The sequence below is a fragment of the Enhydra lutris genome, unplaced genomic scaffold (genome assembly GCF_002288905.1).
Source record: "Enhydra lutris kenyoni isolate GAN:26980312 unplaced genomic scaffold, ASM228890v2 scaffoldscaffold2, whole genome shotgun sequence".
Taxonomy (NCBI): domain Eukaryota; kingdom Metazoa; phylum Chordata; class Mammalia; order Carnivora; family Mustelidae; genus Enhydra; species Enhydra lutris.
The window spans coordinates 89,256,067-89,328,155 of NW_019154086.1; positions in this window are offsets into that span (position 1 = coordinate 89,256,067).

The window sequence follows — 72,089 nt, forward strand, 5'->3', positions numbered from 1 at the left end:
TTACTGTAAGGAAAAAGGACATTGGGCCAGGGAGTGCCCCCAAAGGAAGACGGCAATGCTGACCACCAGAGACTGAAGGGGCTGTGGTTCAGAGCCCCTCCCCGAACCTCCAGTAAAAATTGAAGTAGAGGGGAAACCAGTTGATTTTTTGGTGGACACATGAGCCCAATTTTCATCATTACTTAAACCTATGGGAAAACTATCTGGAGAGGAAGTCTGGGTACAAGGGGCAAATTGCACAGAAAGACATAAATGGACAACAGAAACAACTTTAAATTTGGCCTCGGGAGTAGCCAAGCATCTATTCTTGGTCCTCCCTAATGCTCTGTATAACCTGATGGGAAGAGATCTCCTCCACAAACTACAAGCTGGCATTCAGTTCTCGGAAGGAGATATAACTGTAACCTTGAGACAACCCACTGTGCAGATGTTTGTGGCAGCAGTAGATGAATACCTTCTTTATAAGCCAGTCTCAGAACCAGAGGAGATAAGAGAAGGGAGCCTTCTCCAAACCCCACAGGTTGAGTTTCCTGAAGTCTGGGAAGAAGGGAAACCCCCCTGGCTTGGCCAAGGGACAGCCTCCAGTTGTGGTACAATTAAAAGCAATGGCCACATCTGTTCATGTCCAGCAGTACTCCCTCCCCTGGGAAGCAAAGGAAGGGATCAGGAAACACATTAACTGCCTCTGAGATGGGATCCTAGTTCTTTGCAAGTCTCCATGGAACACACCTTTGCTGCGCATCAAAAAGGCTGAGACTGGGAAGTACCAACCCATCCAGGACTTGTGGGAATTTAATAAATGGGTTGAAGATATCCACCCAATGGGGCCTAACCCCTATACCGTCCTCTCCCTCCTGGGCCCCTAAAGAACTGTCTATACTGTCTTAGATCTCAAAGGTGCATTTTTCTGCATATCTTTAGCAAGGGAGTCTCAGTCCCTCTTTGCTTTTCAGTGGTAAGACCCACAGGAAGGGTTCCAAGGCCAGCTCACCAGGACAAGACTTCCCCAAGGGTTCAAGAATTCACCCACTATCCTCGACGAGGTCTTACACGAGGATTTGCATGAGTACAGAACCTCCAACCCGGGAGGGACTCTGTTACAGTATGTTGATGACTTGCTAATAACCGCTGAGGACTATGAGTCATGTTTGCGTGGGACAAGAGCTCTCTTACAGACTCTGCAGGAAAAAGGGTATCAGGTGTCAACAAAGGAAGCACAGCTCTGTCAGAGCCACGCCACTTATCTAGGCTTTGATCTCCATGAGGGGGTGCATTCGCTGTCTGAGTCCAGGAAGCAGGTGATCATCTGATACCCCCACCCCACCATGTCCCAACAAGTGAGGGAGTTTCTTGGGACAGTGGGCAGTGGATACTGTGGTTTGCGGAGATTGCCCGACCTCTCTATGAACTGGCAAAAGGGAGGCTCACTGTGGTGGAGTGGGCAGCTGAGGCAGAAGGAGCATTTTGAGAATTACAAACAGCCTTACTGAGTGTCCCAGCATTGACCATCCCAGATGTTACCAAGCCCTTCCACTTGTATGTGGATGAAAAAGCAGGGGTGGCCAAAGGAGTTTTAACTCAGACTCTGGGGCCTTGGCAAAGGCCAGTAGTCTATCTTAGCAAGAAACTAGATCCAGTAGTGGCTGGGTCCCCCCTTTGCCTCCGCATAATTACTGCCATGGCCCTCCTGGTCAAGGATGCAAGTAAATTGACTTTGGGTCAAAATCTCATCTTGACCGCCACTCATGCTATCAAGGGCCTTCTCCAGACTCCACCAGATCGGTGGATGACAAACGCCCGAGTGACGGGGTATCAGGCCCTCCTCCTCAACGAACCAAGAATGACCTTCTGGCCCCTGGTGGTGCTAAATCCAGCCACGTTGCTGCCAGAGGAGCTGGCTGACCACCCACATGACTGCGGGGAGGTCCTAACCCAAGTCACAGGAATAAGACCAGACCTCAGAGACATTCCCCTCCCAGATGCAGAGATGACTCTGTTCACAGATGGGAGTAGCTACATGGTCGATGGAAAGAGGTATGCGAGGGTGCTGCGGTGGTTTCCTCTGAGCAGGAACTCTGGATGGCAGCCCTGCCACACGGAACCTTAGTGCGAAAAGCAGAGCTGGTTGCACTCACCATGGCACTGCAGATGGCCAAAGGTAAACTGCCAACATCTATACAGACAGGAGGTACACCTTTGCTACTTTCCATATGCATGGGGCTATTTATAAAGAAAGGGGCTATTTGGGACCCAAAAGAGGTGGCCATTATGCATTGCCAGGGACACCAAAGGGGACTGATCTGATTTCAAAAGGAAACCAATGAGCAGATCAAGCCGCAAAGCAAGCAGCCCAAGAAACAATGCAAGAGCTGGTTACGCTCCTGGCTCAAGCCCTACCAGAAAAACTTGACTATTCAGAGGAAGATTTAAAGTATTTACAAAAATGGGCTAAATTGGACTATGAAGAGGACTGGGCCAAGACTAAAACAGGAAAGTTAATTCTTCCTCAAAGACTAGGTAAGAAGTTAGTAGACCAGATACATCAGGGTACTCATCTGGGGACACGCAAACTCAAGGAGCTTGTAGGCAAGCAGTTCCAAGTTTCTAAATTAGGGCATATGGTTCTGGATGTAGTTGATAGATGTGCTCAATGCCAGGCAGTTAATGCAGGAAGAACTAGAATGGGAAGAGGGAAAAGAGAAAGAGGTAAGGAACTAGGAATTTATTGGGAAATAGATTTTACAGAGATGAAATCCAGAAAATATGGGCACAAGTATATGTTAGTTTTTGTAGATACATTTTCAGACTGGGTAGAGGCTTTTTCTGCCAAACATGAGACGGCAGGAGTGGTAGCCAAAAAGCTATTAGAAGAGATAATTCCTAGGTTTGGGCTGCCTCTTGTGATTGGGTCAGACAATGGCCCTGAATTTGTGAGTTCAGTCTCACAGGCATTGGCCAAGGCTGTGGGCACTAATTGGAAACTATCTTGTGCCTACTGGCCCCAGAGTTCCAGGCAAGTAGAGAGAATGAACAGGAATCTTAACGAGACCTTGACAAAGCTAATTCTGGAGACTGGCAGTGGATGGATGGATCTCTTTCCTTTCACCCTCCTCAGGGCGCAGTGTACACCCTACTTAAACAAGGTGACCCCATTTGAAATAATGTTCGGGAGACCCCTCCCCACCCCTGCTCTGCCCTCGGCTACAAGAGGTTGCTCCAGCAGAAATGACTGATCAATCTGTACTCTAGTCACTGTAAGCATTAAAGTCTGTCTTAAAAAGAGCCCACACAGAGATCCAAACTGCCCACACTGAGACAGAGATGGAGGTGGAACCACATCCTTACCAACCTGGGGACTTGGTTTGGATATGTCGCCATCAAGTGGGAAACTTGGAGCCTCGCTGGAAGGGACCATTTACTGTCATCCTGACCACCCCCACTGCAATCACAGTAGAAGGCATCAGGGCCTGGATTCATGCGGGTCACCTCAAACAAGCCAAGGACGAGGACACCCCCCAGAGATGGAAGCCACAGCCAATGAACCCCACTGACTGTGGACTAAAGCTAAGACTCAAAAGACTATGAGTTCATTGTTGCTCCTATTGTTAACTGTTTGTGTAAGAGCTTCTGAGTCACCTCAAAAGACAAAAAGTATAGGTGGGAAATTAGACAAACAGAATTAGGAAAAATGGAAAAGGTTATACAAAGCAGTGAATGGCTAACTCATCAGCCAACTGTGCACTAATGTTACTTTTTGACCCCTGCATTATAAACGTCCTAATGTCATTTGTACAAAAGAAAATTAGAGCAATAAAAATGTTAGTCTTACATTCTCAATATAACACCTTACAAAGGGAGAACATAGAACTGGCTGAAAAGTCAAGGATTTGACTAATCTCCAAAGAAAAGTGGAGAATGTAAGGGCCTACTTAGCCAGAGGGAGCCATTTTGTTGTTTATGCAGTAAACTTAGATTGACCCTGCCCCTCCCAGAGGAACTTACTTAAAAGCTAGTCTGGGAAACCAGTCCCAGGTAGCAAAGCCCAGATACAAGGGCGGGTCAGGCCAGGTAGAGACATCCAATCAGTGGGGCACGCATACTGTCTCCCTAGCTACCAAGGAAAGTGGGCCCTGCCTTTTGGGTGCCAATTCTGACCAAGGTGATATCTGCTAGGATAAATTGAAATTTAATTGGCCACCCATGTGTGACCTAGCATGACTGTGCAGCTTTCTCTGTGTATTGCAATCCCATTGGCCACCTGTGTGTGGCCAGGCTCAAGCACATGGCCTTTGCTCTATAAAAGTTAGTCTGTGAGGCTGCAAGGGGTTGCCTCTTTGTAAGAGACTGCCCTGACTGGTCAGTTTGATTCTCGATGCTTGGCTCGAAATAAAGATTTGCTTGACCTTCACTTTGTATCAGTCTCGCTCCTTTGATCACAGACCCATTATTGGGGGACCTATCAGGAGGACTGTTCACCACTGTGTGTGGCCTGAGGGCGTTATTGGCTTGTGTGGTTGATCCAATATTCTCACTGCCTCCTCCACAGACTTCATGGCGGTCAGTACACCTTTTCCTCAGTGCCTTAGCCCTTCTTAGAGTGAGTCATCTCCTTACTAGGAAAACAGGCATGACAGTACATACCAGCAACACCCAAGACAACACAGGGAGACTTGGGCTGTGTCTCCAGCTTCCAGAAATCTTCAGGAATGCACCCTACAGCTGCTCCAGGACCAGCTGTTAAGCGGATGTGGTGGCCAACAGTGGGCCCTCCATGGTTATGTAGGGCCTCACACCTCTGCCTCCAAATGCCAGCGTCCTATGGCCACAACTGACCACTCGAACTGTGAGGAGAGTCTATCTCTGGGATAGAACCCTGGCAACCAGGGTAGGTCAGCTGGGCTGGGGAGGGGATTCCAGACAGATCGTAGAACACAGTTGTCAGAAACTTTGCTGTGAAGTAGAAAGTGACCTCAATCGTGCATAAACTGTTGGTGGTAGAAGGGCTGATCCCAGCCTGGAGCTCTTCCTCTCCCAGCCCACCTGGCCCTTCAGCAAATAGGGGGCCAAATCAGGGCTAGGTCATGTCCATCTATGTGCACAAAAGAAGTCAGGGCCGAGTGTTATGGCCTCCTTCCCATGCAAGGCCCATTCTCCTATCTGAAGTTTCCCTCTACTGCAGGGACTCTGGTCCTCTCTGTAAAGGACACAAGGATCTCCTTTCTCTGAGGCACTCTTCCTCCTTTGTGTGGCCACGGTGGGCAGGAAGGTGACTTTCAGTCTGACATGGAGGGTGTCTCCAGAGGTATTAACTAAGAGATCAGGATTCCAGTCCTCACAACTCAGAAGAAATCAGCTGGGTCTGGCAGGGTATTATAGTTTCATGGAGTCTGTGGAGACAGTGTGCCCTTGTTCAATCCAGGGGTTCCTGCAAGGGGGTGACTCTGCCACAGGGTGACATAGGGACCCAGCCTGTTACTTTCATGTGGTGCTCCTTCTACAGTCTTTGTCTCCCATGGAGGGCCTGTGGGTGGCCAGTAGCCTTTCCTCCTCACCTGATAGTTTGGGGTCCATGATGGAGCCTGGGAGCAGCCTCATCACTCTGGGAGGGGGTGGGAATGTCCTGCCGTTCCAGGAGATTGGGCTGCCACTGAGCCCTGGCTGAGTGACATGATTTGTCATCCTAGAAATGGATGGAGGAGCCTTCTAAGCCTAACTCAGGGCATGGTCACTCACACAGCTTCCTAGGGGGTTAGCCTTCAGTGGCTAGGCAAGAGATCTGGTGTGGATTTATGTTAGGGTATGGCAAAGCCTGGGGAGTTAGTGTCCTCACTCTGTTGTGAACCTGCAGACTGGCTGGGGTTTGGCTTTGAAAACCATGCCTGGGAGCATCTCCCTGGATGTTCTCCTGCAGGATGTGTGGTTGAACAGTCTGGTCTGTGCATGGGAGTCAGGGCCCTCTTGCAGGTCTCTGATTCCTGAAGTTCTCTTTCTGCAGGCTTCATTTCTCTCAGAAAGTTAGCTGATAGTGCTTGGCATGAACGTTGCTGAGGAGGAAGAACAGTGCTTTCTATCTCCAGACTATGTTGTACAAATCTAAAAGATGGAGGAAGAGATGCCTTATTGTCTGATCCCATTCAGAAGGTCCAGTGGTCCCTCAACAGGCAGGGACTTTATTTCAGGTGACAGACTCTGTGTTGGGCTTGAAATGAGATATATAGGAGGGGCGGGGAACAAAAGCACCCATTTCCTTCAGTTTGTTTGTTTGTTTGTTTGTTTAGCATAGCTCTTTATTGATGTTTCTTCCTTTTTAACATTTAATTCAATTCTCCAACATACAGTATATCATTCATTTCAGATGTAGAGTTCAGGTATTTATCAGTTGCATATAACACCCAGTCCTCACATCAGGTGCCCTTCTTAATGTCCATCCCCTGTATACCCCATCCCCTATCCAGCTTCAGCCCTGCAACCCTTAGTTTGTTTCCTAGGATTAAGAGTCTCTCATGGTTTGTCTCCTCTCTGATTTGTTTCCTTTCGGTTTTCCCTCCCTTATGAACCTCTGTGCTGTTTCTTATAATCCATATTTGAGTAAAACCATAAGATACTTTTGTTTCTCTGGTTCACTTATTTCGCTCAGCATAAGAGCTTCTAGTTCCATCCACAGTGAGATAAATTGTAAGGTGTTATCCTTTTTGATGGCTGAGTAATATCCCGTTGTGTGTATATACCACATCGTCTTTATCCATTCATCTCTTGATGGAAATCTGGGCTCTTTCCAGTTGGCTATTGTGGACATTGCTGCTATATACATTGGGGTTAAGACCATTTTGTGTCCCTATATTTGTATCTTTCAGGTAAATTGCACCCTAATATTGCAATTTCTGGGCCATAGGGTAGATGTATTTTTAACTTCTTGAGGAACCTCCATACTGTTTTCCAGAGTGGTTATATCAGCTTGCATTCCCACTGAATATGTAAGGTGGGTTCCCCTTTCTCTGTATCCTCACCAACATTTTTTTTTTTTTTTGTGACTTGTTAATTTTAGCTCTTCTGACCCATGCTTAATTGACTGAGCCACCAGGGTGTCCCATGCTTCCATGAATTTTTCAATGTCTTTAATTTCCTGGTTGACCAAATCATTCTTTATCAGATACTCTTCAACTTCCATTTATTCCCATTCCTTCCAAATTTCTTCTCATAATGGAACTCCAGTTTCAAAGCATTGTGGTCTAGAAATAAACAGGGAAGGATCCCATTCTTTTGGTACTGGCTGACTCCTGATTTGTGATATGTTCTGGAGAGTTTTCCATGAGCATGGGAGAAAAATGTGTATTCTGTTGCTTTAGGATGTAATGGTCTGAATATATCTGTGAAGTCCAACTGGTGCAGTGTGTCATTCAATGCCCTTGTTTCCTTCAGTTTCTGTTTGTCCTGGAAGCTCTGTATCTCTCCTTCTATTCTGAATGACAGCCTTACTGGATAAAGTATTCTTGGTTGCATATTCTCATTGAACACTCTGAGTGTATCATGCCCATCCTTTCTGGCCTGCCAGAGCTCTATGGATAGCTCTGATGCCAGCTTTACTCTCACTAAACTCTTGAATCCTCCCTTCATGATCTAGTAGTTCTTTATATGTCTTTTGCTCAGCTTCTTTTTCTCTGTCATTTTGTCCCTCTATATCACTAATTCTCTTTTGCCTCACTTATCCTAGCATTTAGAGCCTCCATTGTTGATTGTATCTCAATAATAACCTTTTTGGTCTCAACTTAAATATATTTTAGTTGTTTTATTTCTCCAGAAAGGGATTCTCTCTTGCCTTCCATACTTTTTTCATGCCCAGCTTGGATATTTATAATCATCATTCTAAATTCTAATTCCAATATTTTACTCATGTTCATACTGATCATGTGCTGAGCAGTCAGTACTGCCTCTTGTTCTCCTTGTTGAGGTGATTTTTTCCATCTATCAGTTTTTCCATAGTAATATAGATGAATGACTCCAGAGTGCAATGACCCCAGAGAAATACACAAGAAGCAAGTCTGAAGAGACTTGAAATTAAAAAAAAAAAAGAAAAAAAAAAGAATATAATCAGACAGCTGAAGAGAACAGGGCCATACTTTTGGTTCTGGGTGTATTTTGGTCTGTTAGCGGAAACTGCATCCCATAATTATAAAGAAAGAATAACTTACACATATAATTAAATACTATGAAAGCAAATAAGATAAGTGTAAAAATGAAAATTAACAAGGATTTTAAAAAGGGGTTGATAAAATAAGAACTTGGTTAAAAAATGAAAGAAAAAAATTAGAAGATTAAGGAATAGTGGAGGAAATCCCCAATAATTTTGTATACTGTGTTCCCCTAGTACTGAAATTTGGAGATCTCTATGATTGGTAAACTTGGACTTAGGTGGATGTTCTTGCTGATCTTCTAGGAGAGGGGCCTGTCATGCTGATTCTCAAGTATATTTGCCCTGGACGAAATGGCACCACCCTTGCCAGGTCCACAGGCTAAGTAATCTGCTCCAAATTGCTTTATATGGCCTTTTTTTTTTTTTTTTTTTTTTTCCTCTGAAGGATTTCCTCATACCTTTAGAGGATGAGAATGAAAATGGCAGGCCTTGCAGTCTGTAGTGCTGGAGCTGAAAGCTCAAGTTTCCACTCCTCAGTGAGCCCTCAGGGAAAAGCAGTCAATCACTCCTGTCTCCCTCTTCTCTATCTGTAATTCTCTGTGCCCACCCAGTCTGTGACTGTTTCTATCTCAGGCATGTGACCCTGTTTTTGGTCTTCAAACCCTGCAAACTCCTGCTGCACACACCTGCACCGCTCCTCTTGGGAGGAGAGCGGGGATCTTACCCATTCTGCTGCTTGCTGGGCCCCTCCTTGGAGAGCTCTTGCCCCACCATGCTGTGGTTCGTGGTTTATGACAACCCCAAGCTGAAAGCCTGCTCCTGGGCTCACTGATTATAGCCAGCTTCCCTGCTTTGATGCCTGGGAGATCTGCTGCACTCAGGACCCCCCCCCCCCGTCTTTCTGTGACCCTGAGGATCCCGAGACCTCATTGTCCCACCTAGGATTCCACCTCACTTTGCTACCTGAGCACCTTTCACGCAGGGACATCCCTCATTGGAGCAGATTTCTAAAAGTTCTGATTTTGTGTTTTGCTGCTTTGCCATTTTCTGGTAACTGATTTGTGGAGCCTCCCTCTCTCTGGTTTATCTTCCCATATATCATCTCAGATTCACTTCTCCGTACCTCCTATTTTGCAGAAAGTGCTCACCTTTCTATTTGTAGAGTTGCAGCTGTTCTTTCCTTAGATCTCTGGTTTAGCTTGCCCGTGTTCAGAACGGTTTGATAGCTACCCATCTAGATGCCTGGGATCAGACGAAACTAAGGTCTCCTATTCTTCTGCCATCTTGGACTATCTCCCCTCCAAAATAGGGGAAATTCACTTGGGTCTTTCAGTGTTAAACCTGAAGGCCCCTTCCTGGCCCTGAGCAATTCAGTGTGTTTCTGCTGTTTTGTTACAAGACTGAAACATTTAGCTTGATTTCCTTGTCTTTTCTAGATGACACTGCTCTGTTCCATGAATGTTGTTCCTCTTGTTGAGTGTCTTCACCTTGTCTTTTCTTTCTTGCCCATGAAGCAGAAACAGTCATTTCTACATTAAGGATGTAATTACCTTCACTAAATGGAAATAAAGAGATAGGAAGATTTGGAAAAAAAAAAGGGGGGAGAAGGTACACAGTTCATTAAAATTAACTCTTAACATAAGAACTATTGCCATAAAATATTTCTGTCCTCAATTTTTAGTCCTGGGTATCAGGCATCCTCCTGTGTATTACTGAGTATACGCTTAGAAGTAACAAAGGCCAGATTATGCAATTAAAATAGAACAACAGTTCATCCTTGGCTCAAGGGGAAAAGTGTGTGTGTGTTTAGGATGTCCCAGTCAAGTTCATTCAGTTTGCTGAGTTTTTGGTTTTATCATTTCCTCATCATCTCTTAGTGCCTATACGGATGTTTGGTAATGTGAGGACACAGTTTAAAGAGATCTCTTTTCTACATTAGTGAGCATTTGGAATTCAGAAAAGATTTTCAAAGAATTCTGTACTTTATTTTGGATTAAAATAATGGATTTTGATAATGAGTGTTAACTTGAGGAAATTCTCATTTTTTAAATAAATATGAGGTAAAATGAATAAGGAAAATGTATAAAAAGTGATGGATTACAACACTTATAAGTAAGAAAAAAATCTATTATTGTAAAGAATACAAGTTTAACCCACTCATGAGAATTAGTTCATTTTCCCCTTTTACTTTCCAAAAGTTAACAGACTGTGCTCTGAGTCAATGAGCATTTATATTTATAATTTAGACAGGGTAGGTCTTATCGGGAAAGAGAGAAAATTATTTGGGACAGCTTGGATGTTATTTTAAGATGGTAGTTTAAATTAAAAGATCGTAATTCAGTATTATAACAAATATTTTTGGTAAAGTCATACTTAGAATTCAGGAAATTAAAGTGGAATTACTGCCCTTTAAAAAATAGTAGTGGTTAAAAAAAATAGTAGTGGTTATAGTACTGGCTATAAGTATTATCAGAAACTGCTGTGGTATCAATACTTATGTCACAATGGGTGGACAGTGAGATGATGATGGGGAGCTTGGGATTCTGGGGTGAACTGTTGACAGAGAAGCCCAGTCTGTGTTGGACGACACATTGGGGCATATTGTGCACTATGGCTCTTCAAACTGCTACTTTCAGAACCCTGCAGGTAATTCTTCATCTTAATTTGCTCTTTTGAGGCTCAGGCACACAAATTGTTCTGTGCTATTGCTGGTTTGTTCAGCCACAGAAGCCTTAGAGTCTTAGAATTGGAAGATTAGACTCCTGGACATGGAGGAGACATTAGCAAGCAGGTAATCCAGAGTCCTTTCATGTATAAGGACTATGGAGATTAAAAAAAAAAAAAAAGAAAGAAAGAAAATTGTTTTTCTGGAGTCCTATCACTAAGTATATCACAGGGAAAGTCATGATATTCTGGTTTGTTGAGTCAAGGGCTTGCTCTACTCAACCAACAGATTGTAGAGTTTCACTCATTTACTTAGTGAAAAAATGGGGGCACAAAGGACAAATAAAGAGTTTAATGATATTGATAAAGAAAGTAATTCCATTAATACCCTATTTCCATCACTAGCCTCACCTCTAAAAGCCTTTTTTTTTTTTTAAGATTTTATTTATCTATCAGACAGAGAGACAGAGATCACAAGAAGGCAGAGAGGCAGGCAGAGAGCCCGATGTGGGGCTCAATCCCAGGACCCTGAGATCATGACCTGAGCTGAAGGCAGAGGCTTAACCCGCTGAGCCACCCAGGTGCCCCTCTAAAAGCCTTTTTAAAGTAACATTATGCCATCCTGATCATTCCTTTGAGCTTGGTTCTACCAACGTTTATATAATATTTACTTCTTCTTTTCTCATTGCCATACTATTTCTTAGATGTTAGTTAGCAGTTATTACCAGTTATTTTAAATATACATAATTTATTCCCACTTTTTAAAAAATATTTTATTTATTTATTTGACAGAGAGAGACACAGCAAGAGAGGGAACACAGGCAGGGGGAATGGGAGGGAGAAGCAGACTTCCCACTGAGCAGGGAGCCCAACATGGGGCTTGATCCCAGGATCCTGGGATCATGACCCGAGCTGAGGGCAGATGGTTAACCACTGGGCCATCCAGGTGCCCCAATTACCAGTTATTTTTACACACAATTTATTCCCTGAATGGAGTTTCAGGTCACAATGGTGTGGCCTTCTGCTTATTTTTGTTCTCCCAAAGTGGAAACAATGTCAGATTCTGAAACAATGTAAAAGATACTCAGTATGTATATATTTACAAACAAATAAATTGAAAAAATATGCTACCATTTACCATTCTGAGATTAAAAATCTAATGACTTCAAGTTTAAGTTACCTGTGTGATCAGTCTTGCTTATTAGTTGTTTTAGGGCTCATAACCACTCTGTACATATTGATATGACCATGTCGATAAAATATCAGTGTACTTCTACACTGTTGGTTAAAAGCTTCTACATCCCCTCCAACCCTGGGCCCCAACCCTTCCCCTCAGGGACAGCCTAGATCTCTCCATGATACAGCAAACAAAGGTTAATACCTGCCAACAGCGTTTTCTCAAGACCGTGCACAGCAGCACCATTGGTAGAGCTAAGCTTTCTGGATTCAGAATATTTGGGGCAGATTGACAAAACTCTGTTTCTTCTAGCTGGTCTGAATCTTTCTGTGTAAAAGCTGAGACTAATCACTGAATAGATATTCCAGTTCTTCAGCCCATGTGATTTGTTAAGTTCTTCAGTTAAAGTTTGGTTGGACAATAGATTAAATGGCTCCTGAGACATCAAGATGGCCAGCATGCAACACTGCTTTCAAGGCTCGGGTGACTGCCTTGGCCAAATTCAATTTTCAAATCTCAGGAATATTTTCCAGTCCCCATCTTCACTTTTCTGAGATATTTTATATACTTGACTATTCCCTGTTTTGAAACCTTTTTTTTTTTTTTTTTTGGCATCTCAAAAGCCACTGTGTTTTTGTCCCCTTCCTCCCCAACTGTTACTTCTGTCTCCTTCACTAGATTCTCTTATTCTGTTATCTCCTAAAACTTGGTGTTGTTCTGCCCTTCATCTTTCCCTTTCCTTATGGGATAATGGGCTATTATCACTTTCCATGCCTTTAATTCAAAGGGCACACTGATGGCTCCTTAATTTGTCTCTCCTCTGGGCTTCTCTTCTTCAGTATTCCTCCTACATGCCCTACTCAGTCTCCCAAACCCTAATGCTTTTCTCTCCGCACCTCCTACATTCAATTAGTTTTAAAGGAATAATAATTATTTATACCTTTTAAGTTTGTACTCTCTTTTCTGTCAGGTTTACTTCTCACTGGGATTAGTTCAGACCTTCATCTTTCTTTTATGTTCACTTTTCCTGTATTATTTCGGTAACCTGTAAGCTAAACTGTAACATATTTGCTATTATGGCCCTCTCCTCTATAAGACCATGAGCTTCTGGGGTACAAAAATTATGCCTTTGTCATCCTGTATTCTTGGTGCCCACTAATGGGTACTCCATAAGTGCTCCATAAATGCTGAGGGAACAGTGTACTGCATCTGAATGCTCACCTTCTTTGGGGGAAATTCTTTTAGCTCTTTTCCTTTGCCTTAAGAATTCTGTGTTCTTGCAACCTGTTCTTCTACCACTTCTTTATGTCTGAGAATTGAATTCATTGTCTCTGAAGTGCCAGTTGCCTGTATCATATCAGTTCAGCTAGAGCTACCCAAAAGCAAGTTTGGCCCATGGTGAGCATCTTATTGTAAATTACCAGCTTTGAAAGTTTCCCCTGGGAATCTAATCAATCACTGTGAGTAAGGGCATCTTGTACTGTTGCTTTCCAGGAAGCTGCCAGATGGCTCCTAGAAAAGCATCCTTATTTAAAATCCTTTCAGAGGTGTTCAGGGAAAATGTTGTAGGCAAGTGTTCAAATGAGATCAGTAAATGAAGTAGCGACTAGAGAAAGGATATCATTTAACTTACCTGTCCCCAGGTGATCCTTATGCTTTCTTCTGAGCAGAGAGAAGCCTGGTGTACTGACTCATTACAGTTCCTAAACTGTGATTTTTTTTTTTTTTTTTAAATCCTTAGGAGCCATTTCCAGTGAGCAGGCTACAAACAACATCTCTTAACAAAACCTTTCTAACATGTCTTAGAGGTGGGATTATATTGCTAACATAGTTTTTTGATAAAGAAAGATTAATCTTTCTTTATCATGATAATGCAGCAAATATGAACAAGCTTTGGATGGTAAGTACTCAGTATGTGAGATCTTATAAATAGAATGGACAACAGTGAATGGACATGTTTGGAGAGGAAGAAAGGGACCAGTGTTTGCTTCCCCTAAGGTTTGCATTGTTTCTTCTTCAGTCTTTAATGTGACCACATCAAAAAAGCTTGAGATGTTAGAAAGAATTGGAAGCAAGACAAATTCAATTCCATGAACAGACATTTCTAGGAATTTTTTTGGTCCCAGGTAGGGAAAAAAAAACAAAAAACAAAACAGTAAATTTTCAAGTTCTTTCAGATGTGGGACCAGATTTCCCCCGAGGTCAATGGATAAGTGTCCAGAGACCTATTTTCAGGGGCATGGGAAAACATAAATATCTTTCATTTTTCTCTATTTGATTCTAAAAAAAAATGTGGAATCAAGAATATTTATCTTCTCTTAGAGGTTTAACCCAAACTTGCTTTGTACTTTGGAGCACATAAATAGCTAAATAGCTTATTTTTTCCTCACAAATTTTATGTGTATTCTCCAAGGTGAAGAATTGAGAATATAATCCATTCTATTTCATTGTGTTGGATGTGAGGTCAGGTTTTAATTTATTCACATATTTGGTCTGAAAGCAGTTTTCTCATGAGCTGAAGGTGGATTTGGGTGGTGACTCTGAACCATGGATTCTCTAGAGTTTCTTCTGGAGGTCTGATGCAGATGGGCAAGCTGACCCCGACGATGTGTTGGTGCTGTGTGGGGCCGGGTGGCTCTCCAGCCATCTGTGAGTAATTATGCACAATGTCAATACCTGGGCATGGGAGCTGTTTTACTGCCAGATGTGACTGTCAGAAGGAAGTTTTCAGAGAAACTGTAGAGAAGCCCAGATGATAAAATAGTAGTTTTTTCCCCCAAATATGAAAAGCTGTGAGAAAAATACATTACATTATCACAAATATAGTGAGTAGCTAATAAATCTAGTGAGAATTGTTAAGGTAACATTTCCTTCATGGAAAGGTAGTCAACTAATTCTTCTCCCCAGAAGTGTTGACAAAAAGAATTCCTTAATTCATTCTTTTAATCAAATTGGATGTGCCTGGTATTCCATTTTAGGCTTCCATTGTTTGTTGCTATAGAGATTGTATACCAAAATTGAGTTAGTAAAAAGTCCTTCTAATTTGCTAAACTATTTGTCAAACAGGGTTTACAGGTATTTATGTGGAAAATGTCAGATTGGGAAAATTCTAGAAGATGGCACCATGATAGTCATCATCTTTCTAACCAGAGAAAGATCTCTTTCTCCTCTTTTTTTTTTTTTTTTTATCCTCTCTGTCTTTGGCTTCAGTGTCTTTTAAAAACTTCTCCCTATTAGAGAGCTTAAGGCATGGCACCATGCTGCTTTGTTTCTCCTTAGTCCCTACTATCATGTCACCCATGGATGACCTTTTCTATTAATGCTCAGAGAAAAGCACGAGAAAAATAAAGAGGATTTGGTCAAATGAAATCACTTTATATTTAATCTGTTAATGGCTTTTATTCTCCCATCAATAGAAACAACTCGCCAAAAAATCACTAACATACATAGTATGGGAAAATGTATTCAGAATACATAATCACACCCTGTTATTCGTCATTTACTGTGAAAGTATTTAATCAAGAGACTTGTAAAATCAGAGATTATGAAAATTAACATAACATTAATGTTTTGAAATTCCTTTGAGAGAAAAGCTACCTTTGAAGCTGAAATAAATAAAAAATTATCTTCTGTGTAAATCAAATCCATCTCATTTAGAGAATGATAGACACATGTGCTTCATATTTTACATGTCAATGACCTTCAAAAAGCTATAAAATTTACCTAGGCCAAATAAAAGGAAATTAAAAGTGCAGAAAGACTGTCTGTAGAATGAAAGAATGAATACATATAATACTCAGATACAAGCATGTACATACTTAAAATATATTCATGGAAATACCTGAACCAAAAAGAATTTATTGCAGTTTGAAAAATAAAGTATACAACAATTTAGTGTAGCAGAGTTCAGTGGAAGTGACCTGGTAACTATACTATAAAGGGGAAGGATTTTTTTTTTCCCCCCCAGAGTGAGTGGGTAGTGCTGTCTTTTATGTAAGACTTGGTTCCAGTCTGTTTTCATTGTTTGTTTTAAAAACGTTTGTTTTGAGTTCTTTGTTTCCAACAGGTTGAGGATTATTTTCCAGACAAAGAATTCTTGTTTTAACTATAAGTCAATGTCTATAATCACTGCCAAAATTTCATTTCACTTTGTGGTCTAACATAGTCAATATTGACTGTCACTCTGGATAGCTTATGTAGGTTTTGGTTTGCTTGATCTGTTTTGATCAATTTGTCCAGATACTTGCTAATTGTCATTTTTTAAAATATGTGTCATGTTGTCACAGGTGTATTAGGTCAGAAGCTTCTGGTTTCTCCTTGTCCTGTTTAGCACGCCCCTTCGTTCCTGTGGACAAATGAAATAGAAGCCAAGAACATCTGGAAACAATCAGTAAACAACAGTTTGAAAATTTCTGCTTCATTTAGGCTCATATTTCAGAAAAGTATATTGATAGAATAATTAAACTTACATTTTAACTTCCTCTGGAAAGTTTATCCACTTGACAACTGAAAAACCATTAACTTCCCCACTTTACATTGTCATTGTCCTAATTGAGCAGTAATAATTCCTAGCACCCCTTCCTCCTCAAAACATATACAAGCCGTCTCCAGTCATAAGAATTTTCTTACTAAAACATAGACTGCGGGATCCGGTCACTCTCCACTTCATAAACCTTCAGTTTTTCATTGGTGTCCTGAAACATTTCAGGCTCACTGGTTTCAGATTTAACATTGATCATGTGCTGGAATCCATCCAGTTTCCCCTCCATCTCACCTCTTGACCAATTATGTAGTCCAGCCACTTCTTTCTCTTTTAGCTGAATGTGCTTTTTGTTTGCTTCCTTTCTTCCTCTTCCTCCTCCTTGTCCTCCTCTTTCCTCTTCTTCCTCTACCAGTCCACCCCTCCTTCTTCTACTTCTTTTTCTTGTTATTATTATTACATATAATTTTTAATTTCTATTGGTAGATTACTCCATTTTCAGATGCCACTTCTGTCATTGACTGTCTCCTCCATTATAAATTGCTATTTCCTTTGGACTTCTCTCACATTTTCATACACTTTTACCACAATTTTAAAAATTTTAATGTATAGATGATTGCACTTCATTTTCTTCTGTTAGATTTTGAGTTTCTTGAGCACATGACCCACATCTTATTCACCATTGTGCCTCACAATGCCTAGCATGGTGGGATTGTGAAAGGAATAAAACATCAAAAAGGAACAAGACAAAAATTAGTAAAGGAAAAGAAAATGGAAGAATGCATGAAAGACCTAGGGTCACCTTGTTACTAAAGAAAAAAAAAAACTGAGTTTTGTGACCAAGACATCTCAAATTTAAAATTACTTAATTTTTCTGCTAAATGATAGAACTATAAATGGTTATCAAGGGAAGCTATTAAAAAAAAAAACACTTAGGAGACTTGTTTTGGCAACAGAAAACTGGGCTGGATGGATTGTGGTTTTGATACAACATGTACATTTTAAAGTTACTGTGTATGCCATTATTAAAATATAATTTATTAAATATTTTAATAATCTGTGTGTTTTATGGAATCCATATCTAGATTACAGATATGGATCCATATCCATAATTATCTATCAGACTCTAGTTTGAGAAAATAAATGGAGAGATGGGACTCAGGGTTTGAGGCAATATACTTTTTTTTAAAGATTTATTTATTTTGAGACACAGAGAGAGAGTGTGTAAGCATGGATGGAAGAGTCAGAGGGAGATGGAGAGAGAGAATCCCAAGCAGACTGCTTGCTGAGTGTGGAGCCCAATTGGGGAACCATCTCATGACCATGAGATCCTGACCTGAGCTGAACCCAAGAGTCTGATCCTTAACCTACTGTGACACCCAGGTGACCCCAGACAATATACTGAAGTCTTGGACTCATGCCTCTAGTCTTGAATTAAATTTAGAGGGGCACTAAAGAAAGTGTTGTTTAGTCCTGGAAATGACTGCAGAAATACAGTTTCAAATTAGGGCCACCAGTAGATATTACCAAGAAGTGGTGGAAGTTGAGTACACAAGAACTGAGCTATCAGAAGCAGGAAAAATGGTTTACCTCTAATTTTTCTTAGAGTTTACAAAACCTTTTTGATTGACTTATTCAGATGGAAAGTGGTTGAGTCATCACTTGTCCAGCTCTTATTTCTTGGGTCACCTCAAGCAAAGGTAGAATACTTAAAGTATGGATTATGATCAAGAGGTACAGGACTGGATGTCAGCCTCTGAATTGGGTACTGGGCTTATTGGTTGTTTTCTCTGTTGTACACGACTAAAGTTTGTCTCTTAGGCTTCCCCAATCATCTTATATAGAGTCAGGGTAATTTCCTTGGTTGAGAGGAGAAAAGGGCCCCAAGTGGTGTGATTTCTTGGTAGTTGGCTCCTTAGTAACTTCCCTGGCATGACCCCTGCCCGGGCTTCTATTGCTGCTGATTTCTTTTTGCTCCACTTCCATTTTTGATGATACAAAAAATCCCAAAGAACACTTAACCCTCTATAGTGATGATTCATTTTTCTCTGAGCTTCTTTATGTGGTCAGCAAATAACTGTAGTTTATCTTGGTTGTGAAAATTTTATTTCTCCAACTATTGAGGTATTTATGCCAAAGATTGAACTAGGACACTATTCGTGTAGTGTATCTTTTTTTGAATCTTTTTTTCAATTGGTTGATTGGTTGAATGGTTGGTTCAAAGGAGAATCATGTCTTTTTTCTCTTCCATACTTAAAAAAAAAAATCTTTGTCTTCCTGGCACACCTTATAATGTCTACTCCTTTGTGAGGATTTTTAATTCTAGCTTATTATTAATTTTTTTTTTTTTTTTTGGTCCCAAGTTTCTCATCACAGCTTCTTCCAAGGAGTCTGGATTTTCTTATGCAATTAGAGACCCTAGGACTTACCTCAAACCCTAAGATTTGCTGAAGAGAATGATACTTGTAGGTTCCACTGTGTTCTTCAAAATGCCTGCTACCCATTAACAATGTTACTGCGACTCATGAATGTACCTCTCCTTTCAACAGGAGATATATGGTTGGGATTTGGAGGAGGGAGGAGGACAAAGAAGTGCCAAGGTAGTGTTCATTTTTTTTCTGAAACTAGGATCTTGCTCCAAGCAATCCAATCTCTGACATCATTCTAGTGGTCCAGGGCCAATCAATCAATCAATCAATTAATCTTCAAATATTCAAAAAATATTTATGTACCTACCATAGATCCAACAATTGCTCTTTCTTTGAAGGGCAGAATCTTCATGGGACCAGTGTCTATGTTGTTACTTGACACATGTTGGATGGTTACTTCATCAAATAGTTCAATGTGGGTCCCTTCAGAACCCATGAATGGACTAACAGTCTATGTTAAACGTTTGTCATGCATAGTTGCAAGAATTTTTCTGAAAGTCTCTATGTACTCCAGTGGCAGTTTCAAGCAGCTTAATTAATTCCTTCATCATGAGGCCATTCTGCCTTTCTTTCAGTTCTTTTGGGAATATGTGTTTTCTCTTAAGCATTGGCAATTGTGTGTGTTGGGCTAGCTAGAGCAGTGGACCCCCAACCATACTCTTGCCAGCTATTAGGGACCTGTTCTTAGTTTTGTGCTGTCAGCCTCCTTTGTTACTTGTTAAAAACCAGGGGCTTTATATCCTCATCTTAGGAACCAGGAACTTCATTTGGTGTTAATAGTGTCTTTTCCCATGATCTATGGTTTCCTTTCTGTAGATGTAGATGTAACACATAGTATTTTCTTGTTACATAATTTCTTCATCCTTTGCATGAAAGGTGGCTGGAATTGATGTGCTTTTCTTTGCAGTTGGTTTTGGCTCCAAGCTATGACAGGCAGAATTGTTTTTTGGGTTTATTTCTTCCATTTTTATTAGATTCCCCCTATTTTTTTTTTTGCCTTTAGTCTCAGAATCTTTTTGTTCCAGAACCCCTCTGCCATTAGGCACAGTATATTTCAGCCTGCTGAGAACTCCCTTTAGCAGATCCAGTCCTGGCTTTAAGTGCCATGTCTAGGACTCTGACAGGGCAGGAATTCAAGTTCTGGGACCTGTCTTCTGCTGCTTGTCTTTGAAGGAAGACCAGGAACTTCTGAACCCCACACATGGGAGGATCTTGGTAGCTGTAGATTACCCAAAGCTCTCCATTCTGCCAGCTTGTTTCCTTGCATGATTTAGAGTCACCCCTCCTGTATTCCTTGTTATTGTCTAGATTTCCACAGACATTTGCTAGGATGCCCTTCTGCTTCTTAGACCATTCATGTTGGCTCTTTGTCTCAGTGATTATATTTGGAGCTTACCTATGTCTTACCTGTTGAAATTTCTGTTGTCAGCTAGCTTATGCCAAATCCTAAACAACTTCCAAATATCTCTTATTCTAGAGGATTGCTCACTTTGGGAGTCAGTTCTTCCTCCTCATAGTCTAGTTTGCTTTCAAGTATCTTTTAAGTCTTGTTTAAAAATTAAAGATAAAATAAAGAACACTATTGGTACCAATTGTTGAGTCCCATTTATATGATATTTCTCATATTTATCCCCAACAACATTGAAGTAAACTTAATGAAGGAAGATCTATGATTTGTTAGTCTTTGAATTCTCCTTCTCCTCTCCCTAGCTTCTAGCACAGTGACAAACATGATGGATACCTGATAAGCAACCAATGGGATCAAAGTAGATTTCATTTAGAATTTCTCACCATGCAGGGCATTTGTCTTAGATGGAAGAGGAAACCTTTATGTTATTCTCACTGTTGATTCCCATGCAGTTGCTTATGTCATTTCAGAACTCAGTGATTGTTATTGAGTGACTTTCAACTCTAGAAATCAAAGGACTTTTAGGAACAAAGTTTCTTTATACTCCAGAGTTAGTGACTTGGCAGGAACCATCAATGGTGTTTCCATAACTGTCCAGAAAATAATATTTCAGTAATGTGAACACCTAGGGTTTCTACTTAAGTTGCTCCTTTTAATCCTGTCAATTTATTCTTTTTTTTTTCTGTCAATTTATTCTTTTCCTCAACATGATTAAAGCTGTTGCTTTCCCCAAGTCTTCTGGTTCATAGGTTGAAAGCATAAATAAGTTGTTTTAAATGTCAAAGTCTTAGGTAATATTTTTCTCATTTTTAAATTCTAAACATTCATTTGTGATTTAAGTTAAATGATAAAAATTGTTCACTCTATTGTACAAATTGTAATTATAGAGCACTTATGTTAATGTATTAAATGGTAAATAGTCATTTGATATCTTGAATTTAGGAATTCATTTTTTTTCATCATAAGGAGGGACTAGAATGGATATATGGAAGGACAGAAAATAAAAGAAAATTTTGAGGTAAAGAGGAGAAGGGATGTGCTAAGATTGCATTATGAATACCATTCAAAATGCCAACTACCTGCATAAAAATTTTACATGAAACAAATCTGTAAGCAGCTAACAGAACTAGTGACTCTTCAATTTAAATGTTGAGTTAAGTTTTTATTAGGAAATATTGGTTAATATTACATTTTACTTTTAGAGGAAATTCTTTTTTTCTGTTAGTAATGTAAAAAAGTTTTATGATGAGAAGATTAAAGTTACCTGTTACATCATTATTTTCTGTGCAGTTTAGAATAAATGCACAAGTGGCTTTTCTTCCTTTCTTTCTAAATTCAGGAGATACAGTATGGTATTTTAAATTATTTTAATTAATTTAAAATATGGTATTTTAAATAGGAGAGTTCTTTGAGGCATTAATACATTATATTTTTTTAAAGATTTTTATTTATTTATTTGACAGAGATCACAAGTAGGCAGAGAGGCAGGCAGAGAGAGAAGAGGAAGCAGGCTCCCCACTGAGCAGATAGCCTGATGTGGGGCTCGATCCCAGGACCCTGGGATCATGCCCTGAGCCAAAGGCAGAGGCCTTAACCCACTGAGCCACCTAGGTGCCCCCATTAATACGATATTGAATCTAGATTATGCATTTTGATGTCCTCAAGACAGATACAACCTTAGTCATTTAATATCTGGAAAATTGTTAGGCTATACTGTTTGGGCCTCAGATGGGAGCAAATTCTTTTCCATTTACCTCATATCTTCATGTGGAAGACTTCTTCTTGAGTAACAATCCTGGCCTCTTGCCCCACGCAGTATTCATTGCGAATGAAGAGACAAGGTGAATTTCCTAATTGATAAGTGACATCTGGCTCTGTTTTCTCTATTGGACCCTGAAGAGTAACCCTTTTTCCCTGCTCACATTGCCTTGGGTTATTGTGAGTGACCACCAGTCTTGGATAAGTACATCTATCTAGCAGATGCAAAATTTTCTTTGGTGGACTTCCTGAAATATAAAGTGTATGTTTGTGTATGGGTGGTGGTGGTGTGGGGGCAGGAGAAGTGGTTAAGTCCTTTAACCACAGAACTAAAATCACATTTTTACCACAGAACTAAAATCACATTTTTCAATCAACTTACAATAATAAAGCCAATATTTTTATTTCTATTTGTCTTCCCTGTCTTATTTCTCAGTTTCAAAATCAGGAGAAGAAAGTAACTCTGTCGAACCTCAGTGTTTATTGTAATAAATTAGCTCTGTGGAATGCTATTGAATACCATCTATTTAATAAATGATGCAGTAAATAATGTCTCTTTTAAATAGAAGTTTTTTTCTAGAATGTTGGTCTACCCAGATTAAGACATGCTTACCCAATGGTATTATTTATACTTATCTAGAAGCTTAAGATCTCACTACTTGGTATCTTTTAAGGATTCTGGTCCAAGAAATGCATAGACTTCTTACTAAATTGTTTTGTTAAGGTTAATATCTATCAAAAAATATGTCCTGGACAAAGCAACACTTAGGAATTAGCAACACTCTTCTCTTTATTTCTACCCTCTTCTTTCTCTTTTCTTCTTGTCAACCTCTGGCCATGGGAAGATCAAGTTAAGGGATGGACTGGGGAAATATATCCAGGGTAGATTCAGACAAAATCCAGATTTAATGAATAGAATGAGAAATTGCAGTGGCCTAACTTCCTTTGCCCCATGAGATTCTCCCAGGAATGCTTTTTGTTTCTTTTCATTTCTCATTCTGATGGCCTTATTCTTTACTAACCATCTCATACCATATTGAATCCTCCTAAAGTTTTTGAAAAATTAGTAAGGGGGGGCACCTGGGTGGCTCAGTAGGTTAAGCCTCTGCCTTCGGCCAGGGTTATGATCTCAGGGTCCTGGGATCGAGCCCCACATCAGGCTCTCTGCTCAGCAAGAAGCCCGCTTCCCCCTCTCTCTCTGCCTGCCTCTCTGCCTGCCTCTCTGCCTACTTGTGATCTCTCTCTCTGTCAAATAAATATTAAAAAAAAAAAAAAAGAAAAATTAGTAAGGGTTTGTGAAACAAACAATAGCAACAAACAAATGTGAAAAACTGAAATTACGTTAATAATAAATAATCTGATTAGTAGGGAATCAGGTGGGTTGCATGCTTCTCTGGTCCATAGAATTTTTAATATACATATAATTTATTGAAGTAAATATATTAAAAAAAAACACTCTTTTTTTAAAGTTGGCTCTATGCCCAACATGGGGCTTCAACACAACAACCCCAAAATCAAGAGTTGCATGTTTTACCTACTGAGTCAGTTAGGAGCCCCTTGAAGTAAAAATATCAGTATCTTCTACTTGGGCCATCCACTAGAAAATGAAGTAAATAAATGTTTAAAAGTACTTTTTGATAAAGTTACCTTTATGAAATTGGTTTTAAAATCTTCATATTGGGATTATTTTCTACCATACAGTAGACATTAAAGATTATTTTGAAAAAAGATACATCAAAGAAGACAATTCCTTGCAAAGCAAAACATGTTTAATCACTAACAAAGGGCTCATTAATCAGTCAATAAATGAAGAAGAAGAATTATATCAGGAGAATATGGATTGCCAAATATCAAACAATTTTATAGAGGAGATCCATTATTGCTGAGGCAGTCAAAATATACTTTGAAGATATATAGAGGATCTATTCTATTAATTGTTTAAAATAGTTATTTGAAGTTACATTTAGAAAGACCAGTGACATTTTCTTCACATTAGTTCATATGCAATATATATTAATAGATTATAGATATGTTATTATTCTTAAAATTTTATACCCAAATCTGTTTTTTTAAAAAAGAGGAGCAATAATGTTACCAAAATAGAAGTATAAACTAAAAGAAAATTTAGAAGAAATACATATACTTCAAATCTATGTTCCCCACTGCACTTAGGGAAAAAAAAATCTGCCTTAAAATGACTTGCAAAATCTTGCAATGGCTAATTCCTTGCCCGATTTCCTACATCATATCATGTTATAAAATCCATATGACGTTATAAAACCTTTTTCCTTCACATACCACATTTTTGGCACATTGCCTCTTTTCAGTTCCCCAAACCCTCTCCATTTTCATGACCTCAAGGTCTTAAATCCTTATATTCCTTAAGCGATATTCTTCCAAGAATGCTCCTCTTTCATTTTTTTATTGGGAAACTCCATATCCTTCAAAGGCTAGTGTCATCTTAAGTGTTTTTTTCTCAACAAGGCCTTCTTTGTCTGTGCTCACCTGGTCCCCTTGCTCCAACATCCAAGAATCCATGATTCTTATGATAAACTGTGGTCAGTCATTAATAAATACAAGAGATGCAGAGCCCTCAAAATCAATAGTCTTATAGTCCAAATAATGAACTCAACAAATATTTTGACTATTAAGTTTCAGTACAGATTTTAAAATAATGTTGATTCATGAGTGATTCTCAAACTTTATGTAATAAGTTGTATTTTCATAGAGATCATGTTACATTTTATCATATAAAGTTTCTGTGAGTGATGGACTTTTATTAACTAGACAAAACTATACAACTGATAAAAGATAAAATTTTGCTGATTGTTTTTCAAGTTTCTATGTTTTTGGTTAGATGTCTAGAAAAGGGGCAGGTAGATGATTGCTTCTTCTTATTTCAATCATAATGATGTATTCTTCCAGGAATTTCAGAGCTAATTTTAAGGCCAACCATAATATCAGTACTCACTATTCATTCAACAAGCATTTATTGAGCCCTTTTATGTGCCAATGAGAAGCTGGCCAAATCTCTGAAAATCAATTCTCCCATTAATCAGTTCATCTACCCAATTTACTAAGTTCAATCAATTCACCAAGTTCAATAATTATTGATAATTGTTTCCTAGCAGCTCTTTAGCTACGTAATTGTCAGTGGACTCTCTATACTATAATTTTCTACATTAGGACTGGGCAAACTATATTTGTTCAACTTTGCTGCTATGCCCTTGTCTTTTATTACTTCTTTTTGTTGGGTCCATAATCAAAGGAGCGAGACTGATACAAAGAGAAGGTCAAGCAAAGCTTTATTTCATGCCAAGCATCAAGAATCAAACTGACCATTAGGGGCCACCTCTTACAGAGAGAGCAACCCCTCCCTGCCTCACAGACTAACTTTTATAGAGCAAAGGCCATGTGGTTGAGCCTGGCCACACACAGGTAGCCAGTGAGATTGTAACACACAGAGTAAGCTGCACAGTCATGCTAGGTCACACACCGGTGGCCAATTGAATTACAATTCACCCCATAGTAGCTATTTGAACTAGCCTATCACCTTGGTCAGAATTGGCGTCCAAAAGGCGGGGCCCACACTCCTTGGTAGCTAGGGAGACAGTATGAATGCCCCACTGATTGGATGTCTCCACCTGGCCCGACTCATCCCTGCATCCAGGCTATGTTATCTCCACCTGACCTGACCCACCCTTGTATTTGGGCTCTGTTATCTGGGACTGGTCGACCATATTTTACTGGTTTCCTGGACTTGCTTTTAAGTAGGTTCCCCTGGGGGGAAGGGGGCAGGGTCAGTTTGAGTTTTACTGCATAAACAACAAAATCACTGTTTAACCAGATGGACTCGCTCCAGCTAAATAGGTCCTTACACTTTTCTCTTTATATGCTATTTTTAAAATGTATTTTTTTCCTAATTTATTAAGATTATCTCAGATTTTATTTTCATCATTCACACTTTTAAGAAACCCAGTATAAACTTGAAATAATAAGAACAACCTCTTCTTTCATTTGAGTCATTGGTAAGCATATTAGTGGTTGTGTGACATCAGGCCTGACTTCTATGGAATGGTTCTTGGAAATGCTTTCCAGAAAGATTTAAATCATTGTCATATAAACATTTATTGCTTTTTTTAAAAAAAATTGCTTTGTGCAGCTACCTACAAATAGAGTGGTGGAAACAGTGTTCTTGAATTTGGAATTACAACCTCCAGAAAGCTTTAAAGGAGACCGTAGAAGAGGAGATTGGGGTAGATTAAGCATTTTCTATGTATTTTACATTTATTAAAGATTTCATTCACCTCTCACACTTGTCAGGGAGCTAGGATTTTCCTCAGTGAATAAATAAGGAAACTAAAGTTCGAGGAGATTAAGGAATTTGTTCACCTTCACCCCCCCTTAGTTCTTTGAACTTTGCCATTTTGCATCTGCCAGAAATAGTAAGAAATGTTTTTCAAAAATAGTACTCTGATCATTCAGTGCAGAAATAAATTGCTTTGAGATTTCGTTTTAAGATATCGTTGGCTGATTTTAATTTCTTAAGAAGATAAATTTCTTAAGAAGTTGGTATTAGGGAGAAAAATTTTTTCTTCACCATTTAAGATTCTTCTGGCTGATCTAAGAATTAAACTGACATGGAACCGATTGAAGGAGAAAAATGAAAGTGTAATAACATGTATACCTCTTGATACATGGAAGAAGACCCAGGAAAACTGAGTAACCCCTGAATCGGCAATCGCCATCACCTTAAATACTATCCCAGCTAACAACAAAAGAAAATGTTGGGACAGAGGGAGATCCCAGTTATGCGAGGTAATCAGAAATAGCACAGTAAACAGGGTAAGTTTGTTATGCAGATTTAAGTCATTGCCTTCTCCATTAATCACAGCTCCTAGGGACTGGGTCATTCCCCTCTTTTTGGTATCGCCAGGAAGACACCCTTACAAATGGCAATTTCCCTTGTAAATGTAAATGTTTCTTAAAAAAAGTGTAACTTCTCAGTTTTCAGGGCTTCCCTTGTGTCTGTAGTTTCTTAAAGATAACCAACTTAAATAATCAGTGTGCCATAGTGGCATATCTTGGGGTTTGCAAAGTTTGCTCCCCTACAAAGGTAAGAGGTGAGAGGAAAACAGGATTTGGGGTTGGGGATGTATTTTTTTCTATTGTTGGCATAACAAATTACTACCAACATAGTTTAAAACAACCTCATGTATTCTCTCACAGATTTGGAGGTCAGAAGTTCTGGTTAGTTCAGCTTTATTCTCTGCTTTGGGTCTCACAAGTCTAAAATCAAGGTATCAGCCCTTAGAAATGATATTATGTGATGCAATAGAGTATTAGCTAAAACTACAATAGCAACCATATTGCAGTATAAATGTTTCAGATCAATATGTTGTACACAAACGTGCACAGTGTTATATGACAGTTGTATCTCAGTAATGGAAAAAAGATGTCAACTTCATGATTCCTAGATGGAGGCTTTGGGAAGGATTCACTTGCAGGCTCATTCTTGTTGTTGGTGGAATTCAATTACTGTGGTGATTGGACTGAGATTCCTGTTTTCTTAGTTGCTGTAAGCTGAGTGCTGCCCTTAGATGCAAAGAACCTCCTCTCCTCTCCTGGACTCCCCTCCCCTCCCCTTCCCTCAGCTCCTTCTTTTCCCCTCCCCTGCCTTCCCTTCCCCTCCCCTCCCCTCTCCTCTCCCCTTCCTTCCCTTCCCCTTCCATCCCCTCCCCTCCCCTTCACTCCCCACCCCTTTCCTCTCCTCTCCTCTATTCTCCTCTTTTCTTGTTCTTGCACATGGGCTCCTGCATCTCAGAGTCAGCAACACTGTGTTGAATCCTTCTCACACTTTGATTTCCTTCACCTTCATCTCCCAGTTCAAAAAATTTGCTTTGAAGGGTTTATGAGATCAGAATGGGCCTACCCAGAAAATCCCTGATAATCTTCCTTAATCAAATTTGCAGTCCTATTTGCCATGTAACATAACCTATTCAAAGGTTCCAAGGATCGGGCACCTGGGTGGCTCAGTGGGTTAAGCCTCTGCCTTCCGCTCAGGTCATGATCTCAGGTCCTGGGATCCAGCCCTGCATCGGGCTCTCTTCTCAGCAGGGAGCCTGCTTCCTCCTCTCTCTCTGCCTCCCTCTCTGCCTGCTTGTGATTTCTCTCTGTCAAATAAATAAAATCTTTAAAAAAAAAAAAGGTTCTGAGGATCGATCCATGAAATTTGGGGGGAGGGACCATTCTGTCTACCACAAACAAGAGTACAAAAGGGAGAATCTTTTCTCAATTTAGAAGTATATTTGAGGGAATTCTTGGAAAATTTTTGTTAGATAAAATCTACTCTACACATAGAATTTCCAGTTTGATGATTGTTTTCCTGCTTAGTTGGAATTTGTGGGTAAATAAATATATAGATCTATAGTTAAGAGACTTATCTCCCATTTTTGGTGTAAGCTGATTTTACTTTGACTTTTTGCTTCTAATTTATAACTTTGCAAGTATAATTAAGTATAAGTTTCGCAAAAATATTTTTGCTTGTCCATTTGAAATACATTTTCCCTGATTACTACATATTTTTGGTTTATTGTAGCTTCATTTGGATTATTGCAGTGATTAACATTACAGCAGAGCACAGAGGATTGAAATTCCTAAGTATCACTCCTAAAGATCTGAAAATTGAAGGAGCAGACTATTGGCAGTAATGAGTTACAAATGGCAACTTGTATTTTGTTTGGAAAATCACTTCTTTCCTTGAGGAATTATGTTTGTATTGGTTTTCATAATGTTTGGTCTTTGGAGAGGTACTTGTGATTTTAGGAAACACTAACCTTATCTTCAAATTCAATGTAATTTGGATCTTTGATAGCATGTTTTCTAAGCTCTTTAAATTAGAAATAACTTTACCCTTATGCCAAAGAATCCAAGTAGTTCAAGGTTAAACAGTGTGTCATGGTGATGTCAGGGATGCCTCAACTTTACTACTCCAAAAAATGTTTTATTCCATGCTTTCTTTTCCTACTTCAATAGAAAAATATTGACATAAATTAAAAGTGAACACTGGGGCGCCTGGGTGGCTCAGTGGGTTAAGCTGCTGCCTTCGGCTCAGGTCATGCTCTCAGGGTCCTGGGATCGAGTCCCACATCGGGCTCTCTGCTCATCAGGGAGCCTGCTTCCCTCTCTCTCTCTCTCACCTGCCTCTCTGTCTACTTGTGATCTCTCTCTGTCAAATAAATAAATAAAATCTTTAAAAGTGAACACTGACTTGCTCTTTTGGGAACTGCCCCTCCTTTTTTCCTGTACTGACACTAAAATCATTCATTTCATTTTGATTGGAGACAAAATCTGTTACATCAGTTTCCATCTACATTTTGCCTCAGAAAAAATGTAGAAGACAGCAGTTTTAATGTTGAAATGGATCCAATTTCTACTAAGTATGTCCTCAGAGCTTTTGGGGCTTTATTTTTAACTCTGACAGAATTAATTTAGAATAAGACATAAATGACTATTACTGTCCCTGTCTAATTTTCTGAAGAATGTGTGGTCACCTATGCTTTTGATTATGCAGTAGAAATGTGCACTTTCAAGTAAACATAGAAAATTTTATTGCAGGGCACAATAATGTATCTGCTCAACTCCTGCTGAAATCATTCAAGTTTGCCAACATTTTCATTTGACTAAGAATTTAAATGAAGTACTCTAAAACATCATTATGACATATATTAGGTTGTGGTTGGTGCTGAGAGGGTGAGGTGTGAAAAGGGGAGTGATGTTGTATTGTGTTCCATGGGGAGATTGCAGACCTGTGAGGTTTTGGGGGCTTCAGTGGCACCTGGACATTATTTTTATGACCTGATCAGATAGAGCTAACCGTCTTTAAACATTTCTGAGGAGCTCGATTTCCTCTTACCATATTCACTCTATGTAGATTCCACCCCCAGTGCAGTGTACATGTGACCATGTGTGCACATGCCTGTATTGACAGTGAAGGTTGGGACAAACCACGGTCTCTGTATTCCATTCCCCACTTTGAAAAGGATGAGAGAAAAGCTCTGGCCCCAAAGTAAGCTAGACCTGAATTTGAATCATGGTTTCCTCCTTTGTTAATAACTTTGTGACCTTCAGTGGTCTCATTTTCCATGTAAAATGAAGGCAGTAATATTGAAGACTGAAAATCATTTCTGTAAAACACCCTGCACATTTTTAGTCTTATTGTAGGCAGTTGATAAATAGTAGTGATTATTATTGTTATTATTACAAAAACCCTCCTGTCACTATATTTAATTAATATATTCCATCTATGAGAAACATATATGAATAGAAACAAAGTCATTTTTTACTATCATTTAAAAATATTTAGAGCCCCACACTGCAGGTGGTTTCATGAACACAATAGGCTCTGAACATGTAGGTACTGCCAGAAGGAACTTTCAGAGCTCAGCTCTATCTTTGTAGTTTATTAATCTGCTACCATGGAAACAGATATTTAATCCTTCAAAACAAGAAAATGGCTTTCAACAACACACTGTTTCAAATAATTTGATGATGGTGAGCAGTATTTCTTTCTTTAAAAAAATGTGATTTTTAAGTGACTAACCTCATTTTTGGCAATCTGATTTGAGTTTCCATGGAAACAGAAGTGACAGCTGAGACCCCTAAGCTCTTGTAACTAGTGGGGCTCAGGTTAAGGCTTGCAAATGTCAGTTGTCCCAAGGCACCTAGAAGAGCCAATAGAAATAAGAGTCAGCTGAGCTCCAGGGAACAGAAAGGAGAAATAAGAGTCAGCTGAGCTCCAGGGAACAGAAAGGAACAATAAATCAAACATTTATAAAATTATATATACACAGTGCTACTCGTTTGAGAAAAGCGTGTGTGACAGGTGTGTAGAGACTGACCCATGGATGTAATTCAGGGTGAGAGGTTATATAGTTCTGCTTCATTCTAAACACCCTTTTCTGAGTGGCTAAACAACTTATTTATTTGTAATGTGTTTTTGTTACACTAAGTATAGGAATATTAGGGAAGGAAAGTAAAAGTGGCCCTGTTATTTACTAGCATCAGAACTAACTATGAAAGGAGAAGAATCAAATAAAAATTTATAAAAGTCAAGTTATGAAGACAGATGTGTTCATCTGGCACTGGCCCAAGTACTTTTTTGAAGGCTTTTATTATTAGTCTTCATAGAAATTTTTCTAATTCTTAATATTTAGTAATGACATTACATACCTCTCAGGCTGATTAATATAAAGACGATTTTCATTGTCTTATTTTAGAAAGACTTTTTAGTAGTTCCACATCATATCAGAGGGAGAAACAAATTAGGATTTCCCATCCTGTGTTCCTGACACATACTCTAAAATGCACCACTTTCCCTGCCGACCCTCAGCTCAAATTTCTATTGAAAGTAGTGTTAGTATCACTGACAAGAAGGCTTGGATCTCTGAATTGCTTTGTGAGTGGAGAGGATTATCCAGTTTAGGTTACTCTGACCACCAGATCCTGTACTAAAAATCTCATTTGAGTCCTATAAGAATCCAAAAGGGTTTATTTAATTATCTAAATAAATACTTAAATATATAAGTATCTGTATCTATCTAAAGGGATTCTGATCAAGGTAGGTTTTATAAAGAAAGCAAAAGGTTTAGTTGAGAAGGACTGAGTTTGCTTTATGGCATGCACAATATAGTTTCTCAATATTTGAGTGTACACAAATATACAAGTAGAATGTGATACATAGATGAAAAGGTATCCCACTAAGGAATTATTTTATTTTAGGAAAATTTTGCTAATTATTTTTCTGATTATAAAAATACTATGATATGCTGGTTTTGAATCTTTTAAAACAAAACAAAAGAATTGAAAAGAAAATAAAAGTCACGAACAAGCTCAACATTCAGTTTGTGTGTAAATGGTAAATATATAACATATCAGCTTATATATCCTTATGTAAATTTTGACTTAAATGTAACCATAGCATCCTTTCACATATGTACTCTCATATATATTCTTATATGAATTTGTAACATAATATATGTATTCTTTCTAACTTCCTTTATTTTTAGTGGGTGTTTTCTTTCTATTTAAACATCTTAAAAATGTAATATTATTTTATTATTTTTAAAAATTGTGGTAAGAACAATTAACATGAGATCTAGTCTCTGAACAAATTTTTAAGTATACGATATGCTATTGTACTATAGACACAATGTTGTATAGCAGATCCCTGGAACTTATTCATCTTGCGTAAGTGAAACCTTATGCCCATTGATTAGCAGCTCTCATTCCCTCCTTCTTCAGCCCCACAAAACTGCCATTCCACTCCATGATTCTATGAGTTCCATTATGTAAGATACTTCATATGAAGTTTATTTCACTCAGCACAATGTCTACAAGGTTTATCCAAGCTGTTGAATATTGCAAGATTTCCTTTTCTAAGAAGAGTGAATAATATTCTGTTGCATGTATATACCACATTTTCTTTATCCATTCATCCATCAATGGACATTTAGGTTGTTTCCATATCTTGGCTATTGTAAATAGTGCTGCAATGAACATGAGCATGATATTCTATCTCTTTGAGATCTTGATTTCAGTTCTTTTATAGAAATACTGAGAAGTGGGATTACTGGATCATATGGTAGTTCTATTTTCATTATTTTTGAGGAAACCCCATGCTGTTTTCAATAGTGGCTGCATTGTTTTATGTTTCCACTGAGAGCATTCCAATTTCTCCACATCCTCACAACACTTGCTGTCTTTGTTTGTTTGTTTGTTTTTAATAATAATAATCCTAACAAAGTGAAACAATATCTCATTCTGGTTTTGCTTTGCATTTCCCTGATGTTTAGTGATGTTGAGCATCTTTTCACATACATGTTGGCCATAAGTATATTTTTGGGGGGTGGGGTGGGGAATGTCTATTTAGTTCCTTTGCTTATGTTTTAATTGGATTACATGTTTCTTTGCCTTTGAGTTATAATTCATGTATTTTGGATATTAACCTCTTATCAGATATAAATTTTACAAATATTTCCCTCCATTGCATAGATTGTCTTTTAATTTTGCTGATTATTTCCTTTGCTCTGTAGAACCTTTTAGTTTGGTATAATTCCACTTGTTTATTTTTGCTTTTGTTGCCTATAGCTTTCAAATTATAGAAGAAGTCATTGCCAAGACCAATGCCATGAAGTTTTCCCCCTATGTTTTACTCTAGGAATTTTTCAGTTTCAAGTCTTACTTTTAAAATCCATTTGGAGGGGTGGCTGAGTGGCTCAGTTAAGTGTCTTCCTTCAGCTCAGATCATGATCCCAGGTCCTGGGATCAAGCCCACATTGGGCTCCCTGTTTTGTGGGGAGCCTGCTTCTCCCTCTCCCTCTGCCACTCCCCCTGTTTGTGCTTATTATCTCTCTGTCAAATAAATAAAATCTTCAAAAAGAAATCCATTTGAAGTTGACTTTTGTGTATGGTGTGAAATAAGGATATAATTTCATTCTTTTGCACGTGGGTATCTATTTCTCCAATACCATTTGTTGGAGACTCTTCTTTTCCTATTGTGTATTCTTGGCATCCTTACTGAAAATCAGTTGACTGTATGCATAAGTTTATTTCTGGGCTCTTGATTCTCTCCCACTGAATATATATCTATTTTTATGTCAATACCATACTATTGTAATCATTGTAGCTTTGTAATGAATTTTGAAATCAGGTGATGCTTACAATTGTTTTTTCCCCATAAGACTGATTTGGCATCTTTCCTAGTGGTACCACATGAATTTTAGAATTATTTTTTCTATGTCTGTAAAAAGAATGCCATTTAATCTGCTTTGTTTTTAACTTCAGGTGTGTCATAAATATCTTTCCATGGCTAAAACTATAAACTCAGTATTAACTTTTGTAGTAGTTTCATAATATTCCAATATGTGGATGTGAACATGACTCTTGTCATGAGAGGTTTTTCTAATTTAGAAATTTTAATTTTTGTGTAGTCACATTCATCTTTTTCTTTAAGGGTTTTGCCTTTTTAATTTTGTAAAGAAAGGCTATCCCCATCTTAAACTTATATCCAAAGACCTTTAGGTTTTCTTCTAGTTTACAGTTTTTTTTCCATTATTTTAAATTTATTTATAATTTATTTTTTTTGCAGTTGGAGGTATGAATATAAGTTTTTTTGTTTATTTTCACTTCATTTTTCACTAATTGGTAATACTTTTATTATCACTTTATAGATGCTTAGATCCTTATATATATTGAGTCTGTCCATTCTATTAAATGTTATCTAGTGTGGAAGAAATACTGTACTATTATTATAATTTTATAATATATCTTTATATCTTATAGGAAAAGTTTCTTCTTATTAGTCTTTGTTTTCACAAAATTTGAAATGAAATTCAGTCTTATGATCTAGTTCCAAAGCAGAACTCTCATTTAGATTTTGATTGGAATTATATTAAGTTTATAGATTATAGATTATAGATTATTTTGGAGATTAATTTATAGATTTATATATATATAATATATATTTTTAATTTTATTTATATATATTTTTATATATTTTATATAATATATATTTATTTTATATATATATAAATATATATATTTTATATATATACATATATATTATTTTATTTTATTTATATATATATATTTATATATATTTATATATATATAATATATTATATTTTATATATATATAATATATATATAATTATAGATTAATTTGGAGAAATCTGATCTATTCATAATATAGACACTTCCTCTCCAGAAACATGGCATCACTACATTTTTCGGTTTGCCTCTTATGTCCATCAATAAAATGTGTATTTTTGTTCCCTTGAAACGAGCATTTTACTCTATCATTGCTTTAGCAGTCTTCCCTCATTATATCAAGAGTAGAATTTTATGGACAGTTGCTATCACAACATTAAGTTACCAGCTTCTCAACTCTACCACTTACATCACTCAGGGATTTGCTATTTACCTGTTCAGTTTCACCATTTGGTAGCAAATTTGGCAACGTCTGCATCAACTGGAAGTTTGCCTAGAGTCACACAGTCATGGGAGAAAGACATTTTTACAGTGAGAGAGGGAAAATTCCAGTTGTTTTTCCTTCTTCGTTTCTTGGTCTAGTTTTCGATTAGTTCCTGAGATAAATTGTTCTGGCTCACATATTGCAATTTTATGGTGACTACAGGGTGTGAATTGAGCAAAGAGGATGGTTTTTATGACCACTTGTTTTCCAGGGGAGGCTGTATTCTACCATTATAGGTTCATTCTTTTGGCTTAAGCCTCTTTCTCTCCAATACAGTGAAAATAACTCCATATACTATTATAAACTAGTAACACTTTAATTAGCAGATTATTTCCATCTGGATTGCTATATGAGAGAAAGATCTTGGCCACAATGAGACACTGGTTATGTAAATTTTAGTTGTGGAGTGTTGTCAAGACTAGAAGTGTGGATCTTTGTAGAAGGCTGTGGGGTGGTAAGGGGACATTGCAAAACTACAAAGTTGGAGGAAGAGGTATGGTCTTTTGAAGAGAGAGAAAGAGGTTATTAATGAGAAGTTAGGAGAGCTCAGTAAATGAAACTTCTTTTTTATGTCTATAGCTTGTCCTGCCTAATTGTATAGAAAAATTACATGAGGAATAGAGGAATAAAGGGGGTGGAGGTTATAGCTGCTTTTACAGTAAAATCCATTAAGTTTCCTTCCCACTAGTGCAATCTCAGCCGACAGAAGGCAGGGTTATTATTGCTAAAAAGCGAGCCAGCAGCTGGGCTCCTTCTACGAAAAGAATTCTACTGTCATCAATGCAATCATTTTTAGTGACAGACTGGAATAAACATCCAGGCCAGAGTTACTTCTTTAAAGTATCTTTTTTTTCCCCAGCTGTAATGATTAGGATAATCCTTTAATACTGCATTTCTAATAAAATATTGCCACTTTATTCTACCTAGTTATCTGTGTGGCGTCATTACTGATGCTACCAAAAAAAAAAAAAAAAAAAGTGACTTCCAAGCAGCTACATTTCTTGTGCAGCACACACAGCTGCCACTTGAAGCTCAACTCACAATCAATTTGATAAGTCAATCAATTTTCATTTTGTCTTCATCTCCTAGGTAACCAGAGCATCCATCTAGACCTTTGCCAAGGGAGAACATTTAAAAAGTAATATGTATTCATAATCGGTTTTCTTCTAACACTGACTTAATAGAAAAGCAAAGAGCTTCCCATGCAGTATTTTAAATCACAGTAATACAAATTTTCTTTGATTCTGGAGAGAGAGCTTGAAGAGGAACATACTGTGGAATATAATATCGTTATATTTCAGCCTCTTACGATATATCAGGAACAAAAACTACACCACCTGCTATGTCTATTATGTGTTTAATGTGAATAACAAGCCTCTCTCTGCTGGTTATTTAAACAAATCATAAGCCATCTGACATTATACTTATAACCCATCCCATGTTTCATGAATCTGAGAAAGACACAACTTGGAGCAGGGGGGAGTTGCTTTGGGGTAAACCCTTTGATGTGAGTACAAAGCATCTGGCCCCAAAGGAAGTCATTTATCTCCCTCCAAATCCCTGAAAAAAAAAAAAGGCATTATGTAAAATATAATCATAAAACAGTATTATTGGCACAAGGTAGTGGACAAAAATTTTTAACAGTTGCAAAAAGCATTAAATTTTGCTTTACTTGAATCTTCGTGCTGTGTGAAGTCATGAGAAAAATGGAACACTTGGTGTTTTTAGGAATAACATGTAGGAAGTCATGGATCTTGCCAACTTTGTTGATGCAGTGTGACATTCAGATTCCGCTGACTACACAGGCTTTAAGTTCAGCTGAGTCTACCCCATCTACCTGACACAGCAAGGTGGTTTATTAGCTGTTGTTTCCTATAGGAAGTGTTAACCCATGTCTTGCAAAGGTTCAACACTAAGTATACATTAATGAATGTACATGTAAATGTACATTAGAGAGAAGTCATGTTTGCTAGAATTGAGAAAAGAATATGAAAATAAAATAGTATGGATGAAATTATTAGTCCATGGCGCTTTATGTTATAAGTATTGATTTTCTTGAATATTTTGAGGGATTTGGACAGTATTTAAAGTCCTGGTTCTATATTCAAAAATGAAGTGGAGGCAAAGATTGGACACAGCATGCCTTTATGGGAAGACCACATACCTAAAAATCTGTCTTGACTCTTTTAAGGTCCTTCAGTAAGAACTTGAAAAAGTCATTCATTTCTCTGGGCCTCATCTACAAAATGAAGGGTGTTGGTGAAGGGAATACTGAGTTTCCTCCAAGTCTAAAATTCCGTGTTTTTATCTAATAGACTCTAAGCACTTTAGGAGTTCCTATACACAGAGAGACTATATTTTTTATTCATTTTTTTTTTTTTTTTAAGAGAGAGAGCTCATGCATGTGAACATGGGAGGGCAGAGGGAGAGGAAGAAACTTAAGCAGACTCCAAGCCCAGCACAGAGCCTGCCGTGGGGCTTCACACACAACCAGATCTCATGTGACCTGAGCCGAAATAAAGTCAACATTTAACTGACTGAGCCACCCAGGTGGCCCTAGACTATATTTATGTAAAATGCTGTAAAACTCTGAGGAATATATAACTAGATATTTAATCAGATTTTAAATAATTTAATCAGATATTTATTTAATACATGTATTTAATAAATATGATAAGTACATAACATTTAATTTGTGTGTGTGTTTTTAAAAGTCATGATATTTTATTAGTATTGCATGTTATACTCATTAGGTATTATGTTGTAATATATATTTTTTTTTATTATGGTATGTTAGTCACTATCATTAGTTTTTGATTTAGTGTTCCAGGATTCATTGTTTTCATAAAATTTAATTTGTCTTTTTTATGTCAAAAAACCAAAATATAGAAACAAAACAAAGACAAGGAATGGCATGTGTTTGGATTTGAATCTGCTTGAGTTAATTTTATTTCATATCAACCTGAAATGAAAGAGTCAAATGTCAGAGAGTCCGGGATCATTTCAACTCAAAGATGAGCCCACTATGTGTCATTTAATGCAAGGCTCATGAGGTTATTAAAACCTGAGTAAATACATTACATTTTTCAAAAGCAAATAGGTACTGTGGACTAAATAAGAATTTGGTGTTTAACAGTTAAACATTTCTGGAAGCTTCTTTATTCTTCTTGTTAAACATAACAAGAGAGCCTCTCTGCTAACCATAGCAAGAGACACCGCCTAGATTCAAATTTAATAAGACCTTTGTCTTCAGCAGTGCTCTTTGAGGCTCCCCTGTGTTTCTTGCTGAGAAGAACAACAATCATATAAGTATAAAATACCATCTTACTTACAATAAAAATATATAAAACAAAAAAATATTTTCCTTTCCTTTCCTCTCTTGGTCTCTGTCTTTGTCTGTCTGACTTCCACACTTAGCTGGAATGCTTGGGAAGAGACACAGTGAGAATCACTGTAATCTGCATATCTTGGAAGCTAAAGAAATTTTCCAATCAATAGCTATATAGATCTTTTGTATCTTTTCTTTTCCTGCATAGAAAATGAAAGGGGTCTACGGCCATACCACCCTGAACGCGCCCGATCTCGTCTGATCTCCGAAGCTAAGCAGGGTCGGGCCTGGTTAGTACTTGGATGGGAGAAAATGAAAGGGTTGTGTTCAGCTAACATACCGATATATAAGAATATTTAGTTACATCTTTATACACTATATGCTAACATTTCCACTACAGTTCCAGATAGTTTAGATGATTTTCAGTGCTGAATTTAAGCATGTTAGATTCTAGAAATACAAATTGGATACAAAGTTGCTAATTAATCCTAAGAAATTTTTGTGTTCTTAAATGACATTAAGTAACAATCCCAACTCTCATGCAGCTGGGTAGGTTCTTGGCTTGGCTGTCACCACCACCTTAATTATTTCTAACTGTTCCTATTGGGTCACTCCCTCAATGTTCAGGGTCTTGCTGGAGAACACATGACCAGCCCAAGCCTGGGTTTCATGCTGTGGCCTAATTGCAGAAGTGTTGGGAGAGTGAATGAATCTCTTCTAGTTCTGAAGTGAAATGTGGGGCCCTGGATTTCAATTACATTTGCAGACCTCCAAGTGGGAAGAAGGTATCTAGTATATTTGGTGTTCAAGATCTTTTATATCTGGCTAAGCCCACCTCTTCAACATGATTCCCTGATGATCTCACCCATGTATCTAGGGCTTCTCCTGAACTGAATGAATTGTTATTCCTTGCATATGTTTTGTGGCATCTAATTTGGTTACTCTTCCTCATCATCATTTTATTCTCTCTGCAGAGGCCTTTTTTTGTTTGTTTGTTTGTTTTAAAACCTATGATCATGGGCTACCTGTCGTTGAATGTCTAATTCAAATGCCATCAGCTGTATTAAGATTTTACTCTTTTTCAGGGTAGGGAGAAAATCTTTTTGAAAAGATAAAACACCTGTTGTTGGTAAATTGAAGTGTAGAATGTAAAATACAGTCTAAAGGATAGGAAAAAAATGAGGTTATGGTAAGGATACTCTAGGAAGAGGGAAAAACCTCAACAATAATGTTTCCCCTTCAGGAGTTTTATTTCATTTTAGCTTGTGCTCAGATTATCAGTGTCCGTGCTTGATCCCTGTTTGTGGACTTAATGCACCTTGAGGGCAGGAATCAGGCCTGATTATCTTGGGATCCTCTGCAGCACCCAGAAGAGTGATTTAGCAAGAAGCAGCAAGAAGCAGCTGAAAAAGGAGGCAGTGACATAAAGCAAGACAGGAAATGTACTGTGCTAGATGGCATGGGCTAAGTCAGCAAAAGACACAGTAGGGACATAGGTGGGGACACAATGGAGAATCATGTAAGCTTCTGGGGACAGGAAAATCATCTCTGGGGGCTTTGAACTGGGATTTAAAGGATGAGTGTAGTATTTTTGCCAAGTGAACAAGGCAGTGTTTAGATTTTATCTTTAATATGAGAAGACCTTTTTAATAGTGAACACTCCCCAACAAAGACTAAAATGCCTCATGACGTCATGGACCTGGAGGTGTTTAATCAGAGGCCAGTTAACTATGTTTGCAAAAATTTATTCACCCTCCAGAGATGAGATCTCTGAGGACCTGAAAAATCTGAATTTTTATGATTCCTCTCATAAATTCCTAGAGAAATTTGAAGATCAAAAAAATGATTGGAGTAGACAATTTTTACTAGCTAAATATATATAACAAAAAAAACAATGCCATTTTCTTTTGACTTGTAAGAAAATGTACTTTTTATTCTGAGAGAAAAACGAAGAATTATTTTTTTATTTTTTTAAATTTTTTAAAAGATTTTATTTATTTATTTGACAGAGAGATCACAAGTAGGCAGAGATGCAGGCAGAGAAAGGGAGAAGCAGGGTCCCTGCTGAGCAGAAAGCCCAATGTAGGGGTCGATCCCAGGACCCTGAGATCACAACCCGAGCTGAAGGCAGAGGCTTAACCCACTGAGCCACCCAGGCACCCGAAGAATCATTTTTATAATCAGAACACTGAACAAATGAGTCTACCTGTATCAATAACAAAGCAAATTCAGTTTTATTTCCCATTTTTTCTTCAAGTCTATCCTGTAGGACTGGTTTTTCTGCTTCTTTGGAGAAAAGCTCAGGTTGATTAATCTTGCAAAAAATCTCATTTTGGTCATTGGTATGTCTAGATATGTGCAATCATCAAGTAATTTTGTTTTAAAGTCAAAGCTTCTCCCCTTCCACAGGAGGTCTGTTGAAATCCATAACCTGCATGAAGAGAATTGGTCATGGCTAGCTTCTTTTCATTCTCCCACCATGGTTTCTACCTGTCCTCCCTTTTCTTGCCATGTTTCTGGTTCTACCAGGATCATGCAGAGGATGCGAGCGAGACTAATGGGTTAGTCTTACCATTAGCAGTTTTTGAGCTTGGCAGATTGAAAATGGCAGGTTGTAGGTTCTTTGTAGAACTCCCCTCAGCCAGAGATCTTTTGCCTGCATTTTCTTGACATGGATGATCAATCTCCAACTGGCCACGTTAGGAGACATAGACCAACCTCTGCAAATGGACCTTTGAATCTTTTTTTTTTTTTCATGCTCATGTTGAGGACAGAAATAATCCCTGATCTCCTCTGTAGCAGGGGAAGCAAAAACAGCCACTATAACAGTATTTTTTGGAAAAAAATTTTCTTCTGAATATCCAGTTTCAACTTCCTAGACACTTAATGTAAATGCCAAAATAAAAGTTGCAAAATTGGGTTTTGATAGTCTCCTTTTCAACTCCTGGTAGGTTTCAGTGGGGTAGAAACTGAGTTTCCAGCAGTTCAGTTTGGAACATGATAATAATGAATATTTTTGACTTATGGCCTCAGTCATAACTGATATAGAATCCTATTTTAATATCCTTTTGTCTTGAGATCTTCGTAAACAGACCACAAATGTGATATTCACTAGATGTTTGGTAAATGTGTAGAAGAATATCATAGGTTTCTTCCTTGGTCTTCAGGAAATATGTACCATGATAAAGCTCTAATAGGGTTATAGTGTTAAGATATTTTGGGGTAGGGAGTGCTCTTCTGCTTGTCTTTCCTGGTTTCCTGAAGTCTTATATGAACTTTGGTGATGTATGTTACTTAACTGGGCCAGAATCTAATTAGCTACTTACTGTTGCTCCCATTTATGTCTCTTGTTCCAGGAATTCACTTTTTTTTTTTTTTTTCAAATCTGTATTTTTGTCGTGGTATCATTCAAATAAAAGAAACACATTAGCTCTTCCTCTCTTGTGAACTTTAAAAGACTCCTTGGGGATTGACAAAAGGTTCACCTGATTTTCTATAAAGAATTTCTCATCGTTCTATGGAAAAAGGACTTCCTTAGCTTCCCCACACCAATAATAAATTATTAAAGCAGTCTCACGGGCAAGAAGGGGAAATGTGGTTCTGCTGACAGCACTGAGACAAAGACTTATATTAATTATAAAAAATAACAAGGGTGAAAGTTCAAAATCCAAACTTTGCTCTCAAAACAGCTTTTTTCCCCCCTGAGATAGGTTTTGGCTTTCAACATTGAACTTCCTCAAAAATAGACTGCAACCTGATTCTAAAGATGAGTTTAGCATACTCTAGTTTTTGCTTTGGCTTTTAAGGAGAAAAAAAAACCCAAACGAACTAATAATAATAATACTCCTAGTAATAAAAATTAAAGAATAATAATACAGTGTGTGATAGAACCGGAGCCCAGAATTAGGCCAGGTAGGGGGTGAGAATCTATTTACAAGCATCGGGCATGGGCCACCATCTAACATGGAAGGAAGGTGTAGAAGCACAGGGCTTATGACCAGAGACGATAGAACATATGCAGGGTAAATTAGAGCAGAGTGAAAAACAAAACAGGACAAAATCCAAACTCAGACAACAGCTAGGTTGAAAACCAGAGGTCGTTTTCAGTTAATAGAGGCAAGAGTATGTGAGAACAAGGGCCAACTAATTCAGGGAATCTTGATAACAATTTGATAACATGCCAGGTTTCAGTTTTATTGGCCTTGCTGCTTACATGGGGAACTTTCCTGGGGCTGTGTTTAAAGAGCCCATGAGGCTCTCAGCAAGTGGCCCATGAGGACGTCTTTCTTTTTGTTATAAATACAGTGTAATGACATGCCTCATTTACCAGTTAAAGCCATAATAGCTTATTCAGATCCATCAAGCTAAGGATTACTTAGGGACTGTGGAATAGACACACGTTTCTGCTGCCAGCAAATACATTCAGTCCTCCTGTTACAGTATATTACATTGTGATATGCTGGTTCTGCATGGATTGTTAAAAAGGCCCAGGTAGTAAAGAGAGAAAATTCATGCCATGCAATTGGCCTCATCCTTCCTTTAATTATTTCCCACAATCCTAACATCATAATCCATTTCTTTGCAAAAGAAAAGCAAAAGCAAATTTGACAATTATAAAATATGTCACTTTGATAGAAAATATCTGGGTATAGTTTCTTGTCCATGAGTATAATGTATCAATTTATGGTTCTACCCACTTGTTTTCTAGACTTGTCAAATGACATGAATTAAATGATTAAAACTTAATACTGACCCCAGATATTTACTCCTTTTTTAAAAGATTATTTTTCCATGGTACTACTAAAACTAGTACAGAAATGACTCCAAGAAGATAAATCCTAGTCTTAAGGTTGTTCTAAAGAGCTTGGTTCTAATTTCCTTCAGTTTTCTTTAACTTTGTTATAATTCTTTTTCTCAAAGTTTTTATTTAAATTCAAGCTACTTAGGAAAGAATGTAATATTAGTTTCAGAAGTAGAATTCAGTGGTTTTTCACTTCCATGCATTACACAGTGCTCATCACAACTAGTGTGGTCCTTATAACGCCTGTCACCTGTATCACCCATTCCCTCCCACCACCTCCCCTCTGGTAACCATCAGTTTGTTCTCTGTAGTTGAGAGTTTGTGTCTTGGTTTGCCTCTTTTCTCTCCCCATGTTCATTTGTTTTGTTTCTTAAATAACTTTGTTATAAGTTTTATGTTTCACACTAACTTCTTTAATTTTTAATATTTACTCCTTTTTGTAAATCCTTTCCTCATATGCCATCTTTGAATAAATTGCAGCAGGATAGCTGCTCTGAGACATATGAAGGGTATGAATATCTGACCTCAAGCAGAAGATCTACAAGTGGCCTAGAACTAAGCTCTCTATGAACTTGTCATGGGTGCTTTAGTGTCTGAGGAAGGGACTTCCATGTTGGCCTGAGCTCCAATACTCAGTCCCCAGAGGGCCCCATGGCCTCCTGGAATGAAAGGCATATGCTCTCTTCCAATCCAATCTAAGCTGTTTATAGGGAGCACAGAAATAGGTGTTAATGGACAGAGAGGCCTCCCGGGGATCAAAGACACCAGTGTCTTTAGGATCAATGCACTCTGAGCTTGGACTGCTATGACCAAGTGCTCTAGATTGGGTGGCTTATAAATGACACAAATCTTTTTCTCAAACTTCTGAAGACTGGAGGTCCAAGATCAGGGTGCTGGCTTGATTAGGTTCTGCTAAGGTTCTCTTCCAAGTTGCAGAGCTGTCTCCACATTGTCTCCTCCAATGACAGAGAGAGGGTGAGAGAGCTTTCTGGGGTCCCTTTTATGGGGGCACTAATCCCATTCATGAGGGCTTAGCTCTTATGTACTCATCCTATCGCCTCCTAATACCGTGCTCACCTCCTAACACCCTCATCACACTAGGGGTTAGGGGCTCAACCTGTGAATTTTGGGGAGACACATTCTGTACATTGCCCTCTCTTTGGAGACAGGCAGAATGCTGTTAAAAATCACGAGCCAAGGGCGCCTGGGTGGCTCAGTGGGTTAAAGCCTCTGCCTTTGGCTCGGGTCTTGGTCTCAGGGTCCTGGGATTGAGCCACATATTGGGCTCTCTGCTCGGCAGGGAGCCTGCTTCCCCCTCTCTCTCTCTGCTTGCCTCTCTGCCTACTTGTGACCTCCGTCTATAAATGGATAAATGAAATCTTAAAAAAAAAAATCAGGAGCCCTGGACGTTCACCATCACTAGCTTCATCTAGCTTTTGAGGCATTTCTCTCTTTTACCATAATGTTGGCAGGAGAATTGCTGTTTAATACCTTCCAGATTTCCCTCAAAGGGCAGATAACTTGCAATAGTGAATCTCTTAGTGAAGATCCTTTTCACGTAAATTAAGCACTTTAGACACTGTCTATCTACACTGGCAGATCATGAAGACTTCAGAAAAGTGTATATTAACAATCTCAAGCATAATATTAAGAATGAAAGCCAAGGTTGATTGGTTGTTTTCTATGTGATAAGCAGACTGTTAGGCACCTTACATGTGTTATTTCACTTTGTAATACATGCCCACTTAATAATTTGCATTCATTGAATAGCATATTGAAGAGATGGATGTCAGTTATTCTATATATAACTTCTGCCTTAGGGAGAAGTAGTACACAATTTCCAGCAAAGAGAAATGTTTTATTTGTTTGCATTTTTCTTACAGAAAAGATGACTTAATAAAGTAAATAAAAATTTTAATAGCTGAACCTAAACAAAACACGATTGGACTGAGTAAAGGCAAGTTGGCAAAAATTCTTCTTTTTTTGTATAGTTTTCCTAGTTATTTTGAAGAGAAGTATTTGATCATATGTATGTTTAATTATTGTGTTTAGTGGATAGTATAATAGACAACTCTCTTATAATCAAAAATAATATGTTAATTGGTTTTTAAAAGAAACAAGCTTTTAGCTTCTACCCTGTGAGTGATGTCTAAGGTCTAAATCAATATGTATTGCTATATTGTACTTCTACTCTATTAAGTTCTTCTTCCAGGATTTTGAAACAACAACATTACCCCCAACACATCAGTTCTGCTGTAACAGAAATACTCTCGGGAAGATAAAAATAGAATGATGTCAGCATTATGCTTATTAAGGTACCTGTGATGTATACCCATGGCTTTGAGGAAATAAAGCATACACTTCTATGAATTAAAAGAAAAAGAGGTCAAATGGGGACAGTTAAATTTTGGTACCTTATTTATTTGTTTGTTTTTGAATCCACTCACTCACACACAGAGAAGCAGTCATTTCCCTGCCCTCTGCAGTATTTTCTTTTGTTTTTGCCAAAAAAATGACACAAACTTTCATTATTTTGTAGGTATGAGGGCTTGGGTTTATTACTCAATTTTGATGTCATACATTTTTAATATGTGAAATAGGAATCAAATTTTCTTTGCTGCATTGTTACAAACACTAAATGAGATAGTGAATTGTCAAAGATCCACAAGAGGTTCTAATCATAGTCGTTATTATTATTTTTATCTGTGTGATGTTATATTGCCATCACCCGTTGCAATGATGTGCTAAAACTAGCAAGAGTCACTTGTGGTATGTTGCCAGGTGCCAGATACTATGTTGAATTCAGCTTTACATCAGCCCATTTAAGTAGGTCATATTATTCCCATTTTGCAGATGGAGAAAGCAAATAATTTGTCCATTAGTTGACAAATGAAAGAACATGGATTCAAATCTACCTGTATTTGTTAACAAGTGCCTTCTGTGAAAAAAAGGACTCACCTATGATAGACAAGTGGTTGCCGGTGATGAGCCTGGAACTGGGGCCAGGTAACCTGGGTTCTAACTCCACCATTTCTTTGTAACATGACTTGGGCAAGTGGCATAGTCACTCTCCCTGACTCAGTTTCTTTATTTGTAAAATAGGAATAATAATATTATCTAACTCCCAGGGTCATTATTATTAAAGAAGGTAATGTTTGTGAGGCACTTTAAAATTGTGCCTAGGACATAGTGAGTGCCAGAAAATGTTTGCCTATAAAAATACAGAAGCTACACGGGTGCCTGGGTGGCTCAGTCCTTAAGAATCACTTTTGGTTCAGGTCATGACCCCTGGGTTCTGGGATCCATTCGGGCTCCCGGCTCAGTAAGGAGCCTGCTTCTCCCCCTCCTGCTCCCCCTGCGTGTATGCTCTCTCTCCCTCTGTCAGATAAATAAATAAAGAATCTTAAAAAAAAAAAAAAAAAAAAAAAAAAAAAACCAGAGTCTCCAAATTACCCTGTACTGGTAAGAATGTTTGTTTGTTTGTTTGTTTATTTATTTATTTATTTTTAAAGATTTTATTTATTTATTTGACAGAGATCACAAGTAGGCAGAGAGGCGGGCAGAGAGAGAGGGGGAAGCAGGCTCCCTGCTGAGCAGAGAGCCCGATGTGGGGCTCAATCCCAGAACCCTGAGATCATGACCTAAGCAGAAGGCAGAGGCTTAATCCACTGAGCCACCCAGACGCCCCCTGGTAGGAATATTTAAAGGGTAATTGTAAATGGCCTCATTTAGCAATTTCTCATAGACCTAAAAACGTTTGTGTTAAAGTTATGTGGAAGCAATCCTAGATTCAGTAGAGAGCAAAGGACCAGACATTCCTCTATCTCACAAGCATCTTTGTGTAAATTATTCTCATTTTTCTGAGGCACCTTGAATAGCTTGGCTAACTGGTCCCAGTTTGAGGGTCTGGACTCTTTTAGGAGCTGAAAGGATCCATGTCCATTCTGGGAACAGGGAACTCTTCTCTCCACCCATGCCCCTGCTCCAGATAGGAGCTGGCAAGGGTCTTCTCTCTTAACATGTTACTGCTACATCTGTTGTTTTTAATACCCCTCCTCCCACTCAGAAGCACTGAGGGGCAAGCAGACTTAAAGGAGGGAATTCAGGGGGTGACTAGGTGGCTCAATCAGGTAAGCCTCTGCCTTTGGCTCAGGTCATGATCATGGGAGAGAAGGTCATGATCCTGAGAGAACCCAGGAAACTCCTTAAATTGAACTATTTGCTCTCATCAAATTAAGATGCAGTAAAAAATCATGTAGGTCATACTGGCAGAGAAACTTTCTGGAAGGTTTTATAAAAAAGATACGGTGGCATCAAACACAAAACTCAACTAGAGTTTTTAAATCTGCAGAGTTTCTGTATTTTCCGCATATGAATTGTGTCATTAAATATACTTTGGATCGATATTGGTTTGGGCAAAATCCTAACATGGAATTTGGAACAGTTGAAACTGATCAGTAAAAGAATAGTGGGATACTTTTCTGAATTTTAAAGGTCAAAACCATGCACAGATCTTTTCTGCACCCTGTAGTTTTAAGTAACTGCGCTTGTTATGAAGGAAATGAAGAAAACTGCCATACAGAGTTATTATTCCAGTCAAAGGTGCTGTTCTTGAGGTATTATAACATATTAAGTGGGGAAAATTTACTATGTAAGTCTTATAATTTCCTCTGTATAAATTGTTCCAATTTTTATAATGATAGGAATGACTGAATCATATTTTGTTACTCTGTTGGCATATTAGTTTCAGATAAATGGCTCAAAATTAGCCTGGTCTGATTGCTCTTTGAAAAGGTTCATTAAAATAGATGAAATATCCCAGAAATATACTCTGGTTACTGATTTTTTTTTTTAAATAAACCCACTTTAAAACAATATTTGGTTTCAGACATACTTACTTTAAGACAATATTGGGTTTCAGACAACATGGAATACTGTGATGAGTAAAAGAGAAAAATAACAGCAGACTATTTGGTACATTGATTTTCTTATTTTTGCTATACTGAAGGATTGGCCTCTCATATTTTTTCCATCATAGACAATTGAGTCCAAACTCTGTTCAAGATTCTCTTCATGAATAAAATTCCATTCAGTAGAATAGTTCAAGTCCAATGGTTGTTCATTTGTTCATGTATTTTTAAGCTAGATAGCTAAAAATTTAGGGGTCATACTATATATATGATGATTTTCCCTCTAATCTCCTTTGTTTTGAAGTTGTATTCAATAGACACTTAATCATTGAAAGAAGCTAAAATTAAAATAAAACAAAGAAATAAACTTTTTTTTCTTTAAAAGTACAAACCTAGGAATTGAGGAATGGCTGCTATATGCCTAGTGAGTGCAATTAGTTGGACCATAAATTGTAATTTACACAAATCACATTTTATTTAAAAAATGCTATGTATAGGGGTGCCTAGGTGGCTCAGGCTGTAGGTGTCTGACTTCCACTCAGGTCATGATCATGGGGTCCTGGAATCAAGCCCAGCATCAGGTGCTATGCTTAGCAGGGAGTTTGCTTCTCTTTCTCTCTCAGCCCCTCCCCCAACTTGTGCTCTCTCTCACTCTCTTTCTCTCAAATAGATAAATAAAATCTTTAATAAAATGCTATGTATAATTCAATTATGTAATAAAACATCAAATGAGAATGTGAAAAATAGTCTATAGCTTAAAGACCCCAAATTTATTCCTAACAGCCTTATAACTTCACTGAAATTTGCAATACATTGGGAGTCACAATCGGCTAGACAGAGGGAATCAACACAGGGCAAGTCCAGCCAGACACATGGACATGATCTACATTGTCTTGGAATCACTGCCATGTTCAAATTCTCATATGGCCAACTTGGACTGTCTACAGGTAGAATCATTAAAAAGAAAAGTGGTTCAACTGAGGAAAGTCTTCTGGTGGGCCACATGTTCCCACCAATTACTGGAGAAGTTTCATCTGGTGCAGATCTCTAGCCGGAACTCTTGACAAATTATCACAGCAACTTATTTGCCTCTTCATCTGTGTCCTACGTATAAACTCTTCATGATAATCCCACTGATCCCAGCCTTGTATATCCTCTTTTTAAAATCTGTTTTTATTTAATCAGGAGTCCCTTTTTCCCCAAATATAATTTGCTTGTGCTGTCTCTTTCTCTTACGGGTACGATTTTTCAATAATGTGAATCATTCGTGAGTTGTAACTGAAGAAAAATAAAGCACTTGTCAACTCCTAGCTATTGAGGGAGATAGAAACAGAACACTTGGAAGTAAACTTGCTTTTAAAGGGAAACCTGAAATTTGTGAGATTTTCGAAAGGTTCTATTAAACTTTTGAGCACCACCATTATGAAGGATCCATCAATTTTGACAGCTCTGTTTATTTAAGCAAGGTGAAAGGAAAGACATTAATGATTTAGTCTAGCTTTCAGGAAACAAGATTCTTTTGTTGACAGTATAAATATGAACAAGGACCACTTTCTAATGTTCTTAGAAGATATATTGACTTCTGAATATTCATCCATATGTATCAACCAAAGTGTTTTTTGAGGTCAGTAAAATTTTGAGTGTGGCAAAATACTTAGACTCTTCCAGATTTTATTATGTATATTGTATGTAATGCTACCAGTTTTCATTTTTATTCTGTACTGGGGCAAGTGTATGGTAGTAAGGATAAGTAGATGGGGAGAAATATGATATTATATATCTTTGTCCAAATATTTAATGACTATATTAAATATTAATGAGGTGGCAAATACCAGAATTTTTGGTAGACAACTTGGCTGAGGGGAAAAAAATATATAAAATTATACTTCTGCTCTTCTCCATTATTTCTTTTAGGAATAAGTGTGAGTAAATTGTTGTAATCACTGCTACAGTCTCAGTAGACAGTAGGAAAGACAAGAAAAGAAAGAGTAAATGGGTATTATATTTTATTTTTTAAGATTTATTTATTTATTTGAGAAAGAGAGAGAGTGAGCAACATGGTGGGAAGGTGGAGGGGCAGAGGGAGAGGGAGAGAGAAACTTCATGCTGAATGCAGAGCCCATCACAAGGTTCGATCTCACAACTGAGTCCACAATCTGACCAAAAAACAAGGGTTGAATGCTCAACTGACTGTACCACCCAAGTGCCTCATAAATGGGTATTGTAAAGCAAAATTTGAAGCTTAGGTTTTGAAGAGTCAGGTGATGGAAAGTAGTATTTTTTTTTCCCTTTGGCATTTAGGGTGAAGAATATAAAAATATAACTTGGCATAGCTATTATTTTTTCTTACTGAAAATTTCCCTCTCCCACTAACAAAGAGGAAAATTTGTCCCAAATAGTTAAAAGTTTGGTGCTTCTCTTGCTGAAAGGCAATGTATTTGTTTTTAAAGGATCCTGCTGTTTTCATTCTCTCGAGTGAAGTTTAATCCTTAGCTCTACATTTTATCTGTGAATAAATCATTTACTGTCTTAGAATGTGTCGGAAAGTTTTAAAGTTCAGGTAATAGGAAGATGCTATTTTTCTTTCTCTTAAACTGCTGATGATAGCGAAAGACAGTGACATTTTGGTAAAGCAGGCTTGCCAAAGGAGATTTTACAGAGATCATAGATGCAATGTATTGCAGAGTATTCAATTCTACATGATTGGTCTACAGAGCTTCTCGGGTTAATCCTGTTTGTTTTTCAAAGGAGTTTGCAAATTGCCTCCACCAATACTGAATACCTACTATGTGTTGGACATCATTCTATGCGTATCTAATTAAGCTGAAGGCAAGTGATGTTCTTTAATCTGACAAGTACCTTTAGCTCTCTATCTGAAGTTTATCCATGTTGCATGTCCTCTGTTTTGACACGATGAAGACTTACTGGATACTGACAGGACCAAGAAGGATTGGAGGCTGGGCATTTGGACACTGATGGTGTGAGTGTTTGGGCATTCAGCCAGTAGCACTATCATCTTCCCAGACACCAAAACTAAATGATGTCGTGACTTCTGCTCCTTTGCTCTCATTTGTCATCACAAACACTTTCCTTTTAACAAATACACCATTCCCTCCTACCTTTTAATTTCTACTGGCAATCTTCCTGTCAGGCCCTTCTTTCACCTTTAGATTACTGCCAATAGCCCCTGACTTTCTCACTGTCTAAATGATACTCTAGATTAATCTTTCTAATGCATTCTTATGAGTCTGTCCCTTGTCTGCTGAAAAATTCTGAAGAATACCTCTTCAACAAATCTTATAGCACTCCCTATCACCTTTACCAATGCACACAAGAATATGGAATAACTCTGTTGGCATCTTCTAATTGAGCAGGTAATTGTATGTTTGGGAAAATTGAGGCCTAAGAAGCTTAACTGGTGGGCCCAAGTATACTAGTTACTAGGAAGAAGTGCTGCAAAAAGACCCAAGATTTCTTAAATTTTAGGTCTTTGTACTGCTTCTCGTCACAAAGTCATGTATTAAATTAATTCTTTTTCCTAAAGGTCAATTACTATGGAAAAACAGACAGAAGAGGTAAAAAAGATTAGTGAACTGGTTTACCATGCTGTAAGATTTACAAATGAAAATTGTCCACTTGAGTACAGTTTAACCTTAATTATGTCTAAAAATTTGGCCATACTGATATTATTGTTGAATGAATGAATGAATGAATGAATGAATGGTAGTATGTTGCATTTGACATTCAGGATATACTTTCATGTAAAAGCTTGCTAGGAGTTTTAGTAACTATCCCAGGAAGTCAGGGGTTATACACCAGGAACCACTACTGTGGAAATTTATTTAGTTTTGAAACTTTTAGTGTTACTTGCTTGCTTTTTCCAGAGACTTGCCTACAAAGGTAATCTGATTAATAGCTTACATTCCCTTCCTAGTCCTCCTATTGCAGTCACTTCTTGAATAAGCTTCTTTGACTCAAATCCTTGTTTTACTGTCTGCTCCGGAGGAACTCACACTAAGATAATTATCTAGGGTAAAACTTTAGCTCTAGTTGTCTGTGCTGGTCATTCAAATGCAGTTTTAGTGTGGTCATCCCCTAAGAATTTCTCTACTTAGAGTGTGGTCAATTTAGTTGGCTTATCTACTCACTGTTTCAACAGCCCTTCCTACTGTCTCAGGACTTCTTTATACTTCTAGTTTAGAGTGTTGCCAATATTAGGGATGATTTCTGCCTACTCTGATGGAATTTTTAAGATACCATGTTATGGAGAGGTGTTGAAGGAGTATTCTTCTGTTTTATCCATTCATTACTACCTAAACTGCTAAGTGATACACAAGTGTTATGGATACTTATCTTTTGCTTCTTTATGGTAAAACTGCTAAGACAACTTATTAGAATTGAATCTCCATTTCATTGGCTTTTGGGGATGAATACAAAGGGATTTGCCCAAAATCATGGACACATGCTGGTTGGTTACTACCTCAACGAAGGGAGATACTGTTATTATTATTTTTTATATTACCTCTCCTATAGCAACAATGCTGAGCAATTGCCATGGTAATCGGTAACTTTCAGTATTAATGATCTCAGATTATGGAGATCTGATTAAATGGGTAGGTTTTTCTATTTTCTGACAGCAACAATAAGCTGGCAAGGAAGTATAGTTTGTGAACTTTGAAAGCGTATGTGAATGTGAGTTTTATGTGTTGAAATATATACAATTTCTGGGAGGCTTCCTTAATGAAAATGCATAATCTTTGGTAATCTTATATGTTCCCCATGTGAGGAGAAAAGTAAAAAAACAAGTGGTGGAATTTTGGCTTTTTGTTGCACAAATGGGAATTTGATGAACAACCTCCCCAGTCTTTAGTCTCTCATGTTTCTCTTCACCAGTCTGCCTGTGTTTCCCTTAAACCATTTCACATTCCAACTCTCCAAGAGAGAAAATGAGAAGATCTCAGTGAATCAACATCCAACTCAGGATAATCCTATTGAACAGAGCTCTCAACCCAGGTCACCTTGTAGGCTGGCATCCAATATTTAGATGGCCAGCCTCAAATCAGGCACAGATCCTGGTTCAAAAATAAATGGTCAAGGTGGCTAGTCTGGGGTCAAGAGCTCCTGTTTTATTCAGTTATCAATGGTCAGGGAGCAGTGTCACATGGAATACAGCAAGGAGACCCAAGTAAAGGGAATGCTTATGGTTGGTTTAAATGGAATTGTAGCTATGACAAATACTCAGTGTGTTGGTCAGATACCCTATTTGGTCTGTCTGTTGCACCCTTTCAGCTTCCTTCATGACTTGCTTACAACCTGCCTGTCCAGTCTTAATTCTACTACTTGTTAGTTGTGTGACCTATGAAGTTACTTAAGCGTTTTAACTCTCAATTCCCTTATGTAAACAGTGAAGATAAAAATGATTCATTGTAGAGCTTTTGTAGGGAAGAAATGATATGGTCTTTGTATAAGTTTCTAGAACCATGTTTCTCACATAGTAGGCAGACAAAAATGTCTCTTATTAATATTGAAAGCTAATATTCTTAGCCCATGCTCAAATAAGACAGAAATGCAGGTGTTGATGGAAGTTAATTGAAAGTAATATTTTATACTATAAAAACAGGGGATGCCAATTTATTACCACAAAAAATTAAAAATCTGGCATCAATTTTTGTTTCTTTTAGTTGTGCTGATATATTACTCAGTTTTGCAAAAGTAAAAACAAACAAACAAAGAAACAAACAAAAAACAATGCCTGAATCCTACCAGCTTATAAACAAGAGTTTACTTTTCATGCTTTTTACATATATGGTGCAGCTGTGGCTCTGCTCCATATGGCTTCTCATATGGGGCCACAGATTGGGGAAACAACCCCTGTGGGGGACTTATTTTGAAGCAGAGGAAAAGAGCAATAGAGCTGGGGGAACTCATGATGCTCTAAAACCTTCTGCTAGGGCATTGTATATGTCATATCTATCCACATTTCATTGGCCAGAATGATATATGCCAAGTGGGAGCCTGGGAACTCTTCTCTCCTCACAGAGAGCACCTGCTAGTCATATGGAAATGGGTGGGGATAGATAGTCTTCTTATTGGGAAGAGTGTTAGTAAAAAATTTCAAACAACTGTGTAAGCTTCAGTAAATGGATTTCAAGGGTACTTTCTGTTTGGGCCCAATTTTTTTTTGTTGTTTTTTTCTCCTCAAGGAGTAGTTTTAAAATTGTTTAGATGGCTCAAACAAGTAATGACTTGAATTTTGATGGAGACTTTAAGAATTATGGGTTGCTGGTCATCTAGGGTATGTTCTGTATCAATGAAAATTTTATGAAAAAGTAAATAAAAATTAATAAAATTAATATGAAAAATTATAGTTAGATGTTGGAGGAGGTCATTGAGAGGATGTGACTGCCAATTGATCTAAGAGGTGGACCCAGGCAAATGGGGTTCCCTCATGCCTTCCTCTGTCCCTGGAATGTACTTTCAGCCCAACTTCCCATAGTGGAAGCTGTTTCAAGGCTGTAACGTTGAGAGAGTAAGGTGTAGTTGAAACCATCTGAATGATATACATGACCGAACTCAGTTAAAGCTCTCTATATAAACTTTAAAGATTCTGATGGGTGTGTGCAGAGATTAACTCATCTTGTGGCTACACAAGACAAGCCTTGTATATAAGTTCTCTTGCTTATTAAACCCGACATCTACCAATGTGAGTGGCTTGCCTTTCTTTGGTCTCTTCTTGCCCTCTGAGTATGGGGGCCAATTGTAGATTTCACTGGGGAAACTCCCAAGTTTGCTAACCAACACCAAGTCAAGGTAGTAGGTAAAGGAATAGAAAAGAGGTAAAAAGACACCTGTAATATGACAAACAGTTACAAGCACTAGTCAATTTTTTTTGTTTGTAAGTGCTTTGAAGTTGTAGTTATATCCTAATGCATATATCAAGCATGGTTTTCTTAAATGATTATCTTAATCACCATCCATCATTTACATAGTGTATGATAAAGCATGAAGCCAATCCCCCTCTTTTTTCCTCTTTCTCATTTTGAGAGATACAAGTGAGTCTACATTTTATTTTTTTTATTTTTTAAATTCTTCAGTTTCTCTTAGTATAGAACATTAGTTTCTTCTTCAATGTTGTTTTTTACTACCTTTGTTATGGACAGAATGTTTGTATCCCCAAAATTCATATGTTGAAGCTCTAATCCCCCAGTGTGACTGTTTTTGGAGATGAGGCCTTTAAGGAAGTAATTAAGGAATTAGGGTTAAATGAGGTCATGAATGATGTCCTGATAGTATTGGAGGGTTGCAGGGTTGTTTTTTTTAAATTTTTAAAAGATTTTTAAAATTTATTTATTTGAGAGAGAGATAGAGAGAGCATAAACAAGGGGAGTGGCATAGGGAGAGGGAGAATCAGACTCCCTGCCAAGCCAAGAGCCCAACTCGGGGCTCAATCCTAGGACTTGGAGTTCATGACCCCAGCTGAAGGCAGATGCTTAACCATCTGAGCCACCCAGGCACCCTGGGTTGCAGGGTTCTTGTCTCATAGAGTTGAAGAATGAATCTCACAGACACAAAAGGGGAAGTGACGTGAAAGTTTATTAAATGAAGGTGAAAACCAAAAGGAAAGAAAAGGAGCTTTCTAGAGTGAGAGGGGTCCTGAATGGATTGCCACTGAGGGCTTTTATGGTCGGTCTGTTATGGTCGGTCTTTTATGGTTGGTCTTTTATAGAAAAGTGACCAGGGAGCTTAAAACTTCTTGATATCACCACTGATAGCACCGTGACTTCTTCTCCTTTGAATATCTCATCCCTAAGGGTTAAGACAAACGAGGTGGTCTGGTTATGTTCACTTATCTCTAGTTTCATTATGCCTCAACATTTCTGGGATTTTTGGTGAGCCTGATCACACAGCCTCCAATCTATCTCTCCCTACTTAGCCCCGCTATTCCCTACTCAATAGGATTAGTATCCTTATAAGAAAAGATACTAGAAAATGCCCTCTCTCTCTCTGCCTGTGTGCATACCAGAAGAAAGCAATGTGAGAACACAGTGAGAGGTGGTGGTCTATAAGGCAGGAAGAGAACTTTCACCAGAAAGCAAATCAACTGGACTCTTGAACTTGGACTTCTAGCCTCCAGAACTGTGAAAAAATAAATTTGTTTAAGCCACTCAGTCTACATGTTGTGTAATGGCAGCTGAAGTAGACTAATATGGCATTCAATCAACAAATACTTGTTGAGTGCCTCACACTATTTTAATTTTTGGAAGCATAGCAGTGAATAAGATAGACAACACTTTTGCTCATACAGTTTACATTCTAGTGGGGGAGACAGATCATAAACAACCAGTGAATAAATATATAATAACATGATTCAACACACAAAACAATGAAATAAGATAAAGGTTATGAATGATGAAGGGAAGCTATCTTAAATAGTAATCAAGAGAGACCTCTCTAATTAGGTGACATTTGGTCTTAGACTTGAATGAAGTGAGTAATACAAATATCTGAGATAAGAGTGTTTTAGGCAGAGGGGTTGGTCAGAGCTGGTGGAGATGTGGGAGAGGTGTGGTCAGAGGTACTAAAGCTTAGACTATACATTGTACTATAAGATACTATATGGATATAGAGTGTTACTGTAATTGTAAGGAGAAAATATTATAGGATTTTGAACATAAATTTGGTATGATATTTGTTTTGAAATCTCATCCTGCTTGCTGTATGAAAAACAGACTGTAAGAGGCCAAGAGTGAAAACAAGGAACAGGTGAATTGGCATATTATTGAAATAATCCACATAAGAAATGATGACAACATGAACTAGGATGGCAGCACTGGACATAATAGAATGTGGTCAGATTTAGAAAATATTTCAAAGAGAGAACCAATAAAGTTTATTGATGAATTGGCTGTGAGTCATGGAAGGGCAGATGGAATCAAGGATAACTCCTAGATTTTTTGGCTAAGCATTTGGTGAGTGGAGGTGCATTTTAATGAAATGAGGAAGGCTGAAGAAGTGGGTGATCTAGAGGAGTGTTTTGAATTTCTTTGTTTTGAAATACAGACTTCTCTACCATGGACTTCTAGTGAATGTCAAGAAGTGGGCTAGAGAAAAATATTTGGAGTTTTCAGCATTCAGGGTCATTAAATTCCACAGCCTTGAATGACATTGGGTAGGTCTGAACATAGAGGAGACAAGAGGAGAATACAGAACTGATTCCAGGGATACCCTGATATTTAAAGGTCAGCCAGAGAAGGAAATTCCAGCAAATGAGGCTGAGAAACAGCAGCCAGAGAAGTAAGAGAAAAATTAGAAGAGTATGCTATTCTTGAAGCTAAGTGACAATCAAGAGATTCCTTATTTTGATTTTAGTCTCCCAGGCATATGCATCAAAATTGAGACTTACTGTACTCACACTCCTGATTGTATTATTTTCTGATTCCAACTCTGGTGCACCTTGTCCAGTGTCTAGGTAATATGAGACTTATTCTCCTTGCCCTACTGGAGTGAAATCTACCAGGTCACTCTAGGTATCCTGCTAGGACCTCAGGTTCTGGATTGTATTTAATGAAACATCTATATATTCGTTCACTTTGACCTCTGAGATGTCAGCTAAAAGTTGCTTAATATATATCTTATATATAGCTTAGTCAAATGAATGAATGGATTTCAGAGTGACAAAATTAGTGGAGTAATAGAAATGTTTAGAGGTTATATGCTAAGTCTCTGTGCTTTCCCTACTACCTTTTGGTAGAGAATACAGAACCATCCCTTTGTGAGTGGTGAGTGGTAGGATAGTGTATGATATTGAGGAAAGAGAACTAAGTCATCTCCCTGAGAGGAGTCTCTGTTCCTGAAGCATCAGTGAAAGAGTGTTATGGACTGAATGTTTGTGTCTCCTGCCTCCACCCCCCAATTCATGTACTGAGCCTTAACTGGCAATATGATAATATTTGGAGATGAGGCTCTTGGAAGAATGTTAAGTTTAGATGAGGTCATAAGGTTGGGACCCTCATCATGGTGTTCCTGCTCTTGTAAGGAGAGATGCTAGACAGCTTGTCTCCTCTATCTTTCTCTCTCTGCCATGATACAGTAAGAAGGCAGTTATCTGCATGCCAAGAGAGGGATGTCACCAGGAACCAAATCTGCTGGTTCCTTGATCTTCAACTTGCCATGTCTGTTGTGGAGGCCACCGTCTGTGGTCTTTTGTTGTAGCAGCCTGAACTGACTAATACAAAAGAGTTTCTGTCAAGGTCAGTGTATTCTTTTCATGTGGCTGCTGTAACAAGCACACATTTGGTTGTATAAAACAGCAGACATTTATTCTCTCATAGTCACAGAGGCTGGAAGTCTGAAATTATGGTATTGTCAGGGCTGCCTTTGGGTTTAGGGCAGCCCTGGATAATCCAAGATGATTTCATCTTGATTCTTAATTACATCTGCAAAAGAGGACTTTTAAACAAATAAGGTAACATTTGCAAGCTCCAGGGATTTGATATGGATATCTTATTAGGGGTGGGGGGTATCATTTTTTGCCCTTCCACCTTTCCCCTTAAAGAATACTTCTTTGGACACCTTGAAGTTAATCAAATGGAAAGTTTTAGGGAGAAAAATGGGCATCAGAGAGTCTAATTTTTCCACTTGCAAGCCACAAGTTTTTGGTTCATTTTGAATAGCCAGAGTAGTTGACTCTTTTAAGAACAACTCCCCCTCCCCCTGCTATCATTCTACTCTTATTGCTTTATTCTTTTTGGCTAGAAATGTTTTTCTAAATTTAATCGAAAGTTCAGTTAATTTGCACCAAGAAACTCTTGGGTTTTGTGTATTGTTCCAAGCTCTCTGATAAGCATGATCTTGTTCGGTGTTGCAGCCACAGAGTCTCTTAGAGGTTAATTGCTCACCTTCCCATTGAACCTAATCTCTTTATTTCAAGTCCAGTGCCCTCTCCACTTATCTCCATAGAGATAAACTTGGGAAGGCAGGTTTGGGGAAGCAAGGAAGAAGCCACATGTTAAGGTGGTAATGGTTTTTGTCTTAATGCCTAAGCGAAAATTTAACAGCCATTATCTGACAGCTGTTCAGAGCAGAAATCCTCTGGGGCTAGCCTGGGAGTGGCTAGCAACACTTAAAGTAGAGATAACCTACCCATTCCACTAGTATTCATGGGCTTGGCCTCTGTCAGGATGTAGATTAGCCTGATTGCTTAGCGGCAACAAGTGGCTGGGACCAGCTGAGGACAGGGGGGGCAGGGGCTGGCTCACTGCAAAGAGATTCCCCAGCTGGAGCAGCTCTCAAGTGGCGCGGTGTGGAGGCTAAGCTGTGAACAACTGGGTGGCCCGTGGTGATATGTGCCAGATTGAGAGGGATGTTATTTACAGAGCCAGTTCCAGCTGGTTGTCATACAAGATGGAAGCCACCCTGCAGAGATGGTAGTAGGCAGGGGTGGGAAAAACATGGGTCTAGGACAGCACTGAGCTTGGGTGACAAAAAGGACGCTAGTGTGTGGAGCCATGAACCCAATAGGACTGAAGGGCAATGAAATGTCAAAATGTGTGGAGTTCTTGGCTGTGCATCTGGTTCCACTCTTGTCCACAAAGAGGCAGCTGTCCCAGGCAGGTACAATATTTGACACTCCTGACTTTGTCCTTTGGATCATCTTTGGCAGAAATGCTCTAGCATGTTGTCTCCCCTCAACTAATTATATTAGTAGAGGAGTCTGAGGATCTAGGGTTTGAAACAGATATTACCTTTATCTTTTATATGACCTTAATATTTTTGATCCACAAAGTGTAAATATTTTTACATTCCATTTCTCTTTCTCACAGACTGTGAAGATCAATAAACCAGTATACAAATGTCTTTCCTGGAAAGAATTGCTGTATAATATAAAAATGCCTTGTAAAGGAGTTGAAAAGGCACAGAATATCTGCTTTTCAAAGCATGAAAAACTAGTGATTAGCTATGGTAAAAGAGAAGGCGGGAAATAGTTTTTATATTCCCCCTCTGAGAGACTAACTGGCTGCCCTACAATGTTGACTATGCATTTGTTCATTATGCTGAAAATGTTCAGGGAGTCTGATATGAATTATTTCTGTTGCATTTCCACCTAAAACTATCTTCTTATTTTTTCCTCCCAATTAACTATAGTAGCTGATGGAGAGATTCAAAACCTAAATGCTTAGAATGTATTTTGGAAAACCTCACCATGCCAGGAAAGACATGGCCTTATTTATTTGTCTAGGCACAACTGGTATCCTTTTCTTCCTTTGATTCTGAATTTTGTATTCTGATAGATAGAACGATAGGCATAATAATGAGAGAGAAAATATAAGGCCAGGCCAACTCATGTCTCGATGAATTCTCTAAGACTTAGATGTTCAGGGAAATAGTTTCTTTTTTTTTTTTTTTTTTTTTTTTTATTTAAGTTTTATTTTTTTAAAACATATAATATCTTTTTATCCCCAGGGGTACAGGTCTGTGAATCGCCAGGTTTACACACTTCACAGCACTCACCATAGCACATACCCTCCCCAATGTCCATAATCCCACCCCCCCAACCCCCTCCCCCCAATAACCCTCAGTTTGTTTTGTGAGATTAAGAGTCACTTATGGTTTGTCTCCCTCCCAATCCCATCTTGTTTCATTTATTCTTCTCCTACACCCTTAACCCCCCATGTTGCATCTCCTCTCCCTCATATCAGGGAGATCATATGATAGTTGTCTTTCTCCAATTGACTTATTTCGCTAAGCATGATACCCTCTAGTTCCATCCACGTCGTCGCAAATGGCAAGATTTCATTTCTTTTGATGGCTGCATAGTATTCCATTGTGTATATATACCACATCTTCTTTATCCATTTGTCTGTTGATGGACATCTAGGTTCTTTCCATAGTTTGGCTATTGTAGACATTGCTGCTATAAACATTCGGGTGCACGTGCCCCTTCGGATCACTACGTTTGTATCTTTAGGGTAAATACCCAGCAGTGCGATTGCTGGGTCATAGGGGAGTTCTATTTTCAACATTTTGAGGAACCTCCATGCTGTTTTCCAGAGTGGTTGCACCAGCTTGCATTCCCACCAACAGTGTAGGAGGGTTCCCCTTTCTCCGCATCCTCGCCAGCATCTGTCATTTCCTGACTTGTTCATTTTAGCCATTCTGACTGGTGTGAGGTGGTATCTCATTGTGGTTTTGATTTGTATTTCCCTGATGCCGAGTGATATGGAGCACTTTTTCATGGTCTGTTGGCCATCTGGATGCCTTCTTTGCAGAAATGTCTGTTCATGTCCTCTGCCCATTTCTTGATTGGATTATTTGTTCTTTGGGTGTTGAGTTTGTTAAGTTCTTTATAAATTTTGGACACTAGCCCTTTATCTGATATGTCATTTGCAAATATCTTCTCCCATTCTGTCAGTTGTCTTTTGGTTTTGTTAACTGTTTCCTTTGCTGTGCAAAAGCTTTTGATCTTGATAAAATCCCAACAGTTCATTTTTTCCCTTGCTTCCCTTGCCTTTGGCGATGTTCCTAGGAAGATGTTGCTGCGGCTGAGGTCGAAGAGGTTGCTGCCTGTGTTCTCCTCAAGGATTTGGATGGATTCCTTTCTCACATTGAGATCCTTCATCCATTTTGAGTCTATTTTCGTGTGTGGTGTAAGGAAATGATCCAATTTCATTTTTCTGCATGTGGCTGTCCAATTTTCCCAACACCATTTGTTGAAGAGGCTGTCTTTTTTCCATTGGATATTCTTTCCTGCTTTGTCGAAGATGAGTTGACCATAGAGTTGAGGGTCTATTTCTGGGCTCTCTATTCTGTTCCATTGATCTATATGTCTGTTTTTGTGCCAGTACCATGCTGTCTTGATGATGACAGCTTTGTAATAGAGCTTGAAGTCTGGAATTGTGATGCCACCAACTTTGGCTTTCTTTTTCAATATTGCTTTGGCTATTCGAGGTCTTTTCTGGTTCCATATAAACTTTAGGATTATTTGTTCCATTTCTTTGAAAAAAATGGATGGTACTTTGATAGGAATTGCATTAAATGTATAGATTGCTTTAGGTAGTATAGACATTTTCACAATATTTATTCTTCCAATCCAGGAGCATGGAACATTTTTCCATTTCTTTGTGTCTTCCTCAATTTCTTTCATGAGTACTTTATAGTTTTCTGTGTATAGATTCTTAGTCTCTTTGGTTAGATTTATTCCTAGGTATCTTATAGTTTTGGGTGCAATTGTAAATGGGATGGACTCCTTAATTTCTCTTTCTTCTGTCTTGTTGTTGGTGTAGAGAAATGCAACTGATTTCTGGGCATTGATTTTATATCCTGACACTTTACTGAATTCCTGTACAAGTTCTAGCAGTTTTGGAGTGGAGTCTTTTGGGTTTTCCACATATAGTATCATATCATCTGCGAAGAGTGATAGTTTGACTTCTTCTTTGCCAATTTGGATGCCTTTAATTTCCTTTTGTTGTCTGATTGCTGAGGCTAGGACTTCTAGTACTATGTTGAATAGCAGTGGTGATAACAGACATCCCTGCCGTGTTCCTGACCTGAGCGGAAAAGCTCTCAGTTTTTCTCCATTGAGAATGATATTTGCGGTGGGTTTTTCATAGATGGCTTTGATAATATTGAGGTATGTGCCCTCTATCCCTACACTTTGAAGAGTTTTGATCAGGAAGGGATGCTGTACTTTGTCAAATGCTTTTTCAGCATCTATGGAGAGTATCATATGGTTCTTGTTCTTTCTTTTATTAATGTGTTGTATCACATTGATTGATTTGCGGATGTTGAACCAACCTTGCAGCCCTGGAATAAATCCCACTTGGTCGTGGTGAATAATCCTTTTAATGTACTGTTGAATCCTATTGGCTAGTATTTTGGCGAGAATTTTTGCATCTGTGTTCATCAAGGATATTGGTCTGTAGTTCTCTTTTTTGATGGGATCCTTGTCTGGTTTTGGGATCAAGGTGATGCTGGCCTCATAAAATGAGTTTGGAAGTTTTCCTTCCATTTCTATTTTTTGGAACAGTTTCTGGAGAATAGGAATTAGTTCTTCTTTAAATGTTTGGTAGAATTCCCCCGGGAAGCCGTCTGGCCCTGGGCTTTTGTTTGTTTGGAGATTTTTGATGACTGTTTCAATCTCCTTACTGGTTATGGGTCTGTTCAGGCTTTCTATTTCTTCCTGGTTCAGTTGTGGTAGTTTATATGTCTCTAGGAATGCATCCATTTCTTCCAGATTGTCAAATTTGTTGGCGTAGAGTTGCTCATAGTATGTTCTTATAATTGTCTGTATTTCTTTGGTGTTCGTTGTGATCTCTCCTCTTTCATTCATGATTTTATTTATTTGGGTCCTTTCTCTTTTCTTTTTGATAAGTCTGGCCAGGGGTTTATCGATCTTATTAATTCTTTCAAAGAACCAGCTCCTAGTTTCATTGATTTGTTCTATTGTTTTTTTGGTTTCTATTTCATTGATTTCTGCTCTGATCTTTATGATTTCTCTTCTCCTGCTGGGTTTAGGGTTTCTTTCTTGTTCTTTCTCCAGCTCCTTTAGGTGTAGGGTTAGGTTGTGTACCTGAGACCTTTCTTGTTTCTTGAGAAAGGCTTGTACCGCTATATATTTTCCTCTCAGGACTGCCTTTGTTGTGTCCCACAGATTTTGAACCGTTGTGTTTTCATTATCATTTGTTTCCATGAATTTTTTCAACTCTTCTTTAATTTCCTGGTTGACCCATTCATTCTTTAGAAGGATGCTGTTTAGTCTCCATGTATTTGGGTTCTTTCCAAATTTCCTCTTGTGATTGAGTTCTAGCTTCAGAGCATTGTGGTCTGAAAATATGCAGGGAATGATCCCAATCTTTTGATAACGGTTGAGACCTGATTTAGGACCCAGGATGTGATCTATTCTGGAGAATGTTCCATGTGCACTAGAGAAGAATGTGTATTCTGTTGCTTTGGGATGAAATGTTCTGAATATATCTGTGATGTCCATCTGGTCCAGTGTGTCATTTAAGGCCTTGATTTCCTTGTTGATCTTTTGCTTGGATGATCTGTCCATTTCAGTGAGGGGAGTGTTAAGGTCCCCTACGATTATTGTATTATTGTTGATGTGTTTCTTTGATTTTGTTATTAATTGGTTTATATAGTTGGCTGCTCCCATGTTAGGGGCATAGATATTTAAAATTGTTAGATCTTCTTGTTGGACAGTTCCTTTGAGTATGATATAGTGTCCTTCCTCATCTCTTATTATAGTCTTTGGCTTAAAATCTAATTGATCTGATATAAGGATTGCCACTCCTGCTTTTTTCTGATGTCCATTAGCATGGTAAATTCTTTTCCACCCCCTCACTTTAAATCTGGAGGTGTCTTCGGGTTTAAGATGAGTTTCCTGTAGGCAACATATAGATGGGTTTTGTTTTTTTATCCATTCTGATACCCTGTGTCTTTTGATTGGGGCATTTAGCCCATTCACATTCAGGGTAAGTATTGAGAGATATGAATTTAGTGCCATTGTATTGCCCGTAAGGTGACTGTTATTGTATATTGTCTCTGTTCCTTTCTGATCTACTACTTTTAGGGTCTCTCTTTGCTTAGAGGACCCCTTTCAATATTTCCTGTAGAGCTGGTTTGGTATTTGCAAATTCTTTCAGTTTTTGTTTGTCCTGGAAGCTTTTAATCTCTCCCTCTATTTTCAATGATAGCCTAGCTGGATATAGTATTCTTGGCTGCATGTTTTTCTCGTTTAGTACTCTGAATATATCATGCCAGCTCTTTCTGGCCTGCCAGGTCTCTGTGGATAAGTCTGCTGCCAATCTAATATTTTTACCATTGTATGTTACAGACTTCTTTTCCCGGGCTGCTTTCAGGATCTTCTCTTTGTCACTAAGACTTGTAAATTTTACTATTAGGTGACGGGGTGTGGACCTATTCTTATTGATTTTGAGGGGGGTTCTCTGAATCTCCTGGATTTTGATGCTTGTTCCCTTTGCCCTATTGGGGAAATTCTCTCCAGTAATTCTCTCCAATATACCTTCTGCTCCCCTCTCTGTTTCCTCTTCTTCTGGAATCCCAATTATTCTAATGTTGTTTCGTCTTATGGTGTCACTTATCTCTCGAATTCTCCCCTCATGGTCCAGTAGCTGTTTGTCCCTCTTTTGCTCAGCTTCTTTATTCTCTGTCATTTGGTCTTCTAGATCGCTAATTCTTTCTTCTGCCTCATTTATCCTAGCAGTGAGAGCCTCCATTTTTTATTGCACCACATTAATAGCTTTTTTGATTTCAACTTGGTTAGATTTTAGTTCTTTTATTTCTCCAGAAAGGGCTTTTATATCTCCCGAGAGGGTTGCTTTAATATCTTCCATGCCTTTTTCGAGCCCGGCTAGAACCTTGAGAATCGTCATTCTGAACTCTAGATCTGACATATTACCAACGTCTGTATTGATTAGGTCCCTAGCCTTTGGTACTGCCTCTTGTTCTTTTTTTTGTGGTGAATTTTTCCGCCTTGTCATTTTGTCCAGATAAGAGTAGATGAAGGAGCAAGTAAAATACTAAAAGGGTTGCAACAACCCCAGGAAAATATGCTTTAGCCAAATCAGAAGAGATCCCAAATCATGAGGGGGAGAAAGGGGATAAAAAGAGGTTCAGAAAGAAGAAAAAGAAAAAAAAAAAAAAAAGAAGAAGAAGAAAAAAAAGGAAGAAACAATTAAAAAAAGAAAACCAATAAAGAAAAATATATAAAAAGGAAAAAAATATATATATATTAGATAAACTAGTTAAAAAACGTTAAAAAAGAAAAGGGTAAAAGTTAAAAAAATTTAGCAGAAGAAGAAAAATAAATTGAAAAAGAAAAAAAATTAAATTAACTGCAAGGCTAAAGAATCATGGGGAGAAAGCCATGAGTTCCGTGCTTTGCTTTCTCCTCCTTTGGAATTACGCTGCTCTCCTTGGTATTGAAACTGTCCTCCTTGGTAGGTGAACTTGATCCTGGCTGGTCTTCTTGTTGATCTTCTCGGGGAGGGGCCTGTTGTAGTGATTCTCAAGTGTCTTTGCCCCGGGCGGAGTTGCACCGCCCTTACCAGGGGCCGGGCTGAGTAATCCGCTCGGGTTTGCTTTCGGGAGCTTTTGTTCCCTGAGCGCTTTCCGTAGAGTTCCGGAGGGCGGGAATGAAGATGGCGGCCTCCCAGTCTCCGGCCCGGAGGAGCCGAGAGCCCGGGGCCCCACTCCTCAGTGCGCCCTCAGAGAACAGCGCCGATTTACTCCCGTCACCCTGCCTCCGGCCGCGCTCCGAGCTGACCGAACCTGCAACCGGTTCAAGGTAACCCCGAGCTGAGAGTCACTCCTCGGCTCTGTCTCTGTAGCCGGCTTCCCTGTTCTAATACCTGTAAGCTCTGCGACACTCAGACGCCCCCGATCCTTCTGTGACCCTGCGGGACCTGAGGCCACGCTGACCCTGCGTGGGCTTCACCCCAGTTAAGCCTCTGGAGCGATGTCCCTCAGCGGAACAGACTTTTAAAAGTCCCGATTTTGTGCTCCGTTGCTCCGCCGCTTGCCGGGAGCCGGCCCCTCCCCCCGCGGTCTATCTTCCCGTCGCTTTGGATTCACTTCTCCGCCCGTCCTACCTTTCCGAAAGTGGTTGATTTTCTGTTTCTAGAGTTGCTGTTCTTCTTCTCTTCGATCTCCCGTTGGATTTGTAGGTGTTTGCAATCTTTAGATAAGCTATCTAGCTGATCTCCCGCTACCTGAAGTAGTCTCAGCCTGCTACTTCTCCGCCATCTTGACTCCTCCCCCCGGAAATAAAGTTTCTTAACTGATTTATTCAGAACTATACCAATAAGAAAACATAAATTGAGTAGAATGAAATTTCTGCTTGATTTGTGAACGAATTCAAAGATATCCTGGGGTGGGGTGGGACTAATGCACCTTCGCTTCCATGTCTAAGTGAGAAGAGGCAATTCTGACAATGGCAAGTCTATGGACGGTTCTTTTCTGGAATTGGCAGTATGCATCTCTGCATGGTGGGGGAGAAGGGGAGTGAATGGTGGCCAAAACCACTGAGTCACTCCTTCCCTCATTCTCTGATGATATCAAGAAGCATTTTGCCAATCTTTGGAAGTCCTCTTTTATTGAAAATCATGCTTCTGGAAAAGTCCGTGCAGACCTTTAAGGTCATGAGATTTTATTTGGCTAACCCATAGAGGATGATGGAGTTGTATACTTTCTTTAGAGCCATACCTTTTGACTGCCCATCACTCACTGACCCTGAGAATTTTACATCATTAAATAGAATACTTCACAAGGCTGAAACATATGCGTTTGTATCACTTAACTAATGTCTGGTCTAACCTCAAGACCAGTGAATATATCTTGTGGCTTATACTTGTTTGACTAAGTCTGCAAAGCAAAGTAATACTTCTCAGAGCTAGAAAGACTGTACTCCTAAGAATATTTCTCCTTCTAGTCTAAGAGTTATAGCGAAAAAACTTTGCTCAGTTTTTAAAGTAGCTGTTTTGTCCATCATTTCTGCTATATCAAGTTCAGAAGTACTAAGTTTTAGACTCAAAGCACAACAAAAAATAAAAGATTTAAAAGTAGACATTTATGTGTCTTTTAAAAAAATGTTATCGAACAATATGTTAAAAATATCAGGCAACTGGTTCAGTACTGGTTGCTTGGCTAGCTTAACCTTGATGTGTTAAACACATTAGAAAATTTTAATGTGGTAAAACATACCCATAAATGATCATATTTTTCTATATGGCTATTAATAACAGAAGAATGATAGAGGAAAAATAATTGGTAGAATCTTGTAAGAAACATTCCTTTCCCCTCATCAAGAACCCTTCTGGCTATGGTCTTATTTTTCATAAAATTGGTGAGTATTCACATTTTATAACGATTTTCTCAGAGGTAGAAATGAATGAATGTTGCACTACTCCACAGTTCCCTTTTATTGATCTATGTTTTGTAGCATGTAAATGTTCTAAAATATATAATTTACTTCTTTATGTTTCTTTGCTTATTTGTTTACTGGCATATTAATTTGCTAGGGCTGCCATAACAAAATACCACAGACTGGGTGTCTCAAACAAAGAAACTTATTTTCTCACTGTTCCAGAGGCTGGAAATCTGAGATTAAATGTTGACGGGGTTAATTCCATTCTGAGGCCTCTCTCTGTATTTGTAGATGGCGGTCTTCTCTGTTGTCTTCTCATAGTCCTTTCTCTGTGTGTGCTTGTCTGCGTCTAAATATCCTCTTACAAGGAGAGCAGTTGCATCGGTTAACACTCCTCCAGGCCTCATTTTAAGTTAATTGCCTTTTTAAAGATCTTATCTCTGAATAGGGTTACATTGTGAGGTACTGGAGATCAGAACTTCAACATGTGAATTTTGGGGGATCTAGTTCAGCCCACAACAGTTGTTTTATTTCCAGGTACTATAATATAGGTTCTGTGAAGTTAGGGTTTTGGAGGTTTTGTTCACTTATGTATCCTAAGCACTTATCAGTGCCTGGGGCATAATAGGAGCCAAATTAATATTTGGTGAAAGAATAAAGAAGTGAATCCATCAATGAATGAAACAAACAAGTGGAGAGGCAAATACATAACCCTCAGATTTCTCTACATATAACAGATGCCACATTTGCTATTAAAGATCATTTGTAGTTTAATTGGTAAGATTTGAGTAGTTTTAGTTATGCTTATTCTGACATATGGGCATATCAGTAGCATTTGTGGATAAAGTCTGTAATTAGAAATAAGTACCAAATAAAGTGCATTAATAATTTCAAAGTGAAATAATAAAATGTACATCAACTGTGGAGGAGAAACAGGGAACAGTAGGAGTGCTTTCAAGCCAATAAAAGTTTAAGGACAAAGATTTGTAATTAAAACTGAAGTGAGTTTAATCTTTCCTGCTAATCACTCCCGCACTGTTAGCCTGTTTTCATCAAACTAATTGATGGCAGATGGAACAGATGCACGGTGAGATTACAGCTCCACTTTATGGCAGGGTTATAACAAATGTGACTTTCCCTCTATTGTATGCATTAACATTCAGAAAATGCACTCCTTGGCTTTTTTCACACACCAAAATTGTTTCTTCTTTTGTGTGAGACCGATTGAAAGGAATCAAAGGGTGTTTCATATAAATGGAATCCATTTGATCCCTTAAACAAGCGTTTACTGAGTGCTGACCACGTGCAAGGTGTTGTGGAAGACAATTTGCTAACTTCAAGGAGCCTACAAGAAATTTTATCGTCAAAAGGTTAAACACAATCATTACATTTTTGGGCAGATTTCAAAATTACAGTTTTTGAAGTGCCTGAGGTTTAAAATCATGTCTCACAAAATTTGCCATTTTTTTCCTTGTTTCAATGAAGGAAACTCAAGAACAAAGCAAGTAATATCTTTAAAAATTCCTTTCCAGACATAACATAGCTTTCCATCAGTTTTCTTATAGCAAGTATTAAACTGGCTTTAATAAATTAAATTGGCACAAACCTAAATAATTCTAATTATAGATTTGGGAATCATTGAAAGAAGGCAGAATGTGAATTATTATTATTAGTGATTTTAATATGGCTTAATGAGTTACACAGAAGAATCATATGTGAACTTCCTAAAGTTTGGTAAACTTTGGTAATCAGAACTTCATCTCTAAATGAGCGGTAGGAAGCAGAGACCTAGGTAAAGTGTGATGCCTCTTACCATTAATCATGGCCTTGTTCTTTCTTTGCTTGATTTGCATTTCTGTACCTTTCTGTGACCCCCAAAGTCATTTCAGTTCCTCTATTCCATATCAATATTTTTTTTTTTTAAAGGGAGAAATCAGGTCTTAATTTGAATGTCATCTGTGTGTAGGGAGTTTTTTGGACATTTCAAGTAAATTAGCTACCTCTCCTATCTGTTATTCTTCATAATGGCACTTTATTTCCTTTTAGCATATCTATCTGTCATCTCTTTTTACAATAGAAGCTTCACAATATCAAGAATTAAGTTTGTCTTGTTAACTGGTTTAGCCTCAGTGTCAGTACCACTACGTAAATATGGCTGCATATTTATTTGTTGGCTATATAGATATTTGTTGAATATTGTTGAATAAATTATTTCAAAGTCATTTATTTAGCCCAGCCCAGTTTACAGACAGATATATGTTTCATCATCTAAGATGAAGAGCTGACATCACTTTTTGATGATAAAAATGAAAAGACATTTTATAAATTTATTGCCTCTTTTTTTTCCTTGGGCCTGGTCTGACTTGGAACTGGACACAAAAAATGAAGTGTGAAAAACCTTTTATGTCCTCCATCATGCCTTCTTCCTTGTGTCACTTTCCTTAATTTCTTAGCATTTTTATGGCCTCTTAATTTCTTTGTCTTCAAAGGAAATGAGGTGAGAAATCACGCTCATCTAGGTGTAAATGTTCCAATAACAACTCTCTTAAACATAGAGATGTATGTATAAGGATCTCAGCTTTAAACAAAGTAAGTGGTAAAATTCATAAGTTGCTGCAAATGTAGGCATGTGTGGAATAGAGTTATGGGGAAGGGGGTATAGAAATTCCTTCCTTAAATTATGGTCTTAAAATCACAGTATGTTGGCAGCCATGTACTTTGGCCATATCTGACCTGTGTGAGTCTGCTATCAAGACAGATAAAACCCTTCTGTGTACATTTTAAATGTTTTAGAAGCTGAGGAATGAAATGAGCTCCACTGAAGATAGAGAGATGTAAATGAACACATACATGTTTTGAAATTTTAATAATTTTAATAACCATTGCTTGCTCTCATATGCAAAAAGGCAACAATTGGGGGAAACTTTGTATATATAAGATAAGTGCAAGGGACATTTTATCTGTAAATCCAGCTAAGTCTTTATCTGTCTGATTGTTTGTTTATAGTAATCTTGAATCTGAAACCCTTCCTGTATAGGGAGAATTTCTGATAGGTTCCACCACTTACAGTAAAACAAAGAAAGCATATGTTCTTCTCTCAACTCTGTCTGGTTGGGCTCAGGTAAGTGACTTAGTTTCAGGCAAATGGATGTTCAAGCCCAGATCACTGACTCTCATGATTAGTCAAAAAATTTTGAAGTTAGTTGCAATAATAAAATTGTATTAGTCAAGATTCTTCAGAGAAACATAACCAATAATACAGATGGATAGATATAGACAGATGTAGGAAAAGAAAAAAAAAAACTTATCACAGGGATTGGCTCACATGAATATAGAAGCTTAGAAGTTCCACAGTTTGCCTTTTGCAAGCTGGTAAACCAAAAAAGCCAGTGGTATAATTTAATCTGAGTCTGAAGGCCTGAGGACCAGGAGTGCCAATGTCTGAGGGCACGAAGAGAGAGATGCCCCCAACTCAAACAGAGAGCAATGTTGCTCTGCTTTTTTGTTTCATTCACCTTGTCAGTGGTTTGGATGGTGCTCACCTGCACTGGTGAGGGCAATCTCTTTATTCAGTCTACCAATTCAAATGCTAGAGACACTCTCAGAAATACACCCAGAAATTATGTTTCACTGGCTGTCTGGGCATCCCTAAACCCAGTCAAATTGACACAAAGTTAATCATTAGAGAAGTCAAAGTCCAAGAGTACAGGAGTGCTAGTGAGAACAATAGCAAGTACCCAGTGGTGACAGTACATTTAAACAGTTCTTTAGACATGACTTAGCTGTGTTGGATCCTGGGGCTTTCTGTGCAGGTTCTCTCACCTTCTTGTAAATTCTGTGAGATACTGGACATCTGTGGTAGGGATGCCTCTACCTGTCCCAGTGTGTCCCATTTCTTGACTAATCTTTTCCCCATGAATGTAGGCTGTCCCCATGAATGTAGACCCAGTGACTCACTTCTAATAAATAAAGTATGGCAAAAGCAATGGGATGTCACTTGTGAGATTATGTTACAAAGAGATGATGGCTTCGGTGTTGAGTGTACCCTTTCTTGCTCTATGCTTGCTCACTTGGAGGGAAGCCAG